General features: G+C 34.1%; 5 protein-coding genes and 1 long non-coding RNA gene across 9 annotated transcripts in view; 1 reads left to right on the top strand and 5 right to left on the bottom strand.

Moving 5' to 3' along the window:
• Nucleotides 1–16,568: 16,568 nt before the first annotated feature.
• Nucleotides 16,569–19,092, bottom strand: LOC114182548. 2 transcript variants are annotated; one of them, XR_003604117.1, is made up of 4 exons: nt 18,998–19,092; nt 18,198–18,346; nt 16,914–17,029; nt 16,657–16,671 (listed from the first exon to the last, which is right to left on the bottom strand). It is a non-coding gene; the product is annotated as an uncharacterized LOC114182548 (long non-coding RNA). The 2 variants fall into 2 exon arrangements; XR_003604116.1 differs by lacking the exon at nt 18,998–19,092 and having other exon boundaries at nt 16,569–16,671; nt 18,198–18,618.
• A 216-nt stretch (nt 19,093–19,308) lies between these two features.
• On the bottom strand, nt 19,309–19,866 carry LOC114182667 (patatin-13-like). Of its 2 annotated transcripts, none has more exons than XR_003604161.1 (3): nt 19,797–19,866; nt 19,509–19,693; nt 19,309–19,384 (listed from the first exon to the last, which is right to left on the bottom strand). XR_003604161.1 is itself a non-coding variant. In XM_028069579.1 (3 exons), exons 1-3 carry the CDS (start codon nt 19,814–19,816, stop codon nt 19,372–19,374), a joined length of 243 nt encoding a protein of 80 aa, XP_027925380.1. In that variant the 5' UTR covers nt 19,817–19,861; the 3' UTR covers nt 19,309–19,371. The 2 variants fall into 2 exon arrangements, 1 of the variants encoding a protein (XP_027925380.1); XM_028069579.1 differs by having other exon boundaries at nt 19,509–19,718; nt 19,797–19,861.
• Nucleotides 19,867–20,352: 486 nt separating this feature from the next.
• LOC114180649 lies at nt 20,353–21,657 on the bottom strand. The gene is made up of 6 exons (XM_028066953.1): nt 21,586–21,657; nt 21,417–21,509; nt 21,249–21,350; nt 20,953–21,168; nt 20,565–20,708; nt 20,353–20,487 (listed from the first exon to the last, which is right to left on the bottom strand). Exons 1-6 carry the CDS (start codon nt 21,655–21,657, stop codon nt 20,422–20,424), a joined length of 693 nt encoding a protein of 230 aa, XP_027922754.1. The 3' UTR covers nt 20,353–20,421.
• Nucleotides 21,658–23,101: 1,444 nt separating this feature from the next.
• Nucleotides 23,102–25,741, bottom strand: LOC114180648. Its single transcript, XM_028066952.1, has 5 exons — nt 25,249–25,741; nt 24,992–25,156; nt 24,030–24,667; nt 23,563–23,725; nt 23,102–23,478 (listed from the first exon to the last, which is right to left on the bottom strand). The coding sequence occupies exons 1-5, from the start codon at nt 25,739–25,741 to the stop codon at nt 23,102–23,104; spliced, it is 1,836 nt and encodes a 611-aa protein (XP_027922753.1).
• Nucleotides 25,742–52,015: 26,274 nt separating this feature from the next.
• On the top strand, nt 52,016–53,332 carry LOC114180961. The gene has a single exon (XM_028067261.1). The coding sequence runs from the start codon at nt 52,231–52,233 to the stop codon at nt 52,825–52,827; it is 597 nt and encodes a 198-aa protein (XP_027923062.1). The 5' UTR covers nt 52,016–52,230; the 3' UTR covers nt 52,828–53,332.
• Nucleotides 53,333–59,434: 6,102 nt separating this feature from the next.
• Nucleotides 59,435–61,422, bottom strand: part of LOC114182724 (probable magnesium transporter NIPA8) — an 8,067-nt gene continuing 6,079 nt past the window's right edge. The window contains exons 12-15 of one of the 2 annotated variants that reach the window (XM_028069655.1): nt 60,847–60,937; nt 60,702–60,768; nt 59,992–60,088; nt 59,435–59,907 (exon numbers count right to left, since the gene is read on the bottom strand). In XM_028069655.1, the coding sequence (XP_027925456.1) occupies nt 59,686–59,907; nt 59,992–60,088; nt 60,702–60,768; nt 60,847–60,937 (477 nt within the window). In that variant the 3' untranslated portion in view covers nt 59,435–59,685. The remainder of the gene's footprint in view (nt 59,908–59,991; nt 60,089–60,701; nt 60,769–60,846; nt 60,938–61,422) is intronic. The other variant, XM_028069656.1, reaches the window with a different exon arrangement.

Raw genomic sequence — 61,422 nt, 5'->3', positions numbered from 1 at the left:
CACAAAATTGTAGAAAATGAACCAATCCAGTTCGTGTCGGGCAGGCCTTCCTTACCGCCAGCCGATTTTTGAGCAGAACCTAGAAACTTAGTTCAAACAGCATGTGTCGCTTAGCGAGACTTCATTACCACCAGGCTATTTCTAGAAAAATTCCAGAAATGCGAAAATAAAAAATTTACAGAGGGAAATACAACACAAATGCATTCCATACATCACACAATCACTCGAATAAAAATGAAATAACGAATTGCAGCTCCCCTAACCTGATTTTCCCACACCAATGCTCTTCTAGAGTTCCCTTTTTGATCCATAATGATTCAAACACTCGTCTCCTTCCATGAACGCTCTCTATCCCTTCTAACTCTCTCCTTTGATTAGTTTTAGGTGTTCTAAAACTCTTCTTGGCATCCATACAAAATGACACTCTTTAATGCCCTACTCCCCTTTCCACATTAATTTTTCAGCCCAAAATTAATTAGTTTAATTACAAAAAACGAAAATGGAGTTTAAGGGGCATTCAAGTGTCATTATCATGTGGCTCCTACACTATAACAACTCGACACTTACCTCTCTAACTTCCCATCTCTCTAACTTCCTGATGAGTGCGTATTTTTGCCCTCATTCAGTATTTAACTCTGGGTATTTAATTGAATTTGTGTGCTTAAAGAGTGAGTTAATTGATAATTATGATAATTAGGTTGTTTGAGCTTGTGCGATAAAAATGTCTTAAAAAGTGATTTTTAGCTGCATAAATTATTTTTGGATATTTTAACGTTTGTTGATGCAGCTGAAGTTAAGATTAATCTTATTTAAAGGTGAGAAAATAAATAGATTGAAATTACAAAACACCTTTAAATAAAGCTAAAATTAGTTGGAAGAATCACTTCTGCGCCCCAGTTTTTACTCATACACTCCCCTCTTTCTAAATGGGTCTCACCAAAACCTATTCTGCACCCCCTAATATGTCTATTTGCACCCCTCCTATCACTTAAACCCAATTCACTCAGATCATGCCATGTGGCAATCCTCCACTAATTAAATTAACCAATAATATAATGCCACGTGTCATGATCTAGCAACTAAAAATTCAGCCAATAGCATGTTGCCACGTCATCACCTTCAACCTCCCAAACCCTAGCCTCCATCTCCATGTCGGCAACCACCTCTCTGCCGTCCTCTTCGCCGGAAAATGCTGCAGCGCGCCACACACACAGATCCATGGCAGCGGAAAACCACAGAGACGCGCAGTTCATCCCTGCACCAGCTTCACGGCCACCGCGAGTTTTTCTTCCCACACCGTCAGCCATGGATCTCGCCGGAGTAGCACCCATTCGGAAGTAGATCTGCGTCAGCCACCACAGTTTCCTCATCATCTCCACGCAGATCGTGTCCTCTTCTTCACGCATCTGTTGCCTCTCTGTTTCGCATCTGCACATCACAACAACATCGCGCACCACCGTGGCCACCGCAGACCTGCAATCAAAGTGTGCAACCATGGCCACCGCGAACCTGCACCACCACCTGTAACCAGAACGCACCAGTGGCAGTTCGAACCTTCGAACAGATTGGGAACGCAGCAAAACGCGAGCCAGAATCCACGAACCAGCGCGCATCTGAACCAGCAGCCGTTCATCGCTTCCACCACCGCGCCTTCGTCGTCGGAAAACGGCAGCCGCAGCCATCATCAGGTAGTAGCTTTGTTGGAGAAGAGTAAGAGAGTGAAACCCTAATTCTGGAGAGAGAAGGAGCTGCCACGTGTCAGTCTGCTATTGCACGGTCAAATGGTCAAATCTGGTCAAGCATTCAAAAGCTGGTCAAACAGTCAACTCTGGTCAAAGACTGGTCAAAGGAGAGGGGTTTAACTGCAAATATTGATATTTTTGGATGCCTTTGCAAAATTGGACTACAAAATTGAAAATAGGCTATTTAGAAAATTAATACAAATATTATTTGGTGATAATTTATTAGATATCTTTAAATAATTTATTTATTTAATTATATCATAAATTATTAACCAACTATATTTATTAAATAGTCTATATCTCTCCAAATATCTTTGAATATTTATCTTTATCTTTATTTTAAAAGATATTTGAGAGATTTTAGCAACAGAAAAGCCCAGTCCAATTCCTATATAAAGAGACCAAGGGAGAAGTAGAAAAAAAAGCTCGGCACTTCGAAATTTAGGAACCCTTAGGGGACCTAATTTCTTTCTCTCTTTTCTTCTCTCTTTATTTTGCATTCATGGAGTTCTAAACTTCTTGGGTTGATTCCATTGTAATTTCATTATGGATTTTGAGGTTAGAATGAATTAATTTCTTTGTTCTTTTTATTATTGTTGAGGTTTTAATTTATCTGTCTTTTATCTTTGAATCACGTAAAAAGTAATGATTTAAAATCTATATGCATGTTGATCATATGAGTTCAAGGGTTTTTAAATTGAATTGAGACTTTACTTTGATTTTATTTAGAAACTTTCATGTGATTAAATGAGTTTTTACCAATAATTGAGACTTTACTTTGATTAAAGGTATTTACTCTAATGAAAATTAATCGAGACTTTACTTTGATTAATTAAGCTTTTTATTTGGTGAGGAGATAAAAGAATAGACATGATTAGGCATAGTAAAATTTGATTGAGACTGTACTTTGGTTGAATTTACTGTGGATAATCTAAAAGTTCTCACTTTTAATTGAGACTATACTTTGGTTAAAAGTGAGAACGCCAACAAATTCATTGAGACTTTACATTGATTAATTTGTAAATCTACAACAATAATTAATTGAGCAATAATCTTTAGATAACCGATGATGAATCTATTTTGAAAAAGCAATGGAATCAATCTATTTTCTTTACTATTGTTTTTATTTCTTTTTATCTTTTAAACTTTATTTTTATCTTTGTTTATATTAATCCCCTATATTTTTTATTTTATTTGACTAACTCATTTGTATAGTTTTATAAGAACTAATTTGTTAAAAATCAATTCCGTGTTCGTTGGGAGACGACTTAGGGTTACTTTACCCTTTCTATTTTCTTGACTACTATCTTAGCAATACTGAAGTTGCTATAGTTTAGTAGTATTAATTTGATCGCGTCAACAACAGCGATATCAAATTTGGCGCCGTTGCCGGGGAACACGGTTAGAATTTTTATCATTTTAGTTCTTATTTTTATTTTTATTCTTTTGATTTTATTTTTTATTTTTATTTTTATTTTTTTTATCACTAACATTTTCTTTTCTCAATTTTTGTTCTAACATTTTTTTAATTTTCTTTAGTTATTTTATTTTATTTTATTTAGTTATTTTTTTAAGCGTAATTTTTGTTTGAGGAATTTTGTTGGGAAATTTGTGAAACTAGTTGGGAAAAACTTTGGCTAAGGAAAGATAAGGTACTTAAGTTGTCCATTGAGACGCACCTCTCTTTCCTGGAAGTCTACTCAACAAGCTTTCAACTTATCTCTTTTCAGAAAACCTCTTTCAAAAATGCAAAATAATTTTTCATACGAAAGTAATCAACATTGTAGTTTTCAAATGGATTACAATTGTTATCCACAACAACCATGTGATTTTCAGCAACAAATTGTCGCACCTACTTCTACACCTGATCTAAGTGGGTTAACTTTACGACAATTTAATGATCTATATCCTAGATCATCTTTTTTGGGATATGAGCAACAACCATATTCTGAGTGTCCACCTCAACAACCATATGTCCCAAATAGTTTTCAGCAACAATATGTACCACCACAGCAAATTGAAGCAACCAATGGACCATCCTATAGGGAAGTTATGATATTAATGGGTGAAGTTATAGAGAAATTAGAGTCAATGGATGAAAGGTTGCGAGTTGATCAACGATGCAGAGATATTGAGCAAGAGTGGTATGAAAATAAGCAAATATTGTTTGATATGTTGAGGGATGCAAGTAAGAACAACTTCATAGAATTACTTGTAACTGTTAATACCACCCCTCAACCCCATCAGAGATTTCCTGAAAATCCATATTTTAACGAACTTCGTCATAAAATCAAAGATGTGCTTCTGAAGTTGGCCATCAGAGCTGAACAAATGTCTGAAGATTTGAGTCAGCTAATGAATGTTGTAGTGAGAAAGGTCACTTTGGAAGATATGATGAATATGATGACTGAAATGATGAAGATGAATCAGACAGATCAGAAAGAGATGATGAATGCCGCGACACAAAGCTTACAGAATCAGTCTAAAAAACCAATAGCGGAATCACATCACACTGATATATCTACTGATGGATATAATCATTTTCATAGTAATATGTCTACTGATGGACATATCAATTTTGCTAAAGATGTTGCTGATGAAGTAATTGAAGATTCTCACACAAACATATCTACTGATGGATATGTTGATGATGCTCCATGTGAATATAAAGTTGTACCTGTTGATGATGTTATGAGTACAAATGATCATTTTCAAGAGCAAAGTTGTGAGAACAGTACAATGGAGGAACCAAGTGCAGTTGAAGAGCCAACAATATTCGAAGATGCAACTGAAGCATCTACTATTGCAACTGACTTGGTTAATGATGAAGCAGTAGAGTCAACAACACCAGGTGAAAATTTTTGCTCAGAAGATGAGATTATGAGGATTACTGATGATCCGTTTAACCATCCGAATGCACCTGATGATGCTCAAGTTGAGTTGAAGCCACACACTCCACACATCAAGTTTGTTGATGTGAAATATGCAAATAAGTTTTCAGTGGTTATCTTTGTTGACATGGCTGTAGAAAAAGAAGAAAGGTTGCTGCAAAAGGTAAAAAGCTTAGATTCAAATTCTTTTGAAATCATTGTTGATAGAAAAATTAATTTGCATGCATGTTTGTTTTTTGTTTCTGTTTTTAATTTTAAAAATATTAAAAAAATTTCAAAAATATGTGTTTTTGTTTTCTTTAATAAAATTGTACAAGCTGACTTGTACTTTATAAAATTAAAGAAAATAAATTTTGACATATGGCCAGATTGAGCCAATAGTCACAAATTTTTTCGTTTCCTCCCCAAAATAAGTCCATCAAAGACATTTTCTTTTGAAATAAGTGTGAGGGAGACAAACTGTAGGTAGGATTTTTCTTTTTTGTGTTTTTCAATTTTTTGTTTTTGTTTTCATTTAAAAAGAAAAAAAAATTGTGATTTCTTTTTGAGAAAATTGTGAAAGTTAACTTTTTACTAAGTAAAACTTTTAAACAATATGTCTCATAAGAAATCCACAAAAAAATATTTCCCTGCTTTCACTAAAACATATTGACATTGGATTTTGGGATTTGATTCAGTAATTGGGATGATCATAATTCTAGAAAAATAAAAATCATGTTGATATGGGTGGATTGTTTCTATGATTTGCTAAATGAGTTGATTTGAGAATTTCTTGATTAAATCTTTTGTGAAAGAATTTGACCTTGTGAGTCTTGGGCCTTAATGTAAAGGATGAACTGCTATGTGTCATTCCTATGTTTTCTTGAGTGACTTGCTCATGTTTGTTTATACTCAAATGTTTAGCTTGACTCTTTTGTTTTGCATCTTAGGTGAATATGCATGATTTGATATGATTGAGGCAATTCTTGTTTCTAGCTACTTTGCCAAATAAGTCCACCTTGATATTAATCCATTGGTAACCCCTTTGTGCTTTTAAACCTCTTTTTCTTGTTTGAAGCCTATTGCATAACCTTGAAAAGAAAAAGACCATATTCTACCTTAGGAAGAAAGAAGGAGCTAATGGATTATGTTCAGGAATGGTTGAGGAATAAAGTGTGTGGGTGAGTACCTCACCCACAAATTAATAAAAATGGCAAAAGGAAAAATTGTTGATGAAAAAGTGTTGAAATAATTGCTTTCTATAAAAAAAAAAAGAGAGCAACAAAGCAATAAACGAAAAAGACTTGTTTTTTAAATTATGCTCCATTATTCTTCCTACATTACTATTTCAAAAACCCAAGAGTCTTAAAAATTTTCCTACCTTTGCCTTGGCCCTGTTATAACCTGTGAAAAGTCCTCAAGATCTTTGAATGCATATTTTCTGAAAGTTTGTGAATATTAGAGTCTTGTTAAGTATTATGAGAGTTTGCTTACATGAGTATTTTGAGTGAAAACACAAGCCAAAACACTTGAGAGAATTTTGGTGAGAAAATACACATTTAACTTGAGTGCTTTCTTTCATAATTGATTGTCTTGTGAATTCAAAAGATTAACTCATGTGTGAAAAAAAGAACCTTTCCGTTTGTATATACATGATAATTTGATTTCTAGAATATTGATTTGTCTCAAGTAAGGTTCATTCCTTTGATCCAGTGTCGATGTGAAATAAAATACCTCAGAAGAAGTTTTGAAATTGCTTGATTTTGCCCAGGAGTGCAAAAGGATAAGTGTGTGGGTATGATGAGTGCGTATTTTTGCCCTCATTCAGTATTTAACTCTGGGTATTTAATTGAATTTGTGTGCTTAAAGAGTGAGTTAATTGATAATTATGATAATTAGGTTGTTTGAGCTTGTGCGATAAAAATGTCTTAAAAAGTGATTTTTAGCTGCATAAATTATTTTTGGATATTTTAACGTTTGTTGATGCAGTTGAAGTTAAGATTAATCTTATTTAAAGGTGAGAAAATAAATAGATTGAAATTACAAAACACCTTTAAATAAAGCTAAAATTAGTTGGAAGAATCACTTCTGCACCCCAGTTTTTACTCATACACTCCCCTCTTTCTAAATGGGTCTCACCAAAACCTATTCTGCACCCCCTAATATGTCTATTTGCACCCCTCCTATCACTTAAACCCAATTCACTCAGATCATGCCATGTGGCAATCCTCCACTAATTAAATTAACCAATAATATAATGCCACGTGTCATGATCTAGCAACTAAAAATTCAGCCAATAGCATGTTGCCACGTCATCACCTTCAACCTCCCAAACCCTAGCCTCCATCTCCATGTCGGCAACCACCTCTCTGCCGTCCTCTTCGCCGGAAAATGCTGCAGCGCGCCACACACACAGATCCATGGCAGCGGAAAACCACAGAGACGCGCAATTCATCCCTGCACCAGCTTCACGGCCACCGCGAGTTTTTCTTCCCGCACCGTCAGCCATGGATCTCGCCGGAGTAGCACCCATTCGGAAGTAGATCTGCGTCAGCCACCACAGTTTCCTCATCATCTCCACGCAGATCGTGTCCTCTTCTTCACGCATCTGTTGCCTCTCTGTTTCGCATCTGCACATCACAACAACATCGCGCACCACCGTGGCCACCGCAGACCTGCAATCAAAGTGTGCAACCATGGCCACCGCGAACCTGCACCACCACCTGTAACCAGAACGCACCAGTGGCAGTTCGAACCTTCGAACAGATTGGGAACGCAGCAAAACGCGAGCCAGAATCCACGAACCAGCGCGCATCTGAACCAGCAGCCGTTCATCGCTTCCACCACCGCGCCTTCGTCGTCAAAAAACGGCAGCCGCAGCCATCATCAGGTAGTAGCTTTGTTGGAGAAGAGTAAGAGAGTGAAACCCTAATTCTGGAGAGAGAAGGAGCTGCCACGTGTCAGTCTGCTATTGCACGGTCAAATGGTCAAATCTGGTCAAGCATTCAAAAGCTGGTCAAACAGTCAACTCTGGTCAAAGACTGGTCAAAGGAGAGGGGTTTAACTGCAAATATTGATATTTTTGGATGCCTTTGCAAAATTGGACTACAAAATTGAAAATAGGCTATTTAGAAAATTAATACAAATATTATTTGGTGATAATTTATTAGATATCTTTAAATAATTTATTTATTTAATTATATCATAAATTATTAACCAACTATATTTATTAAATAGTCTATATCTCTCCAAATATCTTTGAATATTTATCTTTATCTTTATTTTAAAAGATATTTGAGAGATTTTAGCAACAGAAAAGCCCAGTCCAATTCCTATATAAAGAGACCAAGGAAGAAGTAGAAAAAAAAGCTCAGCACTTCGAAATTTAGGAACCCTTAGGGGGACCTAATTTCTTTCTCTCTTTTCTTCTCTCTTTATTTTGCATTCATGGAGTTCTAAACTTCTTGGGTTGATTCCATTGTAATTTCATTATGGATTTTGAGGTTAGAATGAATTAATTTCTTTGTTCTTTTTATTATTGTTGAGGTTTTAATTTATCTATGTCTTTTATCTTTGAATCACGTAAAAAGTAATGATTTAAAATCTATATGTATGTTGATCATATGAGTTCAAGGGTTTTTAAATTGAATTGAGACTTTACTTTGATTTTATTTAGAAACTTTCATGTGATTAAATGAGTTTTTACCAATAATTGAGACTTTACTTTGATTAAAGGTATTTACTCTAATGAAAATTAATCGAGACTTTACTTTGATTAATTAAGCTTTTTATTTGGTGAGGAGATAAAAGAATAGACATGATTAGGCATAGTAAAATTTGATTGAGACTGTACTTTGGTTGAATTTACTGTGGATAATCTAAAAGTTCTCACTTTTAATTGAGACTATACTTTGGTTAAAAGTGAGAACGCCAACAAATTCATTGAGACTTTACATTGATTAATTTGTAAATCTACAACAATAATTAATTGAGCAATAATCTTTAGATAACCGATGATGAATCTATTTTGAAAAAGCAATGGAATCAATCTATTTTCTTTACTATTGTTTTTATTTCTTTTTATCTTTTAAACTTTATTTCTATCTTTGTTTATATTAATCCCCTATATTTTTTATTTTATTTGACTAACTCATTTGTATAGTTTTATAAGAACTAATTTGTTAAAAATCAATTCCGTGTTCGTTGGGAGACGACTTAGGGTTACTTTACCCTTTCTATTTTCTTGACTACTATCTTAGCAATACTGAAGTTGCTATAGTTTAGTAGTATTAATTTAATCGCGTCAACGACAGCGATATCACTTCCCTGATGACTGCTAGGGTTTCTAGGGTCTCTCAAATGTAGAAAAAAATGGTAATTGTGAAAAGGACCATATCACGCTTGTAAGACCCGTGAAATTTAACTAATTAATTAAATAATTAATTAACAAATATGGTTAGTGGGAGCCTTTATGGCATTTTATTCTGACATGTATGACATGGAAAAGTATTGGCTCAAGTGGTTGAAAGTACTTTATTGTGTGAAGGGACTTGGGTTCAAGTTCCATGTATGTCATTTGTGTGTTATTTAAATTATTATTATTACATTAATAATGTGTTAGGTCATGAGGAGTTATAACATAATTATAGAATTATGTGAAGTATCACGAAACATGAATTGGTTAAATGGTTGTGCATTGGTTTGGACATTGGCATGGTTATGGGTTTGAATCTTGGTAGTCCCACATTAAACTTTCTTTTTGCTAGAATTATGTTGGCATGAATATGAAAAGCCATAAAATCCTAGCAGCCAAGGGAGGGCTGGAAAACCATCATAAGACAAACATTGAATTACCATTAAGCTAAGTTAAATGCCAATTTTCGTTTTAGAACATTAACATATCTTTAAGGCACCATTAAAAGTACATTTTTAGGTGAGAAGAAGGGTTTTCTAGGTTGCCAATGTTGCTTAGCAAGTAGAGCACGAATTCAGAGAGTGTGTGGTGAGAATTGAATGCTTGTTTGGAGCTGAATTGTGGGAGCAAGGGAAGCCAATTTAAGTCAAGAAGAACTATCACATATTCAAATTTAAGCAAAGGAAACTAGGTTAGGGGAGCTGCCATTTCCTGTTTTAATGATATTATATGCAATTGTGTTATATATTGATACATGAAAGTTTTCTCCTGAATCAAATCCTTATATTGTTTAACTTCTTGATGTTTGTCGTATGTGGTTTTAGAGTATGTGTGTGTTTGTGGTTTCTGTTCTATTGAGTTCTCTTGGTGACCCAATCATTGTTATGATTATCATGATTCTTCTTTTTGCCTTTTGTGACCCAATCATTACTATGATTATCATGATTTTTCTTTTTGGCTTGACGAGATGTTTAGAGTTTTTCTTCTAAATACAACAGACTTAATATTATTCTTATTATTCTCATTATTAATTTTATTTTATTTTACCATTATTATTATTATTATTATTATTATTTATTACTATTATTATTATTTTATTTTACTATTATTTTTTATTATTTTATTATAATTATAATAATGATTATTATTATTTCTATTATTATTATTATTATTATTATTATTATTTTACTTTATTATTATTATTACAACTACTATCATTTTTATTTTTTTTATTTTTATTATTATTTTTATTTGTATTATGTTTATTTTTGTTATTATTTTGATTATTATTATTAATTTCATTTTATTTTATTTTATAATTATATTTATTAATATTATTATTTTATTTATTTTACTATTATATTATTATATTATTTTTATTATAATTGTTTAGTTTTATAGATTATTTTACTATTATTATTTTATTTTATTAATATTACTGTTTTATTATTATTATTTCATTTTATTTTATTATTATTTATATTATTATTATTATTATTATTATTATTATTTGTATTAGTATTTTTATTATTATTATTATTATTATTACTATTATTATCATTTTATTTTAATTTATAATTATCTTTTTTATTATTATTATTATTATTATTATTTTATTCTATTGTTATTGTTATTATTATCATTGTTTTGTTTTGTTAATGATTTTTTTATCATTATTATTCTTTTATTATTATTATTATTATTATTATTATTATTATTATATTTTATCATTATTATTATTTTATTTTATTAATATTATTATTTTATTATTATTTCATTTTATTTTATTATTGTTTTCATTATTATTATTTTTGTTTTTCAAATTTCGTTTTATTACAAATATTATTATTATAATAATAATTTATATTATTATTATTATTTTGTTATTATTTTTCTTATTAATATTACTATTTTTATTTTTTTTTATTATTATTATTATTTTCATTTTATTTTATTTTATAATTATCTTTATCTTTATTATTATTGTTGTATTTTACTATTATTTTATTATTATTATTATTATTTTTATTATTTTATTTTATTTATTATTTTATTATCATTATTATTTATTATTATTGCTTTATTTTATTTTTATTATTTTATTATTATTATTTTATCTTATTAGTATTGTTGTTTTACTATTGTTGTTTCATTTTATTTTATTATTATTTTCATTATTATTTTTTATTTGTATTGTTTCGTTTTATTATTATTATTATCATCATTATTGTTATTGTTATTTTTTTATTATCATTATTACTATTTTATTGTCCGTGCGATATTTCGGGCAATGGTTATGTATTCTTCTTACTTTTGTATATTGTTTGGTTGTTTAGGATTGTGTTGGACTATGATCCAGTCATGTGATTATGACTGGATAATCATATTTCATGTTATGGATTGTATGTATAGTGCTTAGGGTTCTTTGGAGCTTGCTTCAAAGTGCCAAAAACCAGTAGTAGTGACACTACTAATGTGGCGCCTAGCGGCTTGGGGTGTGCTGCTTGGCAGTTGGGGTGTGCTACCAGGTGATAAGGGAAAACTAGAGAAGTTTGGAAAGCATGGCGTTTGGCAAAAAATGTGATCCCACCAGGCGGAAAAGATCTGGTAGAGGCTCTGGAAAGCGTATGGCGCCTAGCGGCGTAAGGTGTCCGCCAGGCGGTCTAGAAGCCTTTTGCCCCTGACGACTCGTGTGGAGCAACAGACAATTTTTGATGAAGCAGACATTGTGTATTGCCTCCTTTGGATGAGCGTGGTCTACAAGGCTTTGGACGATATCTCAAGGGTCAGATGCTGGAGTATTCCTAGAGTTATGGCTCAGGATGGAGGGTAATACGAGCATTCTTTGAGTTGTGGCTCAGAATAGCGAGTGTTCTCGCATGTGTTCTACAAGTGGTGGCTTATAGGTTGGATAACAATGATAGCTTGAGCTTATAGGTGGTGGCCATGTGATGAGACCAAAGGATGGTGTTCTTTTAATGTGTGTGTTTTGTTATATAAATTGTTGCATATGTTTATATTCCTTTATCTCACCCTATCTGCTTGTATTTGGTGATGATCGTGTATGCGGTACACGGGAGCAGATGACGTTGCAGGTGGTTCTGGTGGAGCGTAGAGCCGGAGCGGGGCTAGACTTGGGAGAAGGATTTTCTCATAGTTTTATATTGTTTTTATGATTTCAAATAAATTGTAAACATGGATATTACTAGACTTTTGGACAATTATAATAGTATTTATTATCGAGGATTTTTGGATTATTGTTAAGGTAATAAAAATTTTAAAACTTTCCGCGTTTTGGGGAAATGATATTTTAGTAAATGCAGTTTAATTATATTTTCTCTATTTTAATATTTAAATCCGTAATATCCGATCGAGATGTTACAACGCTAGCCAAAGTTCAAACTCACATCCCTCCAAACCATCAAGTATATGCACAACCAATAAACCATCACATGACTCTTGACATTTGATGCACAAATATAATTATAACCCATGTCACATGTTCATGCATGCACATAAAATAAATCAATTAATTAACATATCACACTAAAGTCATACATAAACCATGAAGAAACACATATCATGATCTTACACACCAATTTGTCCAACCATTTATTGCTACGTGGTAGCATCCTAGTTCCCAAAATAAGACCAATCACATCATTTTCAACCTCCCATGTCCACTGCACAACCACATCATCTTCTTCCATCAAACACAAGACCAGCACCAGACCTCCTTGAGCGTCTCCCAAATCGCACCAGTCGTCGACATTCAGTGTAAACAACTCAAACAGCAGGCTTCGCTACACTCCACTAAGCTACACAAAATTGTAATAGATCATAACACTAATAGCGGTTCTCCCTCGTCGTCAGCCTCATTAGAGACCGCATGAGCGTGCCTCTCCATTGTAGAACGACGCTCGCCAAAGTACCCACAACCATCAAACAACCATGCAAAACCAGATCATGACACTCGCCGAGTAGATCACCCATCAATAAATGTGAACACCATCTACAACAACACGACAAACCAGGCATCCACCATGAAGAACCACCACATGCGTCACCTGAAAACGCATAACCAAACCAAAATATATGCCCATGTGGACAGCTTCAGTGATGATGACCAATGACAAAGGCTATGTAGATCTGTTCTTCCTTGTCTAGCATGAGAATAATGTGACGAAAACTCACTGTGGGTTAAATGAAAGTACAAGTAATTGCAAGAAATTAGGGAAAAATTAATAGTTGATAATTTATTAGATATTTTTAAGTAATTTATTTATATAATTATATCAATAAATACCAATTGATAATATTTGTTAACTATTTTTAAAAGTAGTTATATCTCTTCGAATTTGTTTAGATATTCATATCCATCATGTATTTGTGATTATGATTATTTAAAAGATATTTGGAGGATATTACATTATTAGAAATTCATAAATAAGATATCACCAACAGAAAAGTCAGAACCAAAACCTAATCAAATTCTATATAAAGAGACATAAAGGGAACCTTAACAACTTTGGTTAGGTGTAGTTGCCATCCAGCACGTCTCTAACTTTCTTTCCATTCCTTTTTTCAATTTTTCTTTTATTTATGATGTATACCACCTCATCCATGGAATCTTAAGCTTCTAGGTTGATTCCGTTGTAACTTCTTAATGGATTATGAAGTTATAATTAGGGGTGTCAAAGTGAGCAAACCTGGTTTATTTCTTTGATTATTGTTGTGGTTTATGTTTTTCTGTGTCTTTTGTCTCTAAATAAAGTAAAAGTAATTATTTTTACATTGTAACTAGTTGGCATAGTGTTTAATCTATATTAAATGAGTCAAAGGGTTTTTAAATTTAATTCAAACTATACATTGATTTAATTTAGAAACTTTCATGTGATAAAATAATTTTTTACCGATAATTGAGACCTTACTTTGATTAAAGGTAATAACATTAACAAGAATTAGTCCAAACTTTACTTTGATTAATTTATTTTTTACTTAAAGTTGTATATAGGTTACATGGAAACCCTAGATTTGATGCCATGTGAAAGTAATGAAAATTAGGTTTAGAGTTAATTTCCCTTGTGTATTTATGGGCTAAATACGTTTTTGGTCTGTTCATTTTCAGTAAAAATTGGAATTAATCTCTCTTTGAAACTTTGGCCCAATTTTGTCCCTTAATTTTAAAAATATATGGATTTAATCCTCGAAATTTAACGATGTTAAAATATGTTCAACCATGGATGATAATGTTTGGCAACATCATTGTACAAGTGTTAATTAGATTCATATTTTAATGAACTAAATTGGTTAAAAGGCAGTTGCACACTCTCCAAAATATTTAAAGTTAAAAAATAACAATTTAATTTATTTTTTTTAAAAAATTATTACAATTGACACGTGTATAATGACGTGGTCAAACATCATCATCCATTACGGAACGTCGTTAGACAGCTCGGCAATTTTTTAACATCGCTACATTTTGAGGACTAAATACACGCATTTGTAAAGTTGCTGGAATAAATTGGGTCAATGTTTCGAAGAAAGACTAACTTCAATTTTCACTAAGGGTGTGTTTGGATAAGAGGATGGATTTGAAGGAGTGGAAATGAGAAAATGTGAAGAGAAAAAGAGGTGAATGTGAGGTTGTTTGGATTAAGAGAAAGATGAAGAAAATTGAGAAGAAAATTTCTAAAAGTGTGTGAAAGATTTGATTGATGTGTATATTATTTAATATATTACTATTATTAATTAAAAAACTTAATATCATTAATGATTTTTTATTATTATTATATTACATGCACATTTTCCCTATATTTCTCTGCATGAGAGGAAGGAAAGTTAAAAAAAAAGGCTTAAATATACATTTGGTCCCTATTTTTGTTGTTTTTATTCAATTTGGTCCCTATTTTCATTTTGGGTTCAATTAGGTCCTCATTTTCGTCAAATTGTGGTCAATTTGGTCCTTTTCACTAACCGTGTTTAAATAGTTAACGTTTTTGAACAATACATGCCACGTGTCAACTCCTAGTTTTTTTATTTTTTTATTTTTTATTTTATTTTATTTTATTTTTTTATTTCTTTTAATTTTTTCAAATTTTTTTAAATTTTTTTATTTCAAAAAGTTTGTCCACGTGTCAAGTCACAATTGTGCCACGTGTCAATCCTAATGCCACGTGTCAGTTTGGGGTAGTACTATTGTTTTTGTTCAATTTAGTTCCTATATTCGTTATTTTTATTCAATTTAATCCCAATTTTTCTTAAAAAAAATCAATTTGGTCCCTTTCAACTTGACACTAAATTTAATATCTTTTACACATATTATATTAATATTTTTTCTAAAATTGATATTTGAATTTATTATTTTTTAAAATTCAATTATAAATTATTAAATTTAATTATAAATTGAATAAAATTCCTATATTTAATTGCTAAATAGAATACAATTATTTAAAATATTATAAGAATATAGTTATTAATTTTTTTTCTAATATTTATATTCTAAAGTACTTTTAAAATTGATATATAAAAATATTCAAAATATTTTAGAAAAGTAAACTAATATTTGTAAAATTAACATTTAAATATAAAATATTTTAGATTTCAATATCTAAACACTACAAGAAAAAATATTTTTAACGGAGGTTTATTTTTACATTACCCAGGGTTAAAACCTCTACTAAGTTCTTTACCCGGGGTTTCGATTTCCCCCGCTAAACCATCCCTAGAGAATGTGTTAGCCGGGGCTTTTATGAACCCCAGGAAGCACCAATCAATAACGGAGGTTTTTTATCCTCTTGTATTTAACATAGGTTTTAAAACCTCAGTTAAGTTTTGTGGGTTTAAAACCCCGGTTAATTACCATGAATTTTGAAACCTTCATAAAATATCGTGGATTTTGAAACCTCCATAAAATACTATGGGTTTTAGAACCTCCATAAAATAACATAGGTTTCAGAACCCCCATAAAATACCCTGGGTTTTCAAAACCTCCGTAAAATACTATAGGTTTCAAAACCTCCGTAAAGTACCATAGATTTTTAGATTATTATTATTATATTTTTTTAATCATTTATCATTTATATATTCATATATATTTTTTCAATCACAATTATTTACATTTATTCTATTTTTTTAATCTATATTTAATGAATTTATACCTAAATAGATATAAACTCATCAAATTGATAAATTATTTATAAATGACTAAATGTATATCAAAGTACAACAAATATACGAATTCAAATTCAAATTCAAGTACAATATTAGTCAACAAAAACTATCATGAAGTATTGTAATGGTTCTTAAAACATTAAATGATTCAATTAACTTCCACATTATATTATATTCTTCAACTATCACATATGATTTTCGTCATGTCCAGAACTTGTTGTATTAGTTGGCACACGTCCTTGATCAGAAACCTACAATATAAATGTGAATCATAATTACAAATATAAACTCTGAAAAATAAAAGAAGTTATGCAGTCTTAAAAATTACCGGTGCAGGATTAAACATAGTCAACTCAGGAGGCAATTGACCTTGATAATTTTGAGAAAAAAAGTTCATGATTGCATCAAGTCTTTTGTCACGTTCTTCATTTCGTTTATTTTGTTTATCCAATTGTGACTTTAATGCAGTGACCTATATTAGAACACAATCTATTATTAAAATCGTAAAAAACACATAAACATTATAAATGGTTTCACTTCTTGTTTTTCACTTCTTGGTCAAGATTAAAAGTACATGCTTGCCTTATAAGTGAATGTACCAGACATAAAATATTACAGCTTACTCTTAATGGCTATTGCAAAAACAAAAAAAATGGAAAAACCCTGCTTAGCTCAGTCACATTGCAGAAGTTACAGGATTAAAAAGATGGTTACCTCCAAATTCTTTGTCCTTTTGCCATCTGTAAGGCTGATTGTTCAAAGCATTGTAAGCATCAGTTATTAGAACAGCAGGCCGCACAAAAGAACCAAGAGCAGTTCCATTCAAATGCCTAGAAAAAAAAATATATTGATGAGAAGATTCCTTGTTGCTCTCTAAAGGTATAAAAGGTATATCAGAATCAGAGAGGAACTGTAAAAAATATTAAACAATACTGGTCGAGAAGGTTATATGCAAGGTTTGGGAGACTACAGATTTCTTTCAAGTGTGGACAACTTTTTGTCTCACACCAAAAAGCTTTATTTTTATGAATTGATAATGCATGCTTTAATTTCACATCACTAATTAATGTACACTTTTATATCATAACTTCTACAGCACGGATAAATATTTCACATGGTGAAAATATGTAAAGTGTTACCAAAAAAAAGTATTAACTTTTGAAAATAAGGTGTATTCACAGATAAACTAAACTTTCAAATCAAATTTTTCTAGTTAACAAAAATCTTCCATTGCTCATGCAAATAATTGTAGACACTAGAGACTGGAAACATGTGAACTTGTTATCGTTCAGGCCTCTTCTATTTGCCAAATAACCATGAGTCACATAAAAATATATTTTCACTGTATAGCATGACAAACATAAAAAATTAGGTGAACACCTTCAGCATTAACCATTGATCCTTTAAAAGGCTATACTACGTGACATAAACTTTGGCCATTTAGCCCCACTAAATATTTCAACATGAGGCAAATATATCTTTTTAACTTGGCCCAAAACAAAGCGATTTTCATCTTTGACTCCTTTGTGAGAAATATCCTTAGCTTCAAGAGACCTGTTGCCAAGACAAAGGGTTCCAGTTTGGAGGGAACTTTGGATTTCCTAATGGTCTTTAATTTCATGCAATAAATAAAGGTTTGAATGGGATTATGGTCCAGATACTAACCTATATTATATACAAATGGTAGTTGAATCAGGATTCAAATAATGAATCATGAGGGTTCAAAGTTGAACCGTATATTGAAGATTAATAATAAAACATCCTCTCACATCCACAAACTAAGAAAACAAATTTAAGCACATATTCATGATCAGTAACAAAAAAATAAATCTAGGAGCATGAATTCTGTTAAAATATGTTATAATAGAATAATATTAATATTCAAAATAAATATTCTGCTATCATAATTATTACACATTAGAATATAACATTGATATATATATATATATATATATATATATATATATATATATAAAGTTTGAGAATGAGAAACATTACAGGCTTCGAATGAACTCTATTACCATGAACTCCCTTCAACTACAACGAGACTCCAATGGAAGTGATAAGCTTTCTGACAAAACCATTGTCATTCCCAACAAACTCACGGCAATAGCTGATAGCTTCAAAGGAGAACATTCATGGTACAGCTGCAAAATACCAATTTTTTTATGGATTAGACAGATAAAAATTCTGCAGTAACATGTTTTGAGTGAACCCTTTATGTGCTGGTTTTCTTTTTGTTTCTTTTTCTGAGTTGGTCTTGTGCAGGTTCATTGCTCCTCAAATCCCAACAGACTTTTCAACTAAAGTACAGGAAACCACTTATAATGTTCACAAGGTATAAATGCTTTCGCATATTTAAAGCCCTGTGAGTGCAGAAAATTATTTACTTCTTCTTAATTGGTTTAGTAACATGTTTCCAAATAGAGTAATCAGCTGTGTATATAGAGCTCACGAAATATGATAATTTCAGTTAAAAAATGGTTAAAAAAATTTAACAAGTCAATTTGGTATCTATTTGATCAATTTTGAATATTTTTTAACAGCTTTAATTATACTAGCATAAAAGTTACATATTCCTTTTCTTTGTGAGTGCGGTTCTATTTATCTTTTTTTGGATAGGGTAAAAAAAGTTCCTCCAGATAGCAGAAAAACAAGATAATAGAGACATATTAACAATCCTGAAAACAGAACAGCACAAAACACGGGAAAGCAACAATATATATAAGTATCCATGCATCATAATTTACATCTAATTAATTTGATCATAATTGTAATCAATAGCGAAATTAATTTACCGGATTCCCATTTACTAGATCATTACTAAGCATACTCAAGTCCGCATCACTAATCAAATTGAAGTCAACACCATCATTCTGAAAATAGTAGGGTGGAAGAAGAGTGGGTGTTGTTGAAGCCGATATGCTTATATCAGACATCAAGGCATTGCAGTAGGGATACTTCTCAACCTACATCACCAAAACTTTTATATTGTTTTTTTTTTCAGTAAAGAAAAATATAATAAATGCATATGGTGTTAACCTTGTAGTTTGAGAATATAACTGGCTTTTGTCTCTTGGTGTCGAAAGTTGGGATTACAACATTAGAAAGTGTTTGACTAAGTCGTGTGTCCTTCAACAGTTCACGAGTTATGTTGTGTAAAAACTCCTCGTCAAATTGCGTATCTTTTCCATGTTTGCATGTTGGTTGTTTCAATATCACAAACACAAAACGGAAGCATGTTATTATGATTTGTGGTTAATTGTTAATATTGATGATGTTCTGAGAATATTAATGGTGTTATTATACCTAGATGAATTGAATACATGAGGGCCATTTTGTTTGTAGAAGTCTACAATTTGTGCAGGAGTAAAGGCAGCACGAGTAGGATCATGAGGGCTTGGTGTGGCTAACAAAGCTGTTATGAGTGCACTAGTGCCACTCCCTCCTATCACATCAAAGAAATGTGCTAAATCTGCATTTGGATCCCTAGCCTGCAACTCAACCATATTCAAATACCTAAATATAAGAAGCATACCATAATAATGGTAATAATAAAGATAATAGATCACACTGACTTATATTTTAAACGCTAACCTCAAATCGTTTTGTATCATGTGCTCCAACAGGCTTTGAGAGATCTTGAAATATAGATGACTTGTTAAAATCAAGAACCTCTGATGAGTGGTCAGCCAAGACCCAAGGAAAAACGGGATATTGGGTCAAATCATTGTAAGATCTTCTAGCAAGTGTATTTAGAATCATTAAATACTCAAAATTTGTTACATCCCTCCTCCTCCAGTTTTCTTTGGCAGTTTCTGTCATTTCTTGTGCCACTAGCCGATCAACAAAACTAATAGATCCACTCTTATCCCTTCCACTTCCCTTAGGAAATGAATATTCGTTTCTTGTAGTAACTATCAAGTTTCCTATATCTATTGCATCCTTTATGGATGCGAAGTTTAAAACCACTGGGCAACTGAATCACTAGATCAAACTGACGAAAGATATATTTACTAGCATATTGATATATCAGGGAATAATGTGCTAAATGTACGAATTAACTTCAAATAATGTGCTAAAGATATATAACAAATATACGAATTCAAATTCAAATTCAAGTACAATATTAGTCAGCAAAAACTATCATGAAGTACTACAATAGTTCTCAAAACATAAAATGATTCAATTAACTTCCACATTATATTATATTCTTCAACTATCACATATGATTTTCCTCATGTCCAGAACTTGTTGTATTAGTTGGCACACTTCCTTGATCAGAAACCTACAATATAAATGTGAATCATAATTACAAATGTAAACTCTGAAAAATAAAAGAAGTTATGCAATCTTAAACATTACCGGTGCAGGATTGAACATAGTCAACTCAGGAGGCAATTGACCTTGATAATTTTGAGAAAAGAAGTTCATGATTGCATCAAGTCTTTTGTCACGTTCTTCATTTCGTTTATTTTGTTCATCCAATTGTGACTTTAATGCAGTGACCTATATTAGAACACAATCTATTATTAAAATCGTAAAAAACACATAAACATTATAAAACATTCAACCTATCAACAAAAAATATACTACATTTCTTACTCCTACTTATAGAAAACAATCCAAAGCAACACAACAACAACATTAATAGTGTCCAATAATATTCAACACAACAACATTTACAACCTTGGCATGACAATCCAAAGAGAACAACATCATATTGTTACACATGACAATCCAAATCAATAACCTGATTTTGCAATTCTGAATAAGAAGGACAAGATGAGGATGTCCCAAAATGAAAATTCCTAGTATATCCAAACACACGAGAAGGGCAAGGTCCCAATCCCATTCCTCGGACACGACCACAATGTTCTTTACTTCCTAGAACATGAGCTAGTGAATCTTCAATTGATATATCTTGTGAAAGGGAAGATGTATTTGTCTCATATGCTTTAATTTTTTCCTACAAATAATACAAAATGTTATCAATGAAGGTAACATTCAATTTGATTCAGTATTTGTCTTTAGAAAACTTATACTTACTCCAATCTCTCTTGCTCCATCATTCACAAATTCCCCATTAGCATGTTTATGTGTTGCTATCCAAACTTCTCCCCTACTAACTTTGCGACCAAGCTCTTGCTCCTATAAAACTTAAGAAAATCATGAATCATATATGATATAACAAAAATGATTGATGAATAAAGTTACCATCTCATTCTTCTTCCGTGCAATGCTCTTCGATCCACCTGTGTGAGGAACTGTTTGCTTCTTTCTATTATCCTTATTTTTTTGGGCAATTTCCTAAGCATATATGTAGAAAATTACTAAAAATAAGTAAAGTAACACTTAAAAGAATAGAAAAGATAGTTTTTATTACCTTAGTCCTTGAATTTAAACGGTAGTCAACAAAAGAAGCCCATTGGTCTCTATTCATTCCTTCTGGACACATTGTAATAATTTCATCTCTATTACGTGTTCCATCATCTCTTTGTTGCCATAGTTGTTGTCTATACTCACTCCATTTTATGTTAAGTGATTTGAATATATATGTCACATGAGCATCAGATTCCACTAGAAACTTAGCCTTCAAAATTATTACACAACTAGTTTAACAACAATTGACATATAACAAGAATCAAAACATATAAAAGAAATTATAGGTCAATTACTTGAATGGTTTTCTTAAGTATATCTTCTTTGTAATCATTAGGAATCTTCCTCCAACTTTGATAGCTGATTGGAAAGGCATTAACATTTCTTGCAACACGACCTAAAAACCTATTCAACAATGCTCCGCTATCATCAATTGGTTGGTTGTCACTATTCCATTTCACAAGAATCCTTTCATTGGAAGATAAAAACCAAACATCATTCAATGTTAATTGTTTTCTAACTTGTGTGCCTTCATCATCTGTCAAAATACATATGAAATATATTGTTGGTTTAAGATAAACATAAAACACAAATACTATATGGCTTGGACAATTACACATAAAAATCAATAAATTAACAATCTTACCAATGACATCAACAAGCCATGACCTTTTACGTGATACATGCTTTGATTGATTACTTTGCATCTCAATATCCACATTTTCTTCCCCTTCACTATCAGATTGTAACCTTGGTGTTGATTCAGATGTAGAATCATGCACAAACTCATTTCTGAGTTGATTATTAAATTCAAATTCAAATTCATGTGCAGAATTGGTCTTGCTAGTGGAGAACAACCTCTTCTTCAAACATTCTACAAATTAACTCAAGTCACTAAATAAATAGATAATACATGAAATTTAAAAGTACCAAAATGATATGCAAATGAGACATCTTACTAGATTTAGATGTTAAAAGCATTGAATTCATGTGAGGTGGGGGAGGAGGTTGCTCATTATTATTCTCTATAGGATGAGAATTCATGTGACCTGCTGCATAATAATTAGATTAATACACAAGAAAAAGCAAGATACTTTTTAACATGGAAATATAATCATCATACCAAATTGAGATGCAAATTGAGGTGTTATGATGGACTGTGGCGGAAACGAAAGTTGAGGTGGATTACTAGGCCTTGAAGTATGAGTAGGTGAAACTTTTCAAATCTTACTGTAGGTGAAACCCGTGGTGAGACTTAGTCAACTTACTTGGGCAAGATGGATGAGGCACAGGTGGACACATTGTAGATGATGGTTGGCCACTTCTATTTTGGGTAGGGATTGAAACTTGGTCATTAGTCTTCTTCATGCATATTTTCTTCATCATCAAGAATTCTATAAACAATAACATTAATACAAGTCAATTCACATTCATTAAATTATGATTATCTAATATAATGCATGTATAAGTAATATGGATGATAATTTAAACAAAAACTAATATAGAATTGTTCAATTTCTCTATGACCTTGTTAATGGTATATTCCCTTCTCCATCTAGAAATAAAGTTTCCAAATTTTGTTGTTCAAATGGTTCACATTCATGAAAAGTGACATCATTATCTCCACCAATGTCATATAAGTCTCGTGGCTTTAGATGCACAGGAATGCTCCAATTTTTATCTAATTCATCCACTACATAATAAACCATTTGAGCTTCTGCAGCCTGAATGTATGGTTCGTCATCATCATTATCACCAATGTGTATTAAACGTGTAAAGTTTACTAATCTAAATCCCAAGTCATCTGTTATAATCCCTCTAGAAGTAGTTGTATCAGCCCACATACATTTGAACAAAGTAACAGAGAATCGACCATTATAGTTGATCTCAATTATGTCTACCAATTTTCCATAATAAGGCACACCCCCAAATTACATTTGATTGTCAATGCTACTTGCATAGCTCCTTGTCCCAAAAGTACCAAATATTCCACTATTTTGTGTTTTAAGTCCATGATCTCTCTCTAACGTACGAAACTTGAAGCCATTAACATTGTAAGCATTGTAGCGTTTTGCACAATCAATTGGGCCCATAGCTAAGAACTTCAAATCATCTGAGTAAGGTCCATTTAAGTCATTCTTTATCTTAAAAAAAAGAAAAATATGATCAACATAATTGGATATCTTTAATATTATCAAATTTAAGAATGTAAATTAGACATACCCGACGAGAAAACCATTCCACAAATTCTCTATGAACCCTCTTATCTATCATAGAGGATGATCGTGTACGACTTCTTAATTGTCTTCGTACAATTTCTCTAAATTCTCTAATTTAAATAAATGAAATAATTACATGGTTAGTCCTCAATGTAGATGAATTATAAAAGTTTTAAAGATAAAGTACTTACTGAAGAAAAGGGTTAACTTGGGCACAATTAGTCAATACATGACGATGTGCTTGTAACTTTTCCTTTGTTGATAAAGAGAAGTAAGTAAAACCCCCAACTGGTTTTCCAACTGGTGGAAACAAACCACTTACACTAGATGCCATGGTGTCAGGTTCGTCATCAACACGCCTTATTCGATTAAATATAGTCTCAATTCCATCTAAATATCTAGAACAAAAGGTTAAGGACTCTTCAGCTAGGTAGCCTTCAGCTATTGATCCTTCTGGTTGAGCCTTGTTACGCACATAAGACTTCAATTTTCCCAAATATCTCTCAATGGGATACATCCACCTATATTGGACAGGTCCTCCAATCTTGGCATCTTCCACCAAATGAACAATCAAATGAACCATGACTGTAAAAAATGCAGGAGGAAATAACATCTCCATGTGACATAATGTAAGAACAACTCTATTTTGCAATTGGTTAAGTTCATCCACTTTTAAAACTTTATTGCACAAGTGCTTAAAAAAGGAACACAGATCAATCAAAACAGAGCACACTTCTTTAGGGAGCGTCTTCCTCATTGCCAAAGGTAAAAGTTGCTCCATCAAAACATGAGAATCATGACTTTTCAATCCTCCAAGCTTAGATTGTTTGACATCAACACATCTACTGATGTTACTTGAGTAGCCATCTGGAACAGTGATGTTCTTCAATGTTTTCAGAAATATATGTTTATTTTCTTTTGTCAATGTATATATAGCCGGAAGATATCTGTTATTTGCATCAGGCCAAAGATCAGGTCTAACACCCCAATCTTTTAAGTCATTTCATGCCTTTAGGTTGTCCTTTGACTTTTTACCTTGGTTCAATAATGTATAGACCACATTATCACATACATTTTTTTCAATGTGCATAACATCTAGTTTGTGGTGCAATAAATTATTCACCCAATAAGGAAGTTCAAAAAATATACTCTTTTTTCTCCATTGTAGAGGGCCATCAATAGGGTGGTGACCTTTCCGTTGTCTTTTCCCCCATTCCTCAACTTCTGGTTCTTTCCCAAATACAATATTAAAATTCTGAACTTGTTGTAAGACATTTGTTCCTGATATTCTCAAAGGAGGATTTCTAGTTTCCACACTTCCATCAAAACGATTACGGCATAATCTAAATTTGTGCCCTGCATTTAACCAACGTCGATGATTCATGAAACAAAATTTACCCTGAATCTTCTTAGGAGTTGTGTCAAAATTAAACCTAGGGCAAGCCAACCCAGTATGTGTGTTCCACCCAGATAAGGTTCCAAGACCAGGAAAATCACTAATAGTCCATAATATAGCTGCATGCATATGAAACACTTCTTCTTATGTGAATCAAAAGTTTCAACCCCAGTGTTCCATAGCTCTTTTAATTCTTCTATTAATGGCCTTAAATATACATCAATATCATTTCCTGGTGCTCTTTTACCAGGAATGATCATGGAAAGAATGAATGAACTTTGCTTCATACACATCCAAGGAGGAAGATTGTAAGGTATAAGTACAATAGGCCAAGTACTATGACATGTACTCAAATCACCAAATGGATTGAACCCATCAGTAGCCAAACCAAGTCTGACATTTCGAGGGTCTGAAGCAAATTGAGGATTCATTAGATCAAAGTTCTTCCATGCTTCAGAATCACTTGGATGCCTTAATATGCCTTCATGTGTACTTCTTGATGCATGCCATTGCATATGCTCAGCTATTTTAGAAGACATAACCATTCGTTGTAAGCGCGGCTTCAATGGAAAATACCTTAAAACTTTAGCTGGAATTTTCTTTTGTCTTTTAGTAACACCAACAATACTATTGCTCTTCTTTGTTTTCTTCCATCTAGATTCATTGCATTTCATACAAAATTCCCTATCTTTATCTTCTCCATAGTATAACATGCAATCATTTAGGCAAGCATCAATTTTGGTGTAATGAAGGCCAAGCTTATTAATGATTTACTTAGCTTCATAGAATGAAGATGGGATTTTAGCATAATCAAAAGCATCTGCTAACAACTCCAGTATCATTGACATTGCCTTGTCAGTCATTCTGCATAGACATTTGATATGGTACAACTTGAGCAAGAAAGAAAGTTTAGAATATTTGTCACATCCTTCATACAAACTTTGTTGTCCCTCATGCATAAACTTCATATACTGAGCAATTTCATCAGGCATCATGTGGCTTGATTCAGGTCGCATATTCTCATCATTGTTTACAAAATACCCGAATGCATCATTAACCATGCCACATATGGGATCATTATCAAAACCTGTATCCTCACTCGATTGGAAAATTGGAGGTGTTGAAATCGTATGTTGTACATAATTTGTCTCACCATGTAGAAGCCAAAATGTATACCCTTTTGGAAAAGGATGAAGAATTAAGTGTTCATATGTTGCTCCTCGAGTTTGCCATTTGTTAAGATTGCATTTCGGACATGGACAAATTATCTTACCCTCAACGCTCTTATTAGCAAATGCAAAGTCCAAAAATTTATTCAATCCATCCATGTATTGTTGTGTATTTCGAGGCAAATCAATCCAAGACTTATCCAAATCCATTAAGAATAGTCTGTTAATGAGAACAAAAATAAATTTAATAAAGAAAAAATGTAACTAATGATATAAGAATAGAAAAATGTAATGGAGGAAGAGCCTTAACACAATAGAATTTCACATACTTGCACGAGAGAAGGGGCATACCTATGAAGTTAGTGAGAGTGTTCACATTAATGGAAGTGGTATCACAATTTTCTTTTCCCTCTGGAGTGAAATAAAAAGGTAAAAGTTTTCCCTGTTCTACTTTCACAATTCACAAAAGATATGCATAAATTATCTGTGTGCAAAGGTAACATTATGATCTTAAAAAATAACATTGTTATATATAAGGCTTATCCTCATTTTCAATGAAAATGGTGCTCTTAGTATTAGGAAAGCACAATATGAGGTAGGGTGATTTTTATTGTTATGTTTCATTTTAGTTATCTCCACTTTTTATTTCAAATAGTTTTATTGTACACATTAAAATGATAATTTTTATTCAGATATTAGTGATTTTAGATATGGAGACCGAATTTATAATTAAATCTTATTATAGTTGGTTATCAGAATATTTATTTGATACTTTTGAGATTTTTTATAGCATTGTAATTGTTTAAAGTGACTAACCATTGTTAATGATTGAATTTTTTTTCTTAGGTCATATATTACTAGGTTTTATTAAATGTAAATATGAAAAGAATCTTTTTGATCAACTAATTGTATAGATATTTATGGCAGTTAAAGTCGATTGATGAGACGTTTAAATATTAAATTAGTAGCATTTTTTAACTGTAAATTTCTATCAATCACACATTGTAATTAATAGTGGTTTTTAATTTTCAGTTTCTATCTTTTATTTTCTTGACAAAATTACCAGTTGTCATTGAAAAATCGTTAAAAACATGTTTTGACATATGTATTTCTGACAATTTTCTTGACCGTTAAAAATTTAATATTTATTTGTAGTGTTATAATGAGATACTGATATATATATATATATATCACTTTTAAAATCTTGTTTCATTTTCAAAGAATGAACTAAAACATTACTAAATGTTTTAAATTTATGTTTTTATATTTTTCTATGTAGAAATATTCGTATGAAATTCTAATCATTTTACCATATTCTAATTGATGCAAACAAGGGACAAACAAAAACTATTGATGCCAAAAAGCAGAAGTATCTAGAAAACAATAAATGATCCAAATTTAATTTATATACCCCACACCTCTTTCTGCGCTCTAAATAAAAATAATTAAACTACAATATTCCTAACAAAAAAGAATACCAAGAAGGTTACTCACATCACAAATATCCTAACTGGGTTGTCCCCTATTAAAATATGCTACATCTTTGTGCCCAATTATAAACTTCACATTAAAATATTCATTTCCTTTCATTTTTTTCTGGGCACCCCAAAATTTTTAAGGGACAAACATGACTTTATTTTTTCAATGGGAAAACCTACAAGCAAGCCCATGTTATCTTGTTCTTTTCCTTCATCATGTTTTTTTTTTAGCAAATCTCTTTCTTATTTCAAAGATGAAGCAAACAAACCGAATCCTCTGATTTGATCTTGGTTTCATTCCTCATCAAATCACTTCTCCTCCCTTTATAGAAATCTTAGATATGCTTTTAACACAAAGTGGTGGTGGAATCTCTTCACCAAGTTTAGATTAGACACAAACCTTCTTATGACTACCCACCATAAAAACACCACCTTCTTCCCCACCCCACATGGTCAAATAACCACTCCTAAATTTATCAATACCCAAGATCCATCTCAAGCTACAAATCAAGGTACACTTGATTATCATCACTTTTCATTTTATTACCATCAATGAATCAAGATCCATATATCTCATGATTTTTCTTTTTCTTTCTATTCTTGGACCAGGTTTAGCCTTGCAAACACACTCCTTCAATTTCCACACAGAAGTTACGGAAAGGCCTTTGGTCTCCAGAGGAATATGAGAAGCTTCTGGATTACATCACCAAACATGGTCATGGATGTTGGAGCTCAGTCCCCAAACTTGTTAGTATATCTATATCTATTATCTATATATATATACACATACATATACTATATCGTTTCATTGATGCAGCGTGCACAATGAAGGAGTGGAGTCACTTCATTCTAATCTTAATTCTGCATGCCAAGTTTGCAGAGATGTGGGAAGAGTTGTAGGTTTAGGAGTGGGTCTTATTACTTTATTTATCTCATGTTCTTCAACACTCTCTTCCTCTTTACCCTTATTATTACCTCCTTATACTACCCAAAGACAAAAAGAAAAAAAAAACAAATCTTGTACACATCGGAAACATAAACCGTTAATACAATGTTTCACTGATCATTAAACAATCATTAAACAAAAGAAATAGAAAAAGTCATTCCTATTACTACAAAAAAAGTCATATCCTAAAGTAAAAGGCCTAACATATCATCGTATAATCAATTACATTTGTCTAATGTGATGTTCGTAAAAATCTACTTAAAAGTGAAGATAGTTTATCTATGATATAAAGTTTATTGTTCCTGCAGAAGAACAAATAAGATAAGTTAGGCACGAGTGTCACCTTACCATGTAGTCCGCTATCTCTTCAGTTGGCCTCTGCCCATTCGATACATGTCGGCTTGAACCCAGGAGGGGTTACCTGCAGAAGAATCTTCGAAGCTCAAGTAAGTCAAAGCTCTCAGAGAGTCAAATCAGCGATTAATGAATGCGTACCTTTAAATGATGGGGTCCACGTGTATTTATAGAACATTAATGACGTTTGACCATCGCGTGGGCTGGGTTTTGACTTGGGTCCCAGCTTGGGCCATGAGTGGGCCTAGGCCCCAAAACAGGCCCTAGAGGCCTATTGAAGGCGGGGCATCGATGTTAGTTAACGTTCTAGGCAAGTAGTCGGTTTCGACCGGCTACCTGCCTAGATGACTTGTGCTGGTGGTGTCCGGGTACTAGATGCTGGGTGGTTTCGATGTGTATACTGTTTACTTGGTTGAGTTTGGCTAGGTACGGTACACCAGTCCCCCAGCCTTGTCCGATATGGGTTGTCGGTCAAGGATGACATGTGTTGGTGAACTAGCAAAACCGGCTAGGTGTGATACACCAGTCCCCCAACCTTTAAGTGTGATGAACAGTGTTAAGGCTTGGGATTTGCGAGTGTCAGAAGGTAGGTGAAAGGGCGTCAGGTGGTCACATCGTTAAATTTCTGGTGCCGTCGTTTTTTAGGTGTCATATCCTTCATAATGATGGTGTCGATTGGTCTGGGGTTTTATTTTGGCGGGAAGAGTTTTAGTCGTTTGGGATCGTGGACTATAAATATGGGTTTGAAAGCAGCTGAGGGTTTACTTGGTTCATTTGCCAGAGTTTCGAATTCAGAGATCTTTTGCGCATCATACTGTCCGAATAGTTCCCAAATTCAGCCGACATCTTTCCATAAAAATGAAAACAGGTATGTCTAGTAACGATAGCACATCGTTATCTGCGTCTAGTAGTAGTCAAAGTATTGAGTCGGATAGGAGTAGGGATGACCGGCTTGGCGGAGAAGGTATGAGTGTTGGAGTTGGTACAAGCGGAATGCCGATGGAGGTGGTGAGGGAAGTTCGAGAGGATCCTCCTGAGGAGCTGGAGGAGAGTAACTGGCCGGCCAAGGGCGGTTATGCATGGGTCGCTGCTGATGTTCGTGACCAGTCATCACTGCTTAGGTGGTCTCGCCTGTTAAACTCTTGGCTAAATTGTACACCCGTCATGTCTAGGGGGGTCAGCGGAGATATTGTTTCGCTGGAAAGGGTGAGCGCCATCGACCGGGTATGCCACGGGCAAGAAGGGGCTACTGAGAAGTTCTTTTATATGTATATGTGCCATTTTTCTCAGCTTCACGTACGACTACCCTTCGACGACTTCACTATGGGCGTGCTGCGGGCGTTGAATGTGGCGCCTACTCAGCTACACCCTAATAGTTGGGCTTACTTACAGGCCTTCCGCATTCTATGCGAGTCGTTGTACTTGGAGCCTTCCCCCTATGCATTCTTGTATTTTTATGATACCAGACCCCGGAGGCCGGCTACTTGGCTTTCTTTAATCAGTCGTCCTAGCATTAGCAGGTTGGATGCATTCTCCCAATCTTTCAAGCACTTCAAAGACGGGTACTTCAAGGTCGTAGTGAAGGAGGGAGGTGAGCCGTATTTTCTGAATGCATATGGGAGTACCAAGTTCCCTTTTAGTTGGACCAATAATCCTTCTCGTTACAAAGATATGGGTGTGGAGGAGTTGTCGGCTGGAGACAAGGAGGTGGTAGGGATATTGTTGAGATTTGTGGATAAATTGCCTACTAAGGGCCTAGTTAGGGTTTATAATTCGGTGCATCCGATAATAGATATTGAAGGTATCTATTTATTACTTAAGCTGTGTTAATGATGCTAAGTTGTTTTGATCCGAGTTGTGATATGTTATTGCAGGGCATATGGCGCAATCTGGTAAGAAGAACTTGGCGCTTTTTCAATCGCTGAGGAAGGAGATGGCCGCCAAGGCCAAGGAGGCTGGGAAAGCTGATGTTCCAAATTTGCAGGAGTCCGTTGTGGAAGTTCATGTGCATGGTGGAACGAAGAGAAGAGCTGAGCTCCCGCCTCGACCTGGGAAGGGTAAGGACGTGAAGAAAATAAGGGCAGCTATCCTTGGGTCAGCTAGTGGGGCGGGATCGGCTAGCGGGGAGAAGTTGCCGGAGGCCGGGCTGATTGAGTTGCCGGAGATATCCGTGAGGAAGGACATCTCGATCAATCTCCCGGACACTGTTGTGAACTCTATCGATAACATGGAGGTTGATCATATCGTGAGGACAATGGTTGAGTTTGGAAACAAGGCATTAGTCTTGGGTCGACGTGTGGGGTCCCTTTACAGAAGGGAAGTGAAGGAGGTGAGGGAGTTGCAGGGTAAGGTGGACAAGCTTGCGGAGGAGAAGGCAGCGCTAGAGAAGAAGAAGGAAGGGTGGGAAGCTGAGAGGAAGAGGTTGGCGTCATGGAAAGTGCGTTGTTTAGATTCTGAGGAGAAGCTGAACAAGCGTATAGGGGAGCTGGAAGAAGACTATGAGGATTTAAAGGACAAGTATGACGGAGCTGTTGGGGAGTTGGATGACTTGAAGAACAGCGTTATCCAGGAGCATATAAATGGTTTCGAGAAGGGGTTGCGGCAGGCGGCTTTCTTCTATAAGGATGTGGATGCCCTGGATTCAAGATTCGATGTGGATAAAGATGTGGTTGGCGGAAAGTTGGTAGGGGAGGATGAAGAGGGTGGGGAAGAGGTTGGGAATGAGGCGGCCGAGGAAGAGAAAGATGCGGACGTGACCGTGGAGGCTGATAACAACAAAGCGGCATAGGACCTTTAATGTTTATAATTTGAAAACTGGAATTATGTCTGTAATAATTTGCACACTATGTCTGTAATAACTCGTACATTGTTTGTTTTTTAACATGATGAATGTTTTGTGTATGCTGTGTTTTATTGGATGCCGATAACCTGTGCGATAGCGGTGCGTTATTATTGGGGGTGATGTATGTGATGTTTTGTAAATTAGGTTTTGTAAATTGGGGGTGTTCGACCCAGGCCGCTTACTTGTGGTAAGGGTGGGGAACTTAAACGAATTAGCCATGAGTAAAGGGTGTTCGACCCAGGCCGCTTACTTGTGGTAAGGGTGGGGAACTTAAACGAATTAGCCACGAGTAAAGGGTGTTCAACCCAGGCCGCTTACTTGTGGTAAGGGTGGGGAACTTAAACGAATTAGCCACGAGTAAAGGGTGTTCGACCCAGGGCGAGTAAAGTAGTGTAGAGTCATAAAGTAGGGAACCACTCATTTTATTTATTCAAATAGGGGTGCCTCGTTAAAACCTCCTTGGCCAAAACCCTCCTTAGGGAAAAAAGACCAAGTGAGGAAAAAGAGTACACCCGTGGTTACAAGTATTGATCCGCTTATGGTACATGTTCAACTGAAGAAGAACTTGAGGTGGGATACATTCCATGTGTTGGGGATTTCTTCCCCAGATAGTTGCTCTAGGCGATAAGCCCCACCTCCTGCGTCTTCTCGTATGCGGTATGGGCCATCCCAATTGGCGGAGAACTTGCCATCCTTCTTTCTAGCACTGCTGGCCATTCTCCATACTAGGTCTCCTATGACAAACGATCGTGGTTGCAGGTTTGCATTATATTTCCTGGCAGCTCGTTGTTTGGCGGCGAGATTGCGTATTTGGGCTTTTTCTCTGAGTTCGGGAAGGAGGTTGAGATGTAAGGCCATGTTCTGGTGGTTGTGAGTTGGGTCGTACAGTTCTCGGCGCAGGGATGGTTCGCCAATTTCTACTGGTATCATGGTGTCTGCGCCGTAGACTAGGCTGAAAGGGGATTCATTTGTTGACGATTGAGGGGTGCATCTGTAGGCCCATAGCACTTCAATTAATTCTTCCGGCCATCGGCCTTTAGCGGTATCCAATCTTTTACGCAGTTCTACGAGGATAACTTTGTTTGCCGCTTCCGCTTGCCCATTGGTCTGTGGGTGTTCTACAGAACTTGTGATATGTTTGATGCCTAAACCGGTGTAGAATTTTGCTAACTCCTTGTCAATGAATTGTCGGCCGTTATCTGTTATGATGGTATGCGGTATACCATATCTGCATATGACATCCTTCCACACAAACTGCTGGACCTGCTGGGCCGTGATGGTGGTCAATGGCTTGGCTTCAATCCATTTGGTGAAGTAGTCAACGGCTACGATTAGGAACTTAACCTGTCCTTTGCCGGGTGTGAAAGGGCCTAGGATGTCCATTCCCCATTTAGCGAATGGCCAGGGGGACAATATGTGATGTAGCTGTTCTTGTTTTTGATGTATAAGGTTGCCGTGCTTCTAGCATGGTTTACATTTCTTGACGTAGTCTTGGCAGTCCGCCTCTATTGTGGGCCAGAAGTACCCGGCTCTGAGAATTCTTGTGGCCATGGTGCGCGCGCCTGAATGATAACCACAGATTCCTTCGTGTAGTTCCTTAATGACGTACTGGGCTTGTTCTGGCGTGACACATTTAAGTAGGGGTTGGCCGTATCCGCGTTTGTAGAGGTCGTCACCTACCATAGTGTACCTGGCGGCCTTGGCCAGCCAAGTTTTGTCCGCGTCGGCAGGAGGGTTGCCGGTTTTGAGGTACTGAATGTAAGGGGTGGTCCAGTTTGGGTTTTGGGTGGGGGTGATACTGTTTGATGGGGTGTGTGTTAACGTTTGGCAAGTGTGTGTAACGGAGGGTGTGGATAGTGTTTGCTGTAGCAAGGACCGGTTACGGTTTTTGAGTTTGGTGCTGGCTAATTTGGAAAGAATGTCGGCTCTGACATTGTCGGTTCTGGGTATGTGTTCGACGCGGACTTGTTCAAAGGCGGATTGGATGATTGCGCGTACCAGATGGTAATATTGTTGGAGGATGGGGTCTTTGATTTGGAACTCATCGTTCAGATGACCTACGGTGAGTTTGGAGTCGGTTTTGCATGTTAACCTTTTGACGCCGACTTCACGGGCTAGAGAGAGCCCGGCGAGGATAGCTTCGTATTCGGCTTGATTATTCGACGTTTTGAAAGCGAAGTGGAGAGATTTCTCAATGAGGATGTCGTTGGGGCCCTCCAGTACGATGCCGGCACCGGCACCCCTTGGATTCGAGGAGCCATCTACATGAAGCGTCCATTGGTCCTCAGTAGGTGCTTGCTGGAGGTCGTTGACGAAGTCTAAGAGACATTGGGCTTTGATGGGGCCGTGTGGTTCATAGCGGATGTTGAATTCGGAGAGCTCTACGGCCCATGATGACATGCGTCCGGCTAAATCTGGTTTTTGTAGTATTTTTTGAATTGGGTAATCGGTCTTGACGGTTATGGTGTGGTTTTGAAAATACGGGCGTAAGCGGCGTGCGGCGTGGACCAAGGACAAGGCTAGTTTCTCTACCATTTGGTATCTGGTTTCAGGATCTTGTAGTTTCCTGCTTACAAAGTAAACAGGATGTTGCGTGCCTTCTGCTTCTTGGACAAGGGCAGCACTGACGGTGTGATCGGTGGCCGTGATGTATACTAGCAGGGGTTGGCTGATGTCGAGTTTGCGGAGGATGGGGGGTGAGGTTAGGGATGTTTTGAGCTTGAGGAAGATTTGTTCAAAATCTTCAGTCCACGTTTACCGGGCGGATTTCTTTAGGAGCTGAATTATGGGTTGAGTTTGTTCTGCTAGTTTTGGCAGGAAGCGAGATATAGCCGTGAGGCGGCCAATTAGTCGCTGGACTTCCTTGATGGTGGTGGGGCTACGCATCTCGATGATGGCCTTGCATTTTTCGGGGTTAACTTCTATGCCGCGCTGGGTTAACATGAAACCGAGGAATTTACCCCGGTCGACGCCGAATACGCACTTATCGGGGTTTAGGCTGAGGTTGTACTGGCCAAGGGCGGAGAAAACTGCCTATAAATCTTTAGCGTGCTGATGATGGCTCGAGGACTTGACGACCATGTCATCGACGTAAACTTCGACACAGTGTCCTGTGAGGTGGCTGAAGACTTTGTCCATTAGCCGCTGGTAGGTTGCCCCAGCGTTTTTGAGGCCAAAGGGCATGACTCTATAGAAGTAGTTGGCATCATCTGTGATGAAGGCGGTCTTGTGCATGTCTGCTGTGGCCATGGGTATTTGGTTATAACCTGAGTATGCGTCCAAAAAGCTAAGTACTTTATTTCCTGTCGCGCCGTCTACGAGGCGGTCGATGTTGGGTAGGGGGTAGGCGTCGCGAGGGCACGCCTTGTTCAGGTCTGTGTAGTCCACGCACATCCGCCATTTACCATTGGCTTTCTTCACCAAGACAACGTTAGAAAGCCAGGTGGTGTACTGCGCTTCATCTATAAACCCTGCGCTCAGCAACTTCTCGGCTTCTATCTTGGCTGCCTGTCTGCGTTCTTCCCCAAGTTTGCGTTTTTTCTGGGATACGTAGCGGGCTTCTTTGTATATCGAGAGCTTGTGGGATGCGACTTTAGGGTCTATCCCAGGGAGGTCGGCGGCTGACCAAGCGAAGAGATCCGTGTTGTTTGTGAGGATGGGTGTAATTGTGGCACGCTCATCAAGATTTAAACTAGTGCCCAAGTTGATGGAATGGCCGTTGGGGAGTTCTAGAGGGGTTGTGTCCTCGACTGGTTCGAGGCGGGCATCCCGGCCTATTCTGGGGTCAAGATCCTCGCCGGATAGGGCTATGCGGGAATTAGGTGGTCGCTCGATGTGGTTTGTCTGTTGGATTGGGAGTTGGGGCCTTAAGCTTGCCATGTAGCATTCACGTGCCAAACGTTGATCACAGTGGATGGTTAGGATGTCACCGGATGGTGCTGGGAACTTCATGGCCAAATGCGGGGTGGAGACGACTGCACCAAGGGTGTTGAGGGAAGGACGGCCCAGGAGTATGTTGTAGGATGTGGGTGCGTCGACTATAAGGAAGCGGATTGGGATTGTTTTTGTTTGGGTTCCTTCCCGAAAGACGGTATGGAGGTCTATGTAGCCCCGGGTGGATACTTGTTCGCCATAAAAGCCGTATATGGGCTCATCATACGGTATCATAGCGGTGTCGGGGAGTTGTAGCTTTTGGTAGGTAGTCCAGTAGAGGATGTCAACGGAGCTGCCTTGGTCTATCAGGACTTTCTTGACGGCATAGTTTTCAATTTCAACTGTGATGACCATGGGGTCGTCTTGCTGGTGGTCGAGGCCATGGAAGTCGTCATCTGTGAATACGATGGGGGGCATACGTCGTCTGTGATGGGATTGGGTGATGTGGTTGATGGATTGTATGTGGCGGAGGTGTTTCTTTCTGGCGGAAGAGGTGGAGCCTCCGCTTGCGAAGCCACCAGAGATGGTGTTAATGGTGCCTCGTAAGGGGGGTCGGCAGGGGTAATGTTGGTGGAAGCGGGCTGTGGTTGTTGGTCATCGGGTTGGGTGGGGTGGTTACTGTGGTGGGTACCGCTTGGGTGTCGTCTGTGGTCGTGTCGTGGAGGGTGGCGGGTGCGGGAGGAGGAGGTGTGGTCATCCCTGCGGATGAAGTGGCGAAAATGGCTGGCGCGTACCAGTTCTTCGATCTTATCCTGGAGCGCTTTGCACTCTTCTGTAGTATGGCCGTGGTTGCGGTGGTACCGACAATACTTGGTCATGTCGGCGTTAGGAGGGGTGGTTGTCTTTCGCGGTGGGGGGAGGAGGTCAGCCTGGAGGGCCTCGTCTAGGATGCGGGAGCAGGCTACTGTGAGTGGGGCGTATCTGGTGAAACGAGGTTGGCGGGGTTCACGTGGGCGGGTGTCAGGGCGCGGGTGAGGCTGTGGGGTGGGATTGGGGGTGGGGTTGGAGGTGTTGGCGGCATAGTCGCTACAGAATTTGGTGTGAAGAGTTTGCATTTCTTCCATGCGAACGTAGTCAGCTGCGCGCAGCTTGAGTTCATGCATGGATGTGGGTGGGTGGAGGTATACATTGTTGGCGAAGGGTCCGGGTTGTAGGGTGAGGGTCATACATTGGAGTATCATTTCCTGATTGAGGTGTGGTGTGCGAAGGGCTGCTTTACTGAAGCGATCGATGAATTTTCTGAGTGGTTCATTGGGCTCCTGTCTGATGCCCAGTAGGGATATGGTGGTGGTTTGGTGTGGGCGGCTGCCGGCGAAATGTGTGGAAAACATGTGGGAAAGGGTGTCGAAATTATCAATTGAGTAGGGTGGGAGGGTGGTAAACCATTCTAGGGCGGGGCCTTTGAGGGTTGTGGGGAAAGCTTTGCAGAAGACTGCGTCTTGGGATGTATATAGGGCAACGTGTGTGATGTACACTTTCAGGTGTTCATCGGGGTCGGTTTCGCCACTGTAGCGATCGAGGTTGAACGGTTCCCACTGGGCCGGGAGAGGGGTGTTAGCGATAAAATCGGTGAATGGGTGGCAGCGTCTGTGCTGGTGAGGGGGGGAATGTGGGGTGAGGGTGGGTGGTTGATCATAGCGGGAAAGGTGGAGGTGATGTTGTGAGGAGGAATGTAGGTTGTGGGAAGGTACTGTGGGTTGTAGGGTGGGACATATGTGGTATGGAGGGTGGTGGGTATGTTGTAGGGGATGTGGGTGGTAGGGAGGGTGGGGGCGGGAGTTGGGGGTGCGGTGAGTCCCGGTTGACCGGATGGAAAGTGGTGAGGATGGGTAGAGGTAACGGGTGTCTGTTGGGTGGTGGTGAAGGTGTGGGGGGTGGGATCGTATTCACTTTCTTCCTCTGTAGGCTGGAAGGCCGGAGACTTCACAGCTTCAGAGGTCTCTTTGGCTTTTTCCTTTAGGTCGGCATCTGCCTCGATCCTCCTTCTGAGACGGGAATTCTCTTGTTTAAGCGCTTCCATTTCTTCAGCGTTGCGCTTCTTCAGGTCTGCGAGCTCCTGTTGCATCTTCACCTGGCCGTCTAAGATGGCGGCCAAGTCAGGGGTGATGCCGGAAGGTCCAGAGGGACCAGCGTCCACTTGCTTGCTAGCTCTAGCTTTGCTACGGGTAGAAACCATCTTCAGAGAAAAACGGGTACTAAAGGTGTTCGTCTCGGGCCCCACGGTGGGCGCCAATTGTTCCTGCAGAAGAACAAATAAGATAAGTTAGGCACGAGTGTCACCTTACCATGTAGTCCGCTATCTCTTCAGTTGGCCTCTGCCCATTCGATACATGTCGGCTTGAACCCAGGAGGGGTTACCTGCAGAAGAATCTCCGAAGCTCAAGTAAGTCAAAGCTCTCAGAGAGTCAAATCAGCGATTAATGAATGCGTACCTTTAAATGATGGGGTCCACGTGTATTTATAGAACATTAATGACGTTTGACCATCGCGTGGGCTGGGTTTTGACTTGGGTCCCAGCTTGGGCCATGAGTGGGCCTGGGCCCCAAAACAGGCCCTAGAGGCCTATTGAAGGCGGGGCATCGATGTTAGTTAACGTTCTAGGCAAGTAGTCGGTTTCGACCGGCTACCTGCCTAGATGACTTGTGCTGGTGGTGTCCGGGTACTAGATGCTGGGTGGTTTCGATGTGTATACTATTTACTTGGTTGAGTTTGGCTAGGTACGGTACATTTATAAATAGAAAAAATAATTATTCAAGTTTTATTCGTAAAAGAAAATTAATATCCCTCTAAACTTTTGTCTCTTTTATTTTTTTTTTCTAACTTATTTCTAAGATTTTAAGAGATCTGTTCATTACCTTTTAATTATCAAAATCTATCATAGATATTTGGCATAGAGTAGAGAGATCCAAGTATTGAATGCATTGAATGCATGAGTTTTACAAGAAGTTCTAGTTGATTCTTATATAGAAGTTTGTCCATCAGTAGATTGGTTTAGTCCCCAGATGAAAAAGATCTCACAATTTTCTGTCTGCTATGTAAGAATGCATGTGTTTGGGAATGCATTATACCATATCACACTTGTTTAGATTAAAAATTAGGCAACTTTGTCCAAAAAATTGTTGCTGATATCTTGTTGAATTCTTTTATGCAGATATGCTATTTTTTCTATAAAAACATTGCATTTGGATTTACCCTGTTTTGGTTTGAGGCATACGCTTCTTTATCTGGTCAAGCTGCTTACAATGATGGGTACATGTCATTTTACAATGTCTTCTTCACTTCACTTCCAGTAATCGCTCTAGGTGTTTTTGATCAGGATGTTTCTGCCAAACTTTGCCTAAAGGTACTATATTGTCTTTTTTATTTTTTTTATTAAATCTGCTTTTGTATGTATTAAAGAATATTGAAGAACCAGAAGATAGACATACGATTCTCCTTATAAGACAGGAACTATATACTTTTTTGCTCTATGGGATCTTTATATTACCAGTTTATCTTGGAGCTTTTGAGTTGAATACATAATTTTTAATTAGTATATGTTCACACTAGAGTTTATATTCATTATTTAATTTTGTAGAAGTCTTGGCTCTGCCTTTAGGCGATGGAAAAAGGAGTTTGCTAGCAGTGATGTTCCTACATTCACTCAAAATATGCCATTACTGATTTGGATGCTTTTTGACATTTTTAAAGATGTTTTTCTCTAGTTTCTCTGTGTCTGAATACATCTGCTTTGATTGTAGAGTTCTTCCTAAAGTGTTATCAACTTAACTCTGATGTAAAAGTTCACCTAAGTACTCTGAATGCCTTGGATTTTCTCTTATCTAAGTGTTTTAATTACTACATCTTCTATTTAACTATACTAGCCTAAAGTAATACATTTATAATTTTCTTATGCAGTCTCTTTTCCCCTCCCTCTCGTTGCATGGTTGCAGTGATTATGAGATTTTAGACTTTGAAAGTGTTTGTTGATAATAACAAAGGAAAAGTTACGACAATCCGAGGGCCATTTTTAAAGCAAACCAACCCAAAGCCACTCCTATACTATGCTAAGCAAACCAAACCTTCTTTTATTCTATTGTCATGTCTGCAAAACATCACAACTCCATTTTCACTCCTTAAAATGTGAAAAACAATTTTCATTTCTCCACTGGAACAATAACACAAACATCTAATCTACTTCAACTCTTTCACTGTGCATACAGAACACAATCACCACCCCCTCCTGCATTGTTCATCACCATGGATTCCGATTCACACAATTTGAGTAACAGTTATAGTAGAAATAAAAGTGGTTGTATTTATTGTTCTAAGAGAGAAGAATTATACCCGTCCACGTCCACGCAATGGAGATGCAAAGTCACTGAACGAGCAACGGAGACGCACTTTAGATTTCAGAAAACGCGGCACCTATAATTGAATCTCTGAACAAAAACAAGCATCAAGGATTTCAAAGTCCGAAATTAACCACAAAAACGAAAAAATTTGAAAACCTAAAGAAAAGAAAGGGAACACCGTTACCGTTTGGAAGCAAGGTGAAATTCTAACGAAATCGTGAGCAAATCGTTCGGAAGCAAGGAAGCAACTGCAACTGGTTTAACTGAGATTAAGATTGAGAGTGAGATTGAGAGTGAGAGTGAGATCGAGAGTGAGATTGAGAGTGAAATCGAGGAAAACGTAGCTTGATGAAGTATGAGGAAAGTGGATTTTGAAACAAAGTGAATTAGGTAAGTTTTTCGAACATTGGTATACTATGTATGTGTCTGCTTTTTCGTACTATGTCTGTTTTTCGAACGTACAAAGTGATAAAAAGATTTTTAAAAAATATATATAAAAAGGATATGGAAAAAAAAATGTGGAGGGAATTTTTCCTGGGGTTCATCATAAAACTTCTAGTATTTATGAGAGGTTTAGAAAACCTTTACTATGTGTAAAAATTACCAGAGGTTTTATAACCTCCGTTACCAAATCTCCATTAAAATTAATTTTTTTTGTAGTGAAAATGCCATAAAAATATTAAATATTTTAAATTTAAATGTGAATTTTAAAAATGTTAATATATATTTTTAAAATTTTAATAATTATATTTTAATAATATTTAAATAATTATATTCTATTTAACAATCGAATCTAAGAATTATATTCAATTTATAATTAAATATTATAATTTATAATTGAATTTAAAAAATAACTAATAATAATGTCAATTTTAAAAATTAAATGGTTCTATTTTAACAAAATTTGGAACTAAATTAAACAAAAATGAATAAAGGGGCTGAATTGAACAAAAATAACGAATATCGGGACTAAATTGAACAAAAAGAAATAATACAACCACAAACTGACACGTGACACTAGCATTGACACGTGGCACAATTCTGACTTGAAACGTGGACAAATTTTTTGAAATTAAAAAATTACAAAAAATTAAAAAAACAATTAAAAAAATATATAAAAAAAACCAGGAGCTGACACGTCGCATGTATTGTTCAAAAATGTTAATTATTTAAACACCTTTAGTGAAAAGGATCAAATTGACCACAATTTGACGAAAATGAAGACCTAATTGAACACAAAACGAAAATAGGGACCAAATTGAATAAAACCAACAAAAATAGGGACCAAATATATATTTAAGCCTAATATATATATATATATATATATATATATATATATATATATATATATATATATATATATATACAACATCTGTTTTACTTTGTTTCTCCAACTTCAACTCCAAATCACTACTCCCCTCTTTTGCGTCTGTTGAACCAAACAAGGGCTAAAAGTTAAGTGTTTAAAAACATATTTAAATATATTTATAATGAAGAATAATATAGAGAAATATGAGAAATACACATAAATATGATAAATATTTTAAGATATTGTGACTAACAATATCTAAGCATATCTAACAATATCTATTAGGAATATACAGAATTAGGAATAGTAAAATTTGATTGAGATTGAGATTGTACTTAGTTGAATTTGCTATGAATAATTTAAAAGATTCTCACCTTTAACTGAGATTATACTTTGGTTAATAATGAGCATGTCAAATCAACTAATATTTTACATTGATTTGAAAATCTAAGATAATAATCAACTGAACAATAATCTTTAGATAATCGATAATGAATCTATTTTGAAAAAGTAGTAACATAAACTTATTTTACTAGCATTATTTTAAAGCCTTTTATTAATTTGTTATTCCCTATAATACACAAATATGATACGCCTATCGGATACGACACATATTTGATACACTAATACCTTAATTTTGAAAATAGTAGGACACGACACATGATATATGCATATTGAAAAATATACAATTTATTTTAAAAAAAAACATGAGAAATATATGATTGTTTTGTGTGAATCCAAATTAAAATCAAATATTTTCAACATAAAAATTTATAAATTATTGTCATCATAAAAGCATTTTATTGATAAGTATCGATAAAGTACCTTAAAGTATCGGATACGGGTACATGTCGAATACAGACACATAACACAAATTGAAGTATCGGTGCATCATAGGTTATTACCTTTTCCGTATAATAGTATTAGGCATATACATATTAGAATTTCTTAAACATTTGCATATTAATTCTTTTATGTGCCTTTTTGTAGATTTTTAGACATATTATCTTTTGCATATTTTTACAAATCATTCGTATTTACTAATTTTAATTGATTTAAGCTAGATCTTTATTTTTTATCTTTTATTATTTATATTGTGTGTTTACTAACCATTTGTATATGCTTTTATAAGAATCAAATTGTTAAAAATTAATTCCATATTCGTTGGGATACGACATAGGGTTGATTTTACCCTTTATAATTTGTTGACTAGTAGCTAAGCAATACTGAAGTTTCTATAGTTGATTAATGTTAATTTGATAGCGTCAACTTCAACTTATCATGCTCCTAGATGGATGAAAAGAGGGCCTTGGAGATTAGGCCAACACCTTGGACGATATTGAAGTGGAGAAGAGCTTTGATTGACCTTCTAGATAGTTAAGACCATGTAGAGAGAGCCTTGGATAGTAAGGAAGACTTTTGTTGACCGACTAGATGGCTTGGAGAGAAAGAAAGTGTACAGGTTTAGCTTAGGTTGCCCTAGTTTCTATAACCTAATATTTTTTAATTGTTAAGACGTCCCTACCCACGCCTAGGGATGTCAACGGGGCGAGTATGGTACAAGTAGTAGCTCCCTCGTACCCTACTCGTTGGATAAATATCCACCCCGTACCCGTACCCATATTCGTCGGGTATCTGTTATGCAAGTACCCGCATAATTTTTTATTATCCACAGATATACACGGGTACCCACGAGTATTTACAAAAATATAAAAATAAATATTTGACAACATATTTCAATTATAAATTCAAATAAAATAACATTCATAAATTTTAAACAAAGTCCAAATAACCTATTTAAATAGTGTTGAATGATAGTTTACAAAGAAATGAATTTTTTAAAAAACTAATTGATAAAAAAATAACTCAATCCAAATCAATATGTTAATATTTTAATCATTTTTTTTATTTTTTTTAATTTAAATTAGAGTATATTGGGTACGGGTATCCACGGGTACGGATACTATGATACCCGTACCCACCCTTTTAACATCCGGGTATTAAAAATACTCGTACCCATTACTCGTGGGTATCCATTTATAATATTCATTTCCTACCCGTTGCGGGTTTTATCCGTGGATACCCATGGGTACAAATTTTGTTGACATCCCTACCCATGCTTATTTAAAGGAACCTCTAAACTACATTTAAAAGGTTGATTAATATTGAATTTAAGACACCTTAGTGCGCTTTTGTGGCCTTTGCTCTTGCGAAAGTGTTCTATTCTTGGTTTTATCTTGAACCTTGGTTCAAGTGGTGACAACCACCACTTATCTTAGGTGGCTTAGTACCCCAAGTGGCATGTCTTCTTTTCTTCCCCATTCCTCTTCTATTCTCTTCATCTTTTTGTTTCATTTTTCAGCTTATATGTCTTATGTTCATTTACATGCTTCCACTATTTATGTTGTGTTTCTTGTGTTGTCTTTATTTCTTCCACTTAAATGAATCTTTCTCTTCTCTCTTTCAAGCTCCTTTAAAGTGCACCTCCACATCTAGATAATCTTTTGGTTATCTTAATGTCCAGTGTGAATCTTCTTGGAGTTTTCTTAAGAAACTTTGATGTAAACTCCTTGTACTCATTAAAATTGTAAAATGAACTTACATCACACAAGAAGAACCAAAAACATGACAAAATCCAACACCACAATCTACATTCGTATATGAAACTAATTACTATAACCTCCAAGAGGAAATTTACCAACATTCATTCAGAACTGAACAATTCATGACATCTCCACCACAACCTACTATAAACAACAAACGGCACTCATTTGCATTGATTTCAATTGATTTCTTCTCTAACTTGTTCGGTAGAGTATCTTATCACATCATCTTTTGCCAACACTTACATGGAATATATGTATCCAACACACTTCAATAATGAAGATGGAAATCCTTCTGCTCCCTTTCAAAGTACTACACAACCAACAAATTTTCAATTTGGTGAGAAACCCAAAACGAAACAACCATAAGCACACTAATGCAACCCACTACGTAGCAAATGTTCTCATCATGGTGGGAATGATCACCATTATAGAGAGTAAGATCTTCGCATGTCATACTGTGTACTATGTACAAAATTTCTAACTATTTAACTGTGAGTTTTATCTTCTTATTCCAATATTTGCACACACACACACACACACACACACACACACATATATATATATATATATATATATATATATATATATTGAACATCTGTTGCATATGATTTATGAGACAACATAATATATGGTGTACTAGTGGAAAGTGTATTAAATAGTGATTCTAATGAGATTAACCTAACTCTATTAGTTATTGGACTCACGTATAGGAAAATTCCTAAGTAGTGATAGTTGAAAGAGGTTCTTATGATTTAAGATGGATGTATATATGAAATAATGACCTTGTCTTCAAATGGATGTTAATAGGAACTTAGCTTATCATATGGAAGAACTTAATCATATAGGTAGGTAGAACTCATGTGCAAGACGTAGCTCACAAATCTACCAGGAGAGTCATGTGACAGTTGTAGAATCTCTATAGTATGATTCAATACCCTTAATCTTATAAAATTATATCATGTCATTGTGGAGAAAATGCATGTTTGTTATTGACATGTGTGCATTGTGATTGTTTTAGTGTTTTGTGTGTTATTCTTTTACTATGATAGTGTGTTGCACGGAAGCATATGATAGTGCAGGTGGTGATGCACAACAATAGACAAGTGGAAATGTTGCCTTAGCTTTAGGAACTTTTACATATATGTATTTGAAGTTTTATATTCCTATAAAAAAATTATATAAGTGTAAAATTGATTTTATTAAAAGCTTAATTATTAATAAGGAATGAGAAATATTATGTGTATGCAAAATCTTCAATGATTGTACACAATATATAATGACCTATGATAAATGATACACTATATTTGGAATAGTTAGACGATTTTTGGGAGGACAATTGATAAACAATTAACTAGAGGTCTTTTAGGGTTAATTTGATACTATAATAGGGTGTTACATTTTTCATATCCTACAAGTTATTGGAAACATGAATTGTAGAATCCAAATCAATACACCATGTGTTATGTTTGAAATCTACCATATTACATTCATACCTAAGTAGTTTGTGACTTATGTAGACGAAGATAGCTAATTAGTGATAGTTGAAAGACATTCCTATGGTCTAGAGAGGAGGTATATATGAAATAAGAACCATGTCTTCAAATGATAATTGGAACTTACCTGTCATATGGAAGGACTTAGTCCTATAGGTGGGGCAAACTAGTTTTCAAGGCATAAATCACAAATATACCAAGGGAGTTATGTGATAGGTGTGCATTGTTTGAGATTGACATGTGTGTTGCGATTGTTTGGTGAAATATATGTCATGCAAAAAATGTATGTTCTTTCTTGTATGTTAGCTTACCTTGTTGATAATTGGCATTATAATTTTTTTTTATTTTATTTATTTTTACGTTTAATTGTTATTTTATTTTTGGATTTTATTTGATATTTCAGGTTTTATTCAATAAAAGTAGAAAAGATAAATGATGGGGATATATTTTGCAAATAAGTGAAAAAAAATCACAAAGATTTGGGAAGATTATCATTAGAATAAGTGGAATATTGATTAATCAAGAACTATCAACAATATCAATTATCTACAAAGTTGGTTACTCAAATTACAAGTTAGAATAATTTAAAGATATGGAATCTCCAAAGATTAAAAGATATATATCAATGATTATCTCTTTCAATTTATTCAAGTACCAAATCAAGTCCAAATTTTAGGCCTAGTCCAATTATAAAAGTCTATAAATTGAGAGCCTAACATAGGTCAAATACACACTTAGAGAGAAAGAAATTTGATATCTCTATACTTTAAGGTAGAAGGGCACTTTGAAGCTAGAGGCATTCATTTTCAATATTCAGTATGTCTAGGAGTAACTAACTCCCTCATTCACGGGGTGAGGTGTAATGTATTGTTAATTCTCTATAAATTCTTCATTCACTATAATTCTTTTCCACAATCTCTCATTTTTTATTCTTGTTTTAACTACATAGTTTATGAATTTCGCACATGCAAGAGCCTATACTGATCCAAATGATAATTTGGAAACCCCGATTATGATTTTTAATTTCATGTTCTATATATGGTGCATATCTAGGAGTACCGACTGATTTGAAAGATAGTTTGAGCAACTTCTGTAGGATAAAACAACTATTAATTTCACATGCTAGACATAGATGTGTTTAGAAGTCACTCTTAAGCATCAACATATTGGCCATTAATGCAAACGTAATAGGAAAAATTACTTGACATAGAGTTTTTAGTATTTTAGTTTAGGTTTGTTTGCGACGAAATCCAAGTATATTACAAACGATGTAAGTGTGAGATATGGAAATAAGAATATATTATTTGTTGTTTTTACTCAGAATGGAATCATGAAATCCAATCCCGGTGAAGTTTTTATCTTATATTTTTTCAATCAATTTATTTGTTTCTATTATGCCAATTTATGTTATTCGTTACATTTAAATTCTAAATTTAGTTTTAATCTCAACCAAAAATGTTTTGTTCTTCGTACCTTTATTAGTAAATAATCCATTAAATGTAAATCACATTAGTCCTTGTGGGAGGCAATTTATGGACTTGACCACTATATTACTTGTATGATTTGGTACCCTTGTCTAACATGTAACTTTGGTGTTTTGTGTGTTGTTTCTACTATGATCGTGTGTTGCATAGGAGCATATGAGGATGGTGATGCACAATAGTAGACAAGTGGAGATGTTGCCTTAGTCTTAGCAAATTTTTCATATATGTATTTGAAGTTTTGTATTCCTCTAAACAAATCTTTTTGTATAAGTGTAAATGAGGAATGAGAAGATATTTATCAAAAACTTAGTTATTAATGACGAATGGGAAGATATTTATATGTATGCAAAATATTTTATGATTGTAAGACATTATTTTCTTACCTATGATTGACGATACATTATATTTTATTTAGTCAGAAGATTTTTTGGAGAAAATTAGTAGAGGATTAACTAAAGGCATTATATGGGTAATGTGACACTAGGAATGGAGTGTTATATTTTTCATACCTTAAAAGTTATTGAAAACATTGGCTGTAGAACCCAAATCAATACACCATGTGTTATGATTGAAATCTACCATGTTAGATTCATAGCAAGAAAAAGCAAATTGATTACCTTTCTTCTCTAACCAACTCTTAACTTTTTTACCATATTTCTTCATGTGCCCCTTTCTTTGTAGAAAAATAATCACTTTGAGTCTCTTTTTATAATAGGCACAGTGGGAATCTTACCCCTATCGTTAACATGACTTTTATTTTAAAAGAGGTAGTCAAGTTTATCTTCACCCCTTCTTCCATTAATAACCTTTCCTTTTCTTGGACACGCATGTTCAATAAGTAATTAAATAGACCACTTATTTTTATGTGTGTTGTAAGAAATTTTGAAAGGGCATACTAATGAGACAAGACTCATAAAATGTAGTGTACCATGAAAGAATCAAACATGATAACCTCCAAAGCTTTCAATTGAGCCACAATATCTCTTATATGCATTATATGATTACATAACTCCCTTACTCCTAGTGAGCTTTAAGAATGAAAATTGCACTACGGGGTATTGGGAAGAGATTTATTGAATGAGGTAAATTGCTCATTAGTAGCCTCCAGTAAATCTCAGACATTGTCATGTTGGTTAACAAAACCTTGGATTAACAGGAATGTCAATTTTTATGAACATTATAGATATGTCCCCTCTCATTTTTTTCTTTTCATAAAGATCAACAACATTTTAAGTATTGTCGCTAGTAGCCAATGGTTCTGGTTTTTTAATAGTAGTCGATGTCCATCAAGTCCAGGTGAAGAAGAATTCTATGCTTCCAAAAATTATAATCATAACCTTTTGATTTGAGAATACCACACTTGATATTTGAAATATTCACAAATTAATTAAGAAACTACAAAAGTTCAAAATACATGTTTGTATGTGGATAAAAATTTGATTCAATTTGAGAATAAATGTCATGTTTCACCATTGTAAACATGCATTAATTCATGAATAGCGTGACATAAAATTTGTACCTGGATCAAAATATGGTTCAATTAGATTCATGTAACTTTATGATAAAACTATCAAATTATATTCATTTTCATAATTTCTATGAGTAGATTAAGAAATGTAAACCAATATTTTATTCTAATTAACCATATGTAATAAAATTCTTGAGTATATTTTATCACATTATATATATTTAATTACAATTGATATTTTCCTAATGTGATCTTAATATACATCCAATTTTAACTATTAAAAATTAGAATAGTTAAAATTGCATTAGAATGTTTTTTGCAAAATATTTTGTATAAAACACTTTTCGCAACAAATTTTGTAAGAAATATTTACAAATTTTATAATTTTGTAGGAAATAATTATCCACGAAGAAATTACCTACCAATTAAGATTCTTAGAAAAAATAGTAGAAAAAAGTTTTTTTTTGTAAACTTTCTTAACAAATTTACAAGAAAAATCTCATATAATATGAGAATTTTTAGTAATGATTTGTCAAAATATAATATGTTACCCTTAAATTTAGTAAAATTATATTAATTACAAAATATTAAAAATTAATCAAAGAATGTATATGTTTGTATTAACATCGAACAAAATTGCATGTATAAAGGATCGTGTTGACAAATCATTACTAAAAATTCTCATATTATATGAGATTTTTCTTGTAAATTTGTTAAGAAAGTTTACAAAAAAAGACTTTTTTCTACTATTTTTTCTAAGAATCTTAATTGGTAGGTAATTTCTTCGTGGATAATTATTTCCTACAAAATTATAAAATTTGTAAATATTTCTTACAAAATTTGTTGCGAAAAGTGTTTTATACAAAATATTTTGCAAAAAACATTGACAACAATTTCCTGTAAATTTTTTTTAATAACAAATTTTGTAAGTATTTCTTAAAAAGAAATTTTAAAACAAAATTAGTAAAAAGTATGAGTTTTTTTAATAGTAAATATCTTTTCTTGCATGTAAAAGGCATTTAAACGTATAAATTAGGTATAAATACAGATTTGGTACTCCAACTTTTTCGGAAAGTTCAATTTGGTACCCGAACTTTAGGAATGTTCAATTTAGTACCCAAACTTTTTAAACGTGTTTATTTTGGTACCTTCCGTTAAACACTACATAACGTCGTTTGCCTTCTGTTGAGGTGGCACTGTGTTGGGGATACGTGGCAGAAACAATTGTTCAGATAAAATGAGTTGGAATCCCCCTTTATTTGTAAACTTTAAGTGCCCTATTTTGTGGAACCCTAATAGGTGGTTTTCTCTTCTTCTGATCTTTCTAGACATTGAAAAAATGTCAAGGGCTCAATCATCTTCCTCTTGCTCTCACAATTCATGGTTGATGCAAAATCAAAGCTTGTCCTGTAATAGTGGTAGCAAAACGGCGTTATGTAGTCTTTAACGGAAGGTATCAAAATAAACACGTTTAAAAAGTTTGGGTACCAAATTGAACATTCCTAAAATTCGGGTACCAAATTGAACTTTCCAAAAAAATTGGGGTACCAAATTTGTATTTATACCTATAAATTATAATGCGTGTTAATAGCAGACAGACGACAAAACGATAAAGCATTATTTGTTTTAGTCGTGTTTTATCTTCAGAAGGAAGAGTCAGCTGGGCTTTTACAACTCATGAATCCAAGAATAAAACCGGACTATTTAAGCATAATTTAAACACAAAAAAGCCACCATTTAATTACTAAAAGAGTAAGGAAAACCATTCCCCTTTCCAATTAAAAAACATTACGGTATAAAAAAAATGTCCATAAAAAAATATCGAGAACAAATAAGGCAAAGGATTAATTAGATTCTGATATTAGATGATAGAAAAATGATTCTAATTAACTAAACCCAATACTGTTGCTCTCTATAGACGATGATGACATGTAATGAGATGAGACTAGGCTAAATGAGTAAAAGCATAGAGTATGTGTCCAATTATAGAGCATTACTTATCATAGAGTTTTGATCGTTTTGGAAACAATTCAAAATTCATGTACCAAATCAATTCAAAAATGGAGTACATTAATCCTAATCATGTAAAGAGAAAAACATAGAATTTAAGTACTCATTGCATATGTTGCTGAAATTAATATGGAATTTATAATTCACAAAGATTTTATAATGTTTGACATTTACTAACAAAATAAACTTAAAAAGATTGTGGAAAAAATCTTGTGTGGATGATCAGTAACAAAAAAATAATAATAATCAAGACCTATCTTTAGATAAACTAAATTTGAAACTTTAAATCCCCTTGTTCAAACCTAACCTATCCAAGAATTCGCACACCCTTCTTTCCTACAATGAGGAGTATTTAATAAGCAAATTATCAAGAACAGGCAAGTTAAGTTAGCTATCCTTGAATTGGGTTTCAAGTTCCTTTGTTTCCGCAAGATATTTCGAGCTAAACAAAAGGTGCAAGAACCACTTCAGAATCTTCCATTGTTTATCCAATAGAAAGCATTAATTGCATTTTGTAGGGACCCCAACCATTCTTATAGAAATAAAATAATGACCCCAAAACAAAAGGGATAGGCGTCCCCCACAGAAGGCTCCCTAGTAGTTTCATAGCAATTATGTGAACTAAACTCTCTTCCTTTTTTTCAAATAAATAAATGAAATAAGTAAAAAATTAGATAAATAAATTTCCAAGTTATATTAATATGTTCACAACAATGGGTCTCCTATTATTGGTTGTCAAATATTTGAGCCAGATCATATAATAGCCGTTGAATTCCTTTTCCCCCACACCGACCAAAATCATGCTATTACAACCCATAAAATACTATCCTCTTTTTCTATCAACTATACCCTACAGGGTGGTTTTGAGCTTGCATTTCAATTCAATACATTCAACTACTGTACTTAACGCGTTCAAATATTTCGATTTTAGTGTTATGATTAATATTATTCATCAATATTTTTGTTTTATATACCTTTTAATATACAGTTATAGAAGTAAAATCTAATTCTCATACACTGTTAAGTAACAAAAAATCAGGTTTTGAATGACATCTAAGATCACCATTAATATTTTGTTTTGTAATTAGAAGAATATTTGAATTAATTGTAAAAGATGTTTAAAGAGGACAGCAAAAGTTTATCTGCTTTTATTGTAAGAATAACATGTTCCCACATTGAAATGATGTTGATAACTGTTGTTCCAGCGTAATATCATTTATTGTTAACTTCAATTATATATTTTTGAAACGGATAGTTGCTTTTTCTGTGTTTTCCTTTCTTGAAATCTTGCGTGGAAGGAGCGGTTGTTGGGTCCATTTTTGAAACCACACTTCTATTCACATGGCTTCTCAAGCACTTCATCATGTCTTCTACTTCCTATATAATCCTCATGCCTTTGCTTCCATTTTTTCTCATCAGGTTTTCTTGTTTCTGCGAGGCTTAACAAACCTCGCAGAACAGAAGAAAACTCATTTTCCTTCACAAAAACTCTTCATTTTGCTCTCTTTCTCAGTTTTTTCCAATATTGTAGCAACCCTTTTATCTCAAGTTACTAAAAACCTTTAGTGCATCTCACATATTTGATTTTTTGTTTGTGAAGTTTAAGAAATGGAGGTACACTCTCCGGTTATTGCCAAGAAGCTGTGGAATGTGCTGAGGATCACCTTCTTCATGATCAGAAAGGGTTTGGTCTCAAAGAGGAAGCTGATTATGGACATGAATTTGATGATGAAAAAAGGGAAACTGCTCAGAAAATCTATGAGAAACTTCATGTCATCTCATCATAATCATCATCATTTCTCAAAGAGTTTGGTACGTGGCTACGGCATACAGGAGTATGAATTCTCTTGCAGCAACAGTCCAAATCCTGTTTTTTTCCATGTGCCAAAGAGGAAGCACCATTTCAACTTCCCTTGCATCAACACCCCAGATGTTGTTGAAGAACCTAAGCCTGTGATGTTGGTGCCTATGACACCTGAATACACTTTCAACCTTAGGTTTGATGCATCTGATTTTACTCCTGGAGAGAGGAAGAGCCCTCTACTCTCACCCTTCTCTGTGAGGATATCCAACTACTCATCTGAGGATGAGAATGAAGAGGGGGCAAATCAAGTTGATGATGAGGCTGAGGATTTCATCAGAAGGTTCTATGAACAGCTACGAATGCAAAGCCGCATGCAGTTGCTTCAGTACCAAGAGATGTAACTTGAAAGAACAAGCATAACTGTGTTGCTCCTCAACTTGATGCTCATCAACAAGTTTAGCTTAGCCAAATCTGGAAATATGTGATTTCTTCTTGTTGATCTTTCCAAATAGACCGGTGTTAGACATCACTGTGATCTTTCTTATCTCAACTATGTCGACAGTCCAAAGTTGATCTATCATTTTATAATGTCTCTTGATCTTTCACCTTTCATTGTTCTCATCAGGGGAATTTGGCTGTTCTGTTTGTGCTCCTTGAACTATATTTGATCCTCTCTGTAAAGCTTTTGAGCATTGGATATACTTTCATCTTGTGATTCTATTGGTCTTCATGTTTTCCTGGTAACATATTATTCAGCATATTCATGGTGTGTGGTGTGTAATAAAAAGATATGCAGAAGGTTGTTCTGTACCTTTCTCCATTCTGCTTTGGTGTTACATCATTTGTAGGTGTGGTGGTGGACCTGGTGATGGACCCTTTGGAATAATATTGCTTTTGCCTTTCTTAGATATATGTTAGTTTAGGCTTTCTGAACTCACCCACCAGCACCACATTCACAACTACCATTTGCACTTTTGCTATTTTGGGGAGTGTTAAACAGTTTGCATTCTTGAACAGTTTGACAACCACATTAGTCACTCATTCACTCTATATTCAAATATGCAATTAATATTCCTTTTAGTTAAATTCAAAAGTTCTAATCAACAAATAGGTGATCTAACTAGTACTGAACTTGGTTCTTTCAAAATGTGATTAGAAAATAAATCCCACTAAGATTTATTACAGACAAATATTCTGTACCAGCACCAGGGTTATGAATATGTATTCAATGTTCTACATTTGTTTATAATTGATATAAAAGAAAGCATGCTGAAGAATGTGAAAAGTAGTTCGCATTTGCAGAGTATGGCCTATATTATCTGCCATTTTTTGGTGTTATTTGGATATCTCAGGGTGTGTTTATAAAAATTTATATTTGATAAAAGGTACCTTCAATTTAATGACAGAAAATACTTCTTTGTTTATTACATTAAAACGAATATAGTTTAAACTTCTTTCTTTCTTACCTTAAAATGCATAAATATCTATCTAATAAAGTTCAGCCGGCAAATCAAACGCACATTCAGTATAAAGAAAACAAGTACATGATCATTGGTGTAAAGGACAAATGATTGTTATAAAGCTTACATGATAAAGGTCACAGACTGATAATCTATAATATGATTGAAGTTTCAAAGATATTTATTGGCTCTTCATTAATTTGTTCATTATGCCCACTCGTTAATATTGGATCCAATGGGATAGTTCTGAATTCAATTATACATATATGATATGAAAGAACTTATGAAGACAAGCGACCAAGAAAAAATTGTATGAAGGATAATTTTTTTTAGTGTTAGACGGCATTCTGGATTGACATTTGAACTGAAATGTGTTAAATGATGTAAACAACTCAAACGCAAGCTTGAAGTACAGTTTAATATATATAAAAAAAGTAAATAAGTTGGGTTAGAAGAACTATATCTATTCATTTTTTAGGTTTGGGGACCAAACTATACCAATGTTTAGGATAAGGACGAATACATTTTTGCATCAAAGTTTAGGGATTAAAAACATATTTAACCTTTATTTATATGTGAAGCTAACATTAAAAACATTTTGGTTATAAAACCTATTTTGAGGAGTTTTGAATTGGTATTTGGACTAAAGGTCAATTTCTACAAAAGAAAGATAGGCGGAACGAGATAAAGATGAATGTATTGGAGAACTTATCTAGGATCCTAAATTGTACCTATATGAAAATCTTATTTAAGTACTTAGGAACGCCTATTAGGTGAATCCAACGAAATAAAAGTTTTGGCAAGCGGTGGTAGATAAGGATAGTAATTGCTTGACTAGATGGAGAGGTATATTGTAATCTTTTGTAGGTTGTGTATACCTTGTAAATTTTTTCATTCAACCCTTCCCTTTTTTTATTTGTCCTTCTTAAAAGTGCGAAAGAGTGTATGCAAAGTGTTCAAAAAAATGCAAAAAAAAATAAAAATTCCTTGGGGTTGGGGATCTAAAAACAGGAAGGTAACCTAGATAAAATGGGAAAATCTCTAGAACATAAAGCAAGAAGGGGGTTGGGAATAAGAGACTTATGGAAGGAGGTATTAGAGTATGTATGGTTCATTGAGGTATTTAAATGTCACGATTTAATTATGACTCGCCCACTTGGTCTCTGTCACGGGACAATTGATGCCACCTGCAACAATCTCTCCCTCAGGGATCGCTCACTAGGAATCAAACTCGTGACCTTGGCTTTGATACCAATTGTTGGATCAAGATCTTACCACTAGGTCAAAAGTTATAACTATTAGTTAGGATGCAACTCTTTCTACTTAAGAACGTAGCAGCCCAAGCACCACGATTCAATTGTGACTCGGCCTACTTGATCTCCACCACAGGATAATTGATGCCACCTACAACAATGTGAGGATGCGAAGGGAATATAATGTAGAGGAGAGCTAGATTCGCATGGGAAGCTATCCAAGAACAAGATCCTTTGAAACTCATAACAATCCAATATTTCAAAAGAGAAATTGATGACATTTGGATTTAGAAAGCGAGTGAGGAAGGATTATTTACGATCAAGTCATTGTATAATATATTGTAATGCAATTTAGGTGGGGAAGATACCACTTTGTTTAACTCATTTTGGAGTACAAAGGTCACCCACCCTAAGTGCAAAACACTTAATGCGAAGATTAGTGTTGGACAAGATACCAACTAACGAAAATTTAACAATTAGGGGTGTACAACGAGGAAACAAATCTTCTGAGCTATGTAAAGAAAGTGAGGAGAATGTCCAACATTTATTCTTTAGTTGTTATGTAACTAAAAATATTTGGGATTTGTGTAAACACAATGCATCATTACCACTTTAAAGTTAACTTCCAATACTTCCACCTAAGGCAACAAAATGGTGTTGGGTTTATATATATTTCATATGGGTTGTAGTTATTGAGAGATTGTAGTTCTATGTATATGACATTGGTCTTACACATATAAGGCATTTGACACCACTTTTAACCCCGAAACCTTAAGGCAATGTGGTTATGGGCCTTTTATCTTATATAGTGTTTAACTTTGTCTATTATATCCAATGTGGGACTTTGACTCACACTTGGACTATTCCCAATAATCTCCCTCAAGGGTGAGTCCCTTTTTTCTTTTTTCATATGGTATATTCCCCTTAAGTGTATGGTGACCCCTTTTGGTTATGGTTATGCGGTCAGTCACTTTGAATCATCAACTCTGGTACCACTGATAGGTTTATATATTTTTCATATGAGGTATAGTCATTGAGAGATTGTGGTTCTATGTATATGACATTGGTCTTACACATATAAGGCATTTTACACCACTTTTAACCACAAAACCTTAAGGCAATGTAGTTATGGGCCTTTTATCTTATATAGTGTTTAATTTTGTCTATTCTATCCAATGTAGAACTTTGACTCACACTTAAACTATTCCCAACAAATGGTAACAAAACAATACTTGGAAAGGAGTGTGATAACAATTATTTGGGAAATTCAGAAACGTAAAAATTGAAAAATATTGAGGCAAGGGAAGATAGACATAGAAGAAATATTTTGTTTGGCACAACTTAATGCATGGTTATGGTGAAGCATAGACTACCTTGCACAACAATCCCATATAGTAAACGGTGTGTATGTGTGTGTGTGTGTATGTGTATGTGTGTGTGTGTATGCGTGTGTGTGTGTGTGCGTGTGTGTGTGTGTGCGTGTGTGTGTGTGTGCGTGTGTGTTTCGATAATCATTATATAATCCTTCGGTAACCATTTATATATATTAGCATAAACACAAGTGTTATTGTGTCTGTATGTATACATTTTTTAAATATGCATGCTATTATATTAGTAGGTGATAATGATATTGTAATGTTATTAAATTAATATGAAAAATAAATTTAATTTACTAAAAAAAGTTAGATAGATGAAGAAAAGATGAGAAAGTAACTGAATAGGAAAAAAAATTAGAGAAGATGCACAATTTTATAGAAAATATGTAAAAGTAGGTGTTCATTTTTAAAAATTTAACAAATATTTATATCGTAAAGGATAAAATTGAAATCATAAATTGTGGACACAAGATAGAGAATCATCTTTATATATTCTAGCATACACACAAGCGCGACAACACTTATCGCGCCTATGTGTACGATTTTTAAAATATGAATGATAGTATGTTAGTAGGTGATAATAATGTAATATTATTAAGTTAATATATAAAATAAATTTATATTTATTAAAAATAAAGTAAAATGAATAAAAAAATTAATTGTTGATGAATAAAAAAAAGATAAACAGTTTTATAGAAAATAGGTAAAAATAACCGTTAATTTTAAAAATTTTAATAAATAATTATATTGTAAAGAGTAGAATTTGTATTATGAAATATAGACATAAAAGAGAAAATCCTCTTTATATATTACTAGTGTAAACACAGGCGCTATCGCGCCTGCGTGTACGCATTTTTCGAATTATTATATTTATAATTGATGATATTGTAATGTTATTAAGTTAATGAACAAAATAAAAGTATATTTATAAAAATTAAAGTGAAATGTATGGAGAAAATATGAAAAAAATAATTGTTGATGAATAGTATGAGAAAAAAGAAAAAGGAGATAAATAAATAGTTTTATAAAAATTTGTAAAATTAACCGTTAATTTTTAAAAATTTAATAAATAATTAAATTGTAAAGGGTAAAATTGGAATTATGAAATGTGGACACAAAAGAGGGAATCCCCTTTATATATAGTTATAGATATTGTAAAGGGTAGAATTGGTATTATGAAATATGGACACAAAAGAGGAAAGTTTCTTTATTATGAAATGTGGACACAAAAGAGAAAATTCTCTTTATATATTATATTATAAAGAATAGAATTGGTAGTATGAAATGTGGACACAAAAGAAGATATTCTCTTTATATATTATATTATAGATTAGCGAAAAAGAGCATGTGTGTAGCTAAATATAAACTATTTATAAAATAATTAATTTTTAAAATAATAATTAAGAGTAAAACTAAAAAAAATGAAATTTGGATAAAAATCCTCTTTATATATTATAATCTTACTTTTTATATATATATATATATATATATATCATTATCAGTTTTATCCTTATTAATATAAATAATTTTATTAATTATATTATTCTTTTAATTTTCTATCTATTTGTTATAATTATTTTTTAAGAATATATCTTTTATAAATTTAATAACATTTTAATTTTAATAATTATTTAATTAATTTTTTTAACAATAATAAGATAAAAGTGAATACACATGGTAAAAATAAAAACTATATCCAGTAGTATTTTTCTTTAATATTCTGAACATTGGAATAAATATTCTTATTTTTATGTTTCAGAGCAAAAAAGTTAACGTGTATGATAAGAAACTCCTTATATATGATCCTTACTTCATTTCTTTTTATTTCTGGTGTTACAAACCACTTGATTGCCTTTATTTTACTTGAAATCCAAACTTAGTCAAATCCCATCATTCAAAATGAGAACGGATAAAATCGATTTCTTCGTCTCCATCACTAAAACCCGTGTAGATTGATTCAAAACCCCTACAAATTACACCCGAAAATAAAAAAATATAAATAAATAAATAGCTCGAATCCAATATATATATATATATATATATATATATATATATATATATAATCAAGATTAAATGTTAAAGACAATTAAAATCTAAGATCTGTTAATTGCGCAACACACTCTCCATAGTTAGCTGAAAGTTGCTCCAAGTCATGTCCAACCAAATAATTGAAAGAAAAAAACAATTGTACCTTGGTTCGCTGTTTCTGGCCTCGATTGTCTCGGTCAACTTTAGTTTTAGGTTTTGAGGTCTCTTTATTCAACCAATAAAATTGGGATCATCGTGACTCACGATGACCCCAAGATTCGTGAGCTTTCGTTTTTAAAGACTAAATAAATTATATCTTGTTATATTAGTCCTTTAAATTAAAAATATAATTATTTTAGAATTTTGTCTAACTTCATACAATTATACATTTTTTATTATTTTATCTAAGAATTGAGATGATAATAATAATAATAATAATAATAATAATATATGTTCATAGATAAATAAATATTAATATTAGAAACTTAAATGAACACTTGAAATGTTTAAGAACTTAGGTGTTCTTTAGTTTCAAAAACCAATAATTCTAAGAATTAAATTGCTCATTTAGTATAAGAGAAACGTGCGATGCTGTATGATGGTTATAAGAATATTGCATCCAAGATTCTAATGATAGTCAAACAGAAAGATAGATCAATGTCATACAAAGGGAAAACAATTATGCAAATCACTTAATAGACTGAATTTGATGTAGAAACCAAAAAATTGCATGGATATATATATATATATATATATATATATATATATAATACATTTTTTTAGTACCTAACAAATCTAGCCTTCGAATTCGTAGAAACCAATGCCAATTTACAATTTTGTAACCTCACTAATAATACATATGAAATGAATAGCTAAACTGTGGCAAAAATGAGTATCAAGCATATAAAACTTCCATAGATTTTTTTTTTCTTTCGAATTTCAATTATGCAAGAAAAAATTTACAATATGTATATACAATATACAACAAATTTTTTATCCTTTTTTTTCCCTATTACATGAATGCTAACAGCAAATAAATTGAATCATGATGGTTTCGTATCTCAACTATTCCAATCATTAAAGTAAAGGAAAATCAAGGGAAAAAATGATACCGTGGGACATCCTTTGATTATCAACATCCTTTAAGGGCTAGGAGGAACAACTGAACTAGCATCAAGCAATTTCTCAGCATCTTCATCCATTGAGATCTTGCTCCAACCAGAATTTCTCATGGACAAAATTCTTGCTCGCTCAAGTCCGTTACCTCTGAATCCAGTCATTCTTGATGACACCATCGGCATCACAAGAACTGATGAAGCATTGATGGTGTCCTCCCCAAAACCAAGAGATAATGCGCAAGAAGTCTGCAAAGAGATAGCAAAAGTTCATTTATCATCATAACAAGTGGCACCATTCGCAATTAATGTTAATGCAACTAGTAACAATACCTTTGCCTTGACCAACAAATCTGTAATCTTTATGAGCACTGCTTTGACAAATGATCTTGGGTCTTTATTTTGTGCTTCTTCAGTAGACACTACCAGCCTATAATATACAGGCAATATGCATCAGGGAAAGCTACCAACATTAACAAGAGAGTCTGACTCTCAAGAAAAAATAAAGTACAAACAATATGATTCTATCAACAAGTTTTAAGTGACCTTTGGCTGTTTTAGTAGGTCCATGCATAATTTAGAGCAATTTACTGGAATCTTCTTAACATTTTTGTTCTCAAATATAAACAAATTTTAACTCTTTTTACTTTATTGGTTGACCATTTCCCGATAATACTTAACTTGAATTCATCTCTTACTTTCGGTTACACCATCATAATATGTACTGTGTTTATTATGATAAGGGCATTTTAAGAAGAATATTAAGAGATAAATAAATTTTAATACATTTAACTGATTTATTTAATTTTTCTACGTGAAATTAGTATTTTTTTCTTATAAATGAGAATGGAGGTAGTAACTTTTTATGTGTGATATTGTTAAGTTGAAACAGACCTACGGAATAAATGTAAGATGATACCATTAACTAGTAGTAGTATATCAATCATTTTGCTTCCCTTCAGTGATGTTTCATAAATATAGTAAACTATGCGACTAAAATTCACTTTATGTAAAGTCATACAAAAGGGATTATTATACTCTACCTGTTCTCTTCTGTTGAAGTGGCAGAAGACACCATGGAATCCAAAGAACCATCTTTCGGCTCATGACCTGAAAAAAATAGTTACGTATTATCTTCTGCATACTTTGAATTGTATAAAACCTAAAACAATTATAAAGTTATATTACCTTTTGATTCATCTGGTGCCAGTAAAGAAATGCCAATAAATACACACATCATTCCGAGTATAAACATTGTTGTCCGTAACGCATCAAATACCTGCTTTCAGGAAGGTAAGTTTTACATGACATGACACCTAAAATTCATTATGTAAACACATTCAGCTTTCACCAAAGTAATGACACAAGCACTCATCACACAAAGATAAAATCAAATAATACCAGTGATACATGAACCAAAGCTTTTGAAACACTTACTTCCAGATTCTAGAAGGTAATAGGTGACTCTGTCTACTTACTATAGACCAAAGATAAGTTAAATAAATGAAGACGAGCTGCAGTTATCAGCTGCATATCTCAGCATTTGGTAGAAATTTTTGCAAACAAACACCAGTATTTATATTCAAAAATTTTACGTCTTTTCAATTAAAAAAATAATAAACTCATCCGGTTTTGAAATATTGAATAAAACCTGAAATGTTGAAATCAGTTGATTCCAGGGGCAAGGTAGGTGAGAAAAACCAAGGGAATAATTCAAACCAAATAACACTGAATCTGATAACAAAAGAAAAAAAGTTGGACCCT

This window comes from Vigna unguiculata, chromosome 4 (genome assembly GCF_004118075.2).
Source record: "Vigna unguiculata cultivar IT97K-499-35 chromosome 4, ASM411807v1, whole genome shotgun sequence".
Lineage (NCBI taxonomy): Eukaryota > Viridiplantae > Streptophyta > Magnoliopsida > Fabales > Fabaceae > Vigna > Vigna unguiculata.
The sequence above is the reverse complement of the archived record's forward strand: the minus strand, read 5'-3'. Positions and strand labels throughout refer to the sequence as shown.

Coding starts and splice junctions, on each gene's coding strand:
- LOC114180648 (XM_028066952.1), bottom strand. CDS start 25,741: ATGGTTATGTCTTCTAAAATAGCTGAGCATATGCAATGGCATGCATCA. Junction 24,668..24,991: donor GGGGAAAAGACAACGGAAAG/GTCACCACCCTA, acceptor TCACTGTTCCAG/ATGGCTACTCAAGTAACATC. Junction 23,726..24,029: donor AGTTACAAGCACATCGTCAT/GTATTGACTAAT, acceptor CTTTTTTTTAAG/ATAAAGAATGACTTAAATGG.
- LOC114180649 (XM_028066953.1), bottom strand. CDS start 21,657: ATGTGTCCAGAAGGAATGAATAGAGACCAATGGGCTTCTTTTGTTGAC. Junction 21,510..21,585: donor GTTTAAATTCAAGGACTAAG/GTAATAAAAACT, acceptor ATATATGCTTAG/GAAATTGCCCAAAAAAATAA. Junction 20,488..20,564: donor CTATGTTCAATCCTGCACCG/GTAATGTTTAAG, acceptor TTTATATTGTAG/GTTTCTGATCAAGGAAGTGT.
- LOC114180961 (XM_028067261.1), top strand. CDS start 52,231: ATGGAGGTACACTCTCCGGTTATTGCCAAGAAGCTGTGGAATGTGCTG.
- LOC114182667 (XM_028069579.1), bottom strand. CDS start 19,816: ATGATACAAAACGATTTGAG. Junction 19,719..19,796: donor ATGATACAAAACGATTTGAG/GTTAGCGTTTAA, acceptor TCTTATATTTAG/GTATTTGAATATGGTTGAGT.